This window comes from Oppia nitens, unplaced genomic scaffold (genome assembly GCF_028296485.1).
Source record: "Oppia nitens isolate AA-2021 unplaced genomic scaffold, nextdenovo-longstitch-racon4-pilon3 scaffold3_pilon_pilon_pilon, whole genome shotgun sequence".
Lineage (NCBI taxonomy): Eukaryota > Metazoa > Arthropoda > Arachnida > Sarcoptiformes > Oppiidae > Oppia > Oppia nitens.
Genome location: NW_026533221.1, coordinates 9,711,152 through 9,774,501, shown reverse-complemented (window position 1 = coordinate 9,774,501; position 63,350 = coordinate 9,711,152). Strand labels below are relative to the sequence as shown.

The 63,350-nt window shown below is 24.9% G+C and overlaps 6 protein-coding genes and 2 non-coding genes across 8 annotated transcripts in view; 3 read left to right on the top strand and 5 right to left on the bottom strand.

Moving 5' to 3' along the window:
* Nucleotides 1-1,403, bottom strand: part of LOC128958357 (myotubularin-related protein DDB_G0290005-like) — a 1,432-nt gene extending 29 nt beyond the window's left edge. The window contains exons 1-3 of the mRNA XM_054304203.1: nucleotides 871-1,403; nucleotides 583-716; nucleotides 1-494 (exon numbers count right to left, since the gene is read on the bottom strand). The exon at nucleotides 1-494 is cut by the window's left edge and continues 29 nt beyond it. Coding sequence (XP_054160178.1) covers nucleotides 51-494; nucleotides 583-716; nucleotides 871-1,351 — 1,059 coding nt within the window. The 5' untranslated portion in view covers nucleotides 1,352-1,403 and the 3' untranslated portion in view covers nucleotides 1-50. The remainder of the gene's footprint in view (nucleotides 495-582; nucleotides 717-870) is intronic.
* A 1,933-nt stretch (nucleotides 1,404-3,336) lies between these two features.
* LOC128957403 (glutathione S-transferase 1-like) lies at nucleotides 3,337-5,404 on the bottom strand. Its single transcript, XM_054303146.1, has 3 exons — nucleotides 5,027-5,404; nucleotides 4,747-4,947; nucleotides 3,337-3,829 (listed from the first exon to the last, which is right to left on the bottom strand). Exons 1-3 carry the CDS (start codon nucleotides 5,165-5,167, stop codon nucleotides 3,482-3,484), a joined length of 690 nt encoding a protein of 229 aa, XP_054159121.1. The 5' UTR covers nucleotides 5,168-5,404; the 3' UTR covers nucleotides 3,337-3,481.
* Nucleotides 5,405-6,876: 1,472 nt separating this feature from the next.
* On the bottom strand, nucleotides 6,877-14,097 carry LOC128957513 (long-chain-fatty-acid--CoA ligase 4-like). The gene is made up of 8 exons (XM_054303282.1): nucleotides 13,776-14,097; nucleotides 10,709-10,993; nucleotides 10,155-10,631; nucleotides 9,698-10,084; nucleotides 9,193-9,228; nucleotides 8,866-8,948; nucleotides 8,523-8,771; nucleotides 6,877-7,380 (listed from the first exon to the last, which is right to left on the bottom strand). Exons 1-8 carry the CDS (start codon nucleotides 14,059-14,061, stop codon nucleotides 6,883-6,885), a joined length of 2,301 nt encoding a protein of 766 aa, XP_054159257.1. The 5' UTR covers nucleotides 14,062-14,097; the 3' UTR covers nucleotides 6,877-6,882.
* Nucleotides 14,098-18,906: 4,809 nt separating this feature from the next.
* LOC128958483 (anaphase-promoting complex subunit CDC26-like) lies at nucleotides 18,907-19,380 on the top strand. The gene has a single exon (XM_054304345.1). It carries the CDS (start codon nucleotides 19,106-19,108, stop codon nucleotides 19,355-19,357), a length of 252 nt encoding a protein of 83 aa, XP_054160320.1. The 5' UTR covers nucleotides 18,907-19,105; the 3' UTR covers nucleotides 19,358-19,380.
* Nucleotides 19,381-20,163: 783 nt separating this feature from the next.
* Trnaa-agc (transfer RNA alanine (anticodon AGC)) lies at nucleotides 20,164-20,236 on the bottom strand. The gene has a single exon. It is a non-coding gene; the product is annotated as a tRNA-Ala (tRNA).
* Nucleotides 20,237-28,673: 8,437 nt separating this feature from the next.
* On the bottom strand, nucleotides 28,674-28,746 carry Trnaa-agc (transfer RNA alanine (anticodon AGC)). Its single transcript has one exon. It is a non-coding gene; the product is annotated as a tRNA-Ala (tRNA).
* Nucleotides 28,747-29,981: 1,235 nt separating this feature from the next.
* On the top strand, nucleotides 29,982-30,765 carry LOC128958241 (ubiquitin-conjugating enzyme E2 J2-like). Its single transcript, XM_054304057.1, has 2 exons — nucleotides 29,982-30,097; nucleotides 30,330-30,765. The coding sequence occupies exons 1-2, from the start codon at nucleotides 29,982-29,984 to the stop codon at nucleotides 30,763-30,765; spliced, it is 552 nt and encodes a 183-aa protein (XP_054160032.1).
* A 5,349-nt stretch (nucleotides 30,766-36,114) lies between these two features.
* Nucleotides 36,115-37,544, top strand: LOC128957677 (transcription factor HES-4-B-like). The gene is made up of 2 exons (XM_054303481.1): nucleotides 36,115-36,286; nucleotides 36,739-37,544. The coding sequence occupies exons 1-2, from the start codon at nucleotides 36,131-36,133 to the stop codon at nucleotides 37,456-37,458; spliced, it is 876 nt and encodes a 291-aa protein (XP_054159456.1). The 5' UTR covers nucleotides 36,115-36,130; the 3' UTR covers nucleotides 37,459-37,544.
* The last annotated feature ends 25,806 nt before the right edge of the window (nucleotides 37,545-63,350 follow it).

Below are 63,350 nucleotides of genomic sequence, written 5' to 3'. Positions count from 1 at the left end.
TTTATAATTATTGATAACAAATCAATACCGATGTTCATCAAGTCATTGACTTATTCCTCTCCCTCTTTGGGGGCAACAGTAGGACTTTCGTGGTTAGGTTTGGGTGGTTTGAAAATATTGTCGGCCATCTCTTTGAGTTTTTGGCCAAATTTGGGCGCATATTCTTTGACTGTTTTGTCAATCTCTTGTCCGGCCTGTTTGAAAGCATTGCCTATCTTTGCGAGAAACTGACCGCCAATGTCCGGCTTTTTTTGTCCATCATCTCCACCTTCAGTGTCACGTTTGTATCGGTAGTGACGCGATAACGGCTGGGACGACGACTGACGTTCACCATATAACTGACCCTCGTTGTTGGCTACATATTGTTGTTGATTTTGTTGTTGATGTTGTTGTTGATGTTGTTGTTGGTTAACCTCTTGGTTATCCCTGTTATTATGATGATTGCTATTATTGTGCTTATGATGGTGTTTGTGGTGATGATGTTTGTGTTTTTTCTGTAATAATTAAAAGGTTTATATTAGATTTGAGATCATTGTGTTTGATTGGATCTAATAAATCAATATTTATGTGTTATTTCCTAACCTCCGATGGTTTTGACTCCATATATGAGATTCCGTTCACTAGTTTTTCCTTTTTGAGATCCAATTCGGCGTTCAGATTGACGACGGCATTGGTTTCACCCGTTTGGTCGATAGTTCGCGATAAGACTTTGCTTTCTAGTGTTAGGATAATATACATTCAAAAAATATTATAATAATAAATAATTTATGAAATAAATGAAAAATTCAATCATACAGTACAGGTATAAGTATAGCTGTATAGGTATAGTTAATAGAGCACAGTTAGCTAAGATATATATATGTATAATACCGTTATTGACTTTATGGATCAGCATTTCCTTGATCTGTGTCTTCCATTTGCTGATAACATAAGCCTTAGCTTTGCTGTTGACATCGAGCTCCGAGTCACTACTGGCCACTATTTTGCCCGCTTTTTGTACTTTCCGATTGGCCAATGTTTTCAACAATGGCATCAACTGTGACATTGCGTTTGAATGATCGGCCATTGGTGGATAACGATGGGCACCCTTATGATGCCACGGTCTGATCGGTGCAATCTCTTCATCATCATTTTGCTTGCGATGATGATGATTATGGTGATGACGGTGATGATGATGTCGACGCTCATGTTGACCATCGGGAGAGTTGTTTTCGTCATACTGTCCCACTGGTGGCTCACTATCTCTTTTTTCGGTGTTTGCAAATACAGTATTATCTGATCTTATATTTGCCATAACCTGAAACAATACTATTGATAAACATAATACTTGAAGTAATAATTTTGAATACATAGTTTATATTGTTTTATTTCTAATTAATTTGGATATAAATTGATTGAATTATTTATTTTTAAAAAAACTTAATAAATACAAATAATTTAAAAAATTGATTTTTTAATAATCTTTTTATATCATTTAGTAATACATATTGTTTGAACAGATTTTTTTCTAATGTAAAATAATTAACAAAATTACTATTATTTCATGTCAATCATTTACTAAACTGATTAAATAAAAACTTTTTTTAAAAACCTATTTATCAAGTTCATTTTTATGCAATTTGTTGACAATGTGTTGAGTGGTACTGAAAAGCAGTTTATTATTTAAAATATTTACTTAATTATAATACTGTATATACAAATGCTTATATAATTTACTGTATGTTTTATGTACAAATAATTAGTATTGTTTGCAATATTTAGATAAAAAATATATAAAATCAAAAAAATCATTTACTCTTAATTATATGATAAAATAAAATATATATTATTTACTTAATTACAAAGTCTAAATTGTATTATAAAATGTTTTTAATTTATTTATTAATTAAAAATATTGAAAATAGATTGATGTAAACAACTGTTAATAGATTTTAATAAAAATTGCAATTTTTTCCACTTTATGACAAACATTTAATTTTCAATGTCTAATTGTTAATATATAATATATTATATTTACACCTTTTTTCTATACAATAATGATTATATTTATTATAATAAATATAACATTGTATATAAATTATATATCATCGTATAACATTGAATAGCTATTTAATATATTATTAATGTCAAAATAAAATCATATAAAACATTATTATAATTTTAAATACATTTATTACCTAAAAAAATATTTTTTATAACCATTTATAATACTTTTACTAAAATTCATTCAAAACTAATATCTTGTTTTTATTTCAAATTATTTTGTGATTTTTATTAAGTATTTCTAGAGTAATATACAGTATTATACTAATAGTAAACTTAATAGTGTATCAAATTGTTAAATGAAATTTAATACATCTAATATAAATTATAGAATTTATTTAGTACTTTTATCTATTATAGTATTTTTATTATATTAATATATTTATAAAATTTAATTAACAGCTAAAACAATTTAAACATTTATTTTTGTTATTAAAAACTTTATACTATGATATCATATTGAGTGGAAAAGTTTTCATTTAACTCAAAATTACAACAATTGTTTAAATAAAAATTCAAACAAAGGTTGTAATAAATTAATTTTGTTCAACTATTTTGTTTAATATACAATCACATGTGTTTGACTTTTGTCAAATAATTGTTAAAAATATATATAATAATAATAATAAGTTAAACTGTAAGTACTATTAGACCCATATATATACCAATTAGATTATAACAATTAAATTTAGAAAAAAAAACATTATTTGTTTAAATAAATGTACTAAAATACTGTACCTCATCATTGAAAATGTAGATAATGTACTCAAATAAGGTGCCGACAAATGCTTATTGTTTGCCAACGCAGGCAAATACCGGTACCAATGAATTGGTATATAAAATCAGTGCCAGTGTTAGCACAGACTTGTTTAATATTGAACTAAAAACAATTGAATCCATAGACCAGTGCACTGATCAAAGCGCCGTCAGATATAAAATAAAACACTGTTTTATTTGTTTGGGTCAGTAGTTATATATAAAGTAGTGCTAAAAAATTGAATATTTTTTATTCAAAAAAATATTTATTTTTAATTTTATTTATCCAACTGTTAAACATTAGGCTCTTTAATGTTGGCAATACTTGCGCTGATATTTGTTTACCTAATAGTTTTCATACGAAATATATGACTTAACACATAATCACCAGAATATTCTTAATATATATATTTTTATAAAAAAATAATAACTTATTTATTTAATTTATATTTTAAAAAAATTATTTACTTATTTGTTTACTACTTTAATTTTATCAAAATTATAATAAATAGAATAATTCCAATAAAATAATTAAATTATTTATTACTTTTGTTGACAATTAAAATGCAAACATATAATTTAATAATTAAGAAATTTCAATTAAAAACCTATGGGAGCTTAAGTCACTTAAGTAAAATGATTGCACAGGTAGGTTTTTATTATTATTATTATCATTGATTCACTATTTGGCAGCGGGATTGGTATTTGACCCGTGTATTTGTGAACGTACAAAATTTCTTAGATTTTCGTTGCCATCCTCGCACACCTCTCTATAGTAGGGCAGATCCCGGCGCCTGAGTCTGGCCTGCCAACCGGCCACAAACTTGTAGTCACGATGATTGGTAATGTCGTATTCCATGACTTCGGTCAATAGGTCGATGCCCTGTATGATGGATATGTCGGCCAGTGTTAGTTTGGATCCGCAAACGTAACGATTTTGCGACAATTGATTGTCCAACAGTTCCAGTGCCGAACACATGGTCTGCTCTTTTTGTTTGTCCAGTTTGATACTGCCCTCAAACATGGGAGACTACAATACATATATACAATAGTGACATAAATTAGTTTTTTTAAATTATAAAATAAATTTTATTTGACATTTTACAAAATAACAAGTATTGTATTTCAATTGTTATTAAAATACTGTATTTAGTTATCAATAGCTTGTTTATCAAATAAAAAATATATATTGATATAAATTTTTATGTATTTAAGTGTTTTTAGTTTATAAACATGCAATTTAGATGCTATTAAATAAATATATTTATAACTTATCAATGATAGTCTATTATATATTGTATATACTATAATACATTAAATATTACTATTTAAAAAATGATATCCTTGTTATTGAAGCACTTGAACGTAAAAAATTGTTATCAAATGTCAATCATTTTGGTATAGCTATGGTTTTATAGCACAAGTAGTTTTGTTTAATTTTGTTTATTTATGGCTTAATAAATTATGGTATGTTTAAATCTTGTCTAACTGGCCTTATATGTGCAAAATATAATAAATATTTGCAACAAAATGCGATAATTATGTCAAAAATAGACTTTATATTAATAAAAAAAAATCTATGTTTACTATTATGTGTATATTTTGTATTATAAAAATAAATTCATATTTGATTAAATTTAATGTATTAATTAATAAACTATTTTATATAACAAATTATTAGTAAAATATAAATTACTGTACATAAAAAATAGTTATTATTAAATTTTATAACTAACTACTATTGTTACTAAATTTCTATTTAATTTAGATAAGTTAGACCTGACATTTCTAACCGCACCTACTCTATAGTATTGAAGTAGAGTAGTCTATATAATATATAGTAATATATGTAATATATATACTGTAGTATATATCGTATATATTTATAATTTACTTTATATATATATATATATATATATATAAATACAGTATATGTACTAAACTGACCGTATAGTCTAAAATAGACTTATATAGTGTTCCCAAATCAAACTGCAACCACTTGTCCACTATAGCCCTTTCCTCAGTATTTTGTGGATATAACGGCGAGTCCGGACCGTATTGATTGCACAGATAGGTTATAATGGCCCGACTTTCCCATAGTACCAGATCTTCATCAACAATTGTCGGTATTGTATGAGATGGGTTTAACTATCTCATTATAAATTCATTAATTAAGTTAATTAATTATTATATAACCAGTATAATATATTATTATTATTATTATTACCTCAATAAAGTCAGGTTCTAGGTGTTCCCCTTTTAGGATGTCCAATGGTTTAATATTTACTTTAACATCCAAGTGCTTAGCCACCATTAGCACAGACCTCGATGGTGGCGACTCCGGCATATAATATAAATCAATCGGCATTTTTGTTGGCAAAAAGTAGTATTATTATTATTATATATTTATATTTATTATAAAAACAATACTTTTAAAAAAAATTAATTAAGTATTTTATAAAAATTAGTTTTGACTTTGATCTCATCAATGAACACACATTTGGGTAAAAATATAAGCATACAAATGGCTTAATAATAATAATAATAATACTGTATAAAAAAATTGGTAGGTGTTTATCAAGTGCTCATAATCTACATATAAGGTTTTAAGTACTGTATTTACTTGTATGTACAATATTTTATCATTGAATCAGTATATATCTGTATAATACTGACAAACCCTATTAAATATATTTAATATTAAATTTTATTACTACTATTAATGTATATAAAATATTATACCAACTAGTGTTTTGTCTGTTTGTTGAAAAAAATATTTTAATATTTATTAGACATATATTTACAACATTATGATTATTTTTTTGTCGTTGATAAAATACACACAGTCATGTATTAATGTTTAGTATACAGTAAATACCAATATATATACATATACAGTATATACTTTATATATATAAATTATATAATATAATAGTAAAATAATTTTTTTATCATTAATAATATTTTCTATAAAAACATGATAGATGATGATACAAAAAAACGATGCATTTTTTATATTATTTTATATATAATTTATAAATATATTAAAATAATTTGACTGTTAATAATAAGTTTATCATTGATTGTGTGGTTAAGTATGTATTCATAGTAGTTAAATACGTGAGTAGCATAGCAATAATATATATAGATAATTGTTATTATTATTGTTATTTTTCTGTAACCTTGATAACTTTATGAAATTAATAAATTGAATTTTTGTTGTGTGTGTATTTGATTAGTATAAATGTATTTTAAAAATGAGACATAATAGTTTATATGAAACTTATAGTTATATAATAATGTTGTTTAATAATAATTAAAAATTGTTAATTATCTATTTATTATAACTTATTTATAGAATTATTTTTTAATTTCTAAATTTAAAAAAAGTTTATTACTTATAAAAATAATAATTATACAATGAGATTCTTATTATATGTTTATAATAAACAATTAATATATTGAAAATTATATATATACTGTATATTAAAATAATTTTTATTAAATAAATGACAAATGTTTTGCAAATATTATATTTGATTTCATATTTTTTTTGATAATCATATTTTATGAATATTGGATTAAATTTGTATAAATGTCTCTTAAATTAATATTAATTATAATCAAGGTCGTCGTTGTGTAAACTAATTAATTAATACAAAAAAAATAAGTTTAAAACCCATACATATTCAGAAAAATTAGTTATGATTTATATGTAATACTTTTAGCTTTGAATAAAAAATAAGCTAAACTTTTTTTTAATAAACAAAAAAGTTAGCTTGAGCAACAAATATTTATAATTTACATTATAATAATATATCATAAATTTACACAAAAATAAACATAAATATTTTTACGATAATGCAAATAAAATAGTTTTATAAAATTGTATAATTCGATTAAATATTATTATTATAAAATATATATATAAAAATATATACCATACTTTTGAATTAAAATAATAATTATAATGAAAATAATATTAGAAAAAAACATATATTTAATGCTAAATAAAATATTTCAAACATACATTTTTTTGCGGAATACTATTACTTATAACTACTACTACTGTACTACTAGTTATTAAACCCTGTTTTCAAGTTTGATGTGATTTTTGTTAACATTTTTATTACTAATATTGCTGTCATTATTATTATTATTACTATTTTTAATAATTTTACTAATATTGTTGTTGTTGTTAATGATGTCATCATTGAAGAGGGCGTCGATCTCTTTCCTATATTTCTGTTCAACATTTTTTCTCCTCATTTTCATGGCTGCGGTCAGCATATCGTTATCGGGTGTCCACTCGTCCGGCACCAGACATATACGTATGGGTATCTCTTTTTTGGAGATACCGGCCGACTGTCCTGTACTGACAATCGATTGATAGACCCGTTTGGTTATCTCATGGTTGGCACAGATGTCATGAATGTGGGCGTCACGGATGCCCATCTCTTGGCACAGTTTGAGTAGATTTTTCTGGTTAGGACTGACCAGTGCGGTCAGATCGTTGCTGTAGGTGCCGCCGCACACACATATGTTGTCCACGTATGGACACGACTTCATTAAGGCTTCAATCTGATAGTAATTATTTTTGTTTTGTTTTTTAAAAGAAAAAAAATATCAGATTTATTATAATATTTGCAATCAATATATTATAAATATTTAATAATTATAATACGATGTTTTTAAAAATAACCTTGTATATAATGTAAATTCAATACTAAATATTTGAAATATACAATTTTTTCTCTAAAATATTATGATTGCTCTTAATTTTAAAAAGTTTTATAATCCACTTATAGATAATGTATTTAATGTTGTGTTTATTGATAAATAACTTGCGGTTAAAAAACTTTTGTTTGCTTTTATCTAATCTTTGTATAATTAATTAATTTATATTACAATAAGATTTTTTTTTCAGATGATGATGATGATGATGATTGAGTACCTTGATATGTACTCTAAATTAACCTTGCATATTTTACTTAAAGCTTGTATTTTAAATCAGTTAAAATCTGTATGAGTGTGTGTTTGTGTGTTACATTGATTAAACAAACAAAATCATTGACAATAAAATAGTATATATACTGTATATATAGTTATATAAACTTATATTCAATATAATATTAAATTCCGGTAGAAAAACAACCAATTTTTTACATTAATAATATTATATTAATTACAAATTGATTGTTATCAATGTATGATATTTGTCTAATCATTTGAATCATCTATACTGTGTATGTGTGTGTATCTCAAGGATTTGGTATAAAAGTAAAATTTTTATTCAAATGTCAATAGATTTTATGCCAAAAAACTGGATACGAATATATAATAATTAAAAATAAACAAAAATAGCAAAATTATTTTTTTGTGTACAAAATTATAAATTAAATATTTAAGGGAAAATTTATCCTCAGTTTTTAATTATAGCAAACGTTATAATAACTAAATGTATTATACTGTATATACAGTATATTATACATTGCATAACAATGTCTATTACATTATATGTTTATAAAAGACATAAATCTTTTAAAACATAAAAATTTTCCCATAAAAACATTGCTGATATAAAACTAAATACAATCTAACGGTAAAGTTTCATTGCATTTCAAGGGTAAAATAGTGACACAATAGCAGCACAGGTAGGTAAAAGTACATAAGATTCAAATCTCCAAAAAAAAACACATAACAAAACAAAAATTATTACTTACTTTTCCGAGTGACACATATTCACCATTTTGTAGTTTTAGTAAATCTTTGCGGCGATCAATGATTTTGAAGGTACCGTCGGGAAACATTTCGCCGATATCTCCCGTATAAAACCATTGGACACCAGAGTCGTCCATCCGGAAGGCTTCTTCTGTCTGATCCGGCGCCTGATAGTAGCCCGTGACTACTGAGTCGCCACCGATAACTATCTCACCTCTTGGGTTAGGTTTGTCCGATCGGTGATAACCACCCTATATTTTTTGTTTTGTTTTAAATAATACGATATATATTTATAGATAAAAAGTATTGATATATTCAATGAGCCCTCCATCCCGTCTATAGTACCTCATCCCAGTCAATGAGTTTGACTTTGATGCCCTGCAATGGTGCGCCTACCCGTCCAAATGATAAATCATTAAAGTCCATACCTAAATAATAATAATATATTAGAGATTACATAATCATTATTTTAGTAATAATAATAATAATCGCATAAAAAATTTAATGTTAGTATTGTTTTATAAATATATATGTTTATATAGAATTGTTAATCAAATCAATTTTTTTTGAAAAACAAAAAATTAAAATGACATAACAATTGATAGTTTTGTTTTATAAAACATCAACAACAAAAATTAATAATCAATAAAATCTTATGTATAGTAAACTTACATAAAACGGCTCCCATTGTTTCAGTGGCACCGTAACCTTCACAGAGGACAGGGAGAAAAAAAAGAAAGTAGGCTTTAATTAACAAATCAAACAAAATGAAAAATTTACTAACAAATTGATATATTAAATATAAATTATTTTATTTTGACAATAAAATAACAAAAATCTTTGATAAATGTTAAAAAAAAAGATTTTTAAAAATTGATAACTATTAATACATTAAAAACATTATTATAATTGAATTGTAATTACAATACTAATCACATAAACAAAAAATATGATATATTAAAACTATTGGTAAACATCTAAAAAAACTATTAATGTTTTTCTTCACCAATGATAACAATTATTAGATATTTTTATTGTTTCTCATTGAGACATCAATTATCACAAATAATGCCATATTTATGCTACTAATTATCCATAAGTATAAATATAAAGTACTAAACAATTTGGAGGACAGGGATTCTACGGCAATAGTAGAGCCATAAAAAACAATACATACCTTGAACTAGTATGACATCTAATGCCGATTTGATCACAGCTTGAGTGTTGGCATTGAGCGGAGCGCCGCCGACAATCATAATATGGAGGCGCCCACCCAACTGTTGTTGGACTTTATTACAAACTAGTTTGTTGACTATCGGGCACTGGTAACCACGTTGTACCCACTGAGCCTTGTAGCTCATTATGTATTTAAAAAAGTCCACTGAAACCGGAGTCCGGGCGTTGAGTTTGTCGTGCACTTCCTTTAGAATGCGATCCAACACTAGAGGAACAGTAGTCATGGCTGTCGGCTTTAGTAGTTTAATGTCACATTTTTGGCCAGCGGCTAGACCGGGAGCCGAATCGGTAAGTGTGAACGGTGAGGCGTAACCTATACGGACACCACCTAATAAAACAATGATGAAAACAATTTAAATATATATTCATTAACTTAACATGCCTTCCCTTTAACTAACCATAAAATAGAAAAAACTCGATGGTTAGTTCTAATACATGTGCCAGTGGTAGGAAAGCTATATACGTATGATTACGATTATCACTGATCATATCCTTGACCAACACAAGTATAGCATTTGCAGATCCGCTGATCATCTGCCGGTGCGTTGCAATGGCTGCTTTTGGTGTACCCGTAGTGCCAGAAGTATACATTATGATATAGGGATCTTCGGGTCGCGGTGCCTGAAACTGGACGGACTGTGCCGTAGTGCCGGCCGCTTCGATGTCGGCCAACGACTGGAGTCGTATGTTTGTTGGAAAACCGTCGGTAAACAATTTTATGTCATCTTTCGACATAAAACTGTGGCTTATGTAGACAATAGTCTCGACAGTAGGTATGCGAGCTATTAATGACCGTATTTTTGGCATTAGATCGCTGGACACTATCATTACTTTGACTTCCGTTTGATTGATACCGTATACGATGCCCTCATCGCCTTAAAAGTTAATTGTTGTATTATATTATTTATTTAGTAATCTTATTTTTTTAAATATTTTTTTTGGGAAACACTACCTAAATTAGAGAACAGTGTGACTACAGTACCACCCAATTTGGCGACGGCCTGAGCGCTTAGAAACCACTCGACCCTTGTCTCGGATAATATCAATATCTTGTCGCCAAAAGAGCAACCGTTGGACAGTAAACCTTTGGCCAGATTAGTGGTGATGACATCGACCTGTCCATATGTCAACCATTTGTAATCGCTAAGTTTATACTTTTTAAGTGATCGGCCATCAATACGCTTGACCTTACCGTCCCTACCAATCGAGTCCTCACAGGATAACACTTCTCGATAACCTATTATTTCAATTTAATTAATTTATTACAATTACTATTATTTTTCAAACTAACAAAAAAAAATACAACAAAACTAATGTTCAAATTGTATTTTATCAAATATATAACAAAATAAAATGATATTTTATTATATTATTGTATTTTAATTTATATAGTAAATTATAATATTATCATACAATGTTACTATAATTATAAATTATTAATATTGTGAATAACAGTAATAAATAATAGATCTATAATAAACTGTAAAAGTATTTAATAAATTATCAAATTAGTATAAATTTCAAGACACAATTTTTTAGCAATAATTTATGTGTAATTTAAAAGACAATTAATTATTTTTTAGTAATAATAAACTATTTTTTTTAATAAAAACAAATCGTAAAGTTGTAAAGTTATAAATTATTTGCATTTGTATTTTAGATAAATAAAATTTGTTAAACAATAAGTGCATAAAATAAAATTTAAACAAAAGTTTCCTCAAAATTTAGGCAAATGTCATCAATAAATCACATTACAATTGTTATGATTTTTCTCGGTATAATTCATAATAGATACTTAAATGTTAACAAATAATAGATATAAAACCGTATTTAATTTGATGTTTTCAGGCAAAATAATCTCATTATTATATCATTATTTATTTTCATCAATAATCTATTAAAAATATTATGTAAAGTGATAATAAAAAACTAATAAATTATTGATATTATAAATTATTAAAAATTACATATTTATTTTTATTGTATTAATAATTGCAATAATTTTTATAAAATTAATATATTCTAGTGCGTGTTTTTTACTGATTTATTTAATAGTTATTAAAATTTTAACCATATTTTCTTAGTATATGTTTAACTTATAAAACAATGTTAAATCTAAAAAAAAATATTTGCATTTTATTAAAATTTATGTAACACAATATCATAAAACGTTTTTAAAAAATCATCTAAAAGTTTCAGTTATTTCCTCATTATTTTGAAAACAAAATATCCTATTATTTATTATAAATTTATTACAGTTTTATATTTTCAAAAATTATGTTTTAAACTTATTATTTTAGAAAAACAAATAATTTTTGCTATTAAATTAAAACTACAAATTAAATTAGAAAATATACTCAAAATATAATAATAATTATTATTACTTAGTGATTATTGATACATATAAGTGACACATAAATCTATAATTAATTTAGGTGTTTATGAGAGGTTAGGAGGGGAACTGCACTTCAATTAATTTAGTCGTGAACTTGAAATAATTTTTCTAAAATAATACATTAAAGTATTGATAGTTAGGTAATTATTCACTAATTACAGTATATTTTATATACAATATATATATATAATAATTACCAAGTTTAATTTAATTTAGTCACAGCTGCTAACTATATCACGAGCTAGCCATGTTATTTATAAAAAATAAATTTATTTAGCAATATTAATATCATACTGTATATCCAGTATATATATATTAATATGGATGACATAAATTGACATTGAAATGTGTTTTGTGGTGATAATGTGTGTGTGTGTGTGTGTGTGGTGTTGATGAATTATTGATTATAATTTTATTTATTAAAACAACATACACAAAAAATACTAATAAACTAGTTATAATTTTAGATATCTAATAATTATGCTGGATATAAATAAATATATAAATATATATATAAATATATATATAAAAGGGCCTTACATTAATCTCGCACACGCGGTTTTTCCTATAATTCTTAAACGGAGTGAGATATATTAATTTTGTAAAAAGAGTATTAAAAATTGATTTACGCGTGATATTATAAAATATTAAATTTTTAATTTTGATCACGTGATCATATTTATTCTTGGATCTTTGCAAACCACTATGTCATAACCTAAACTATAAATGCTAAAATAAAATTTCAATAGTAAGTTTGTAATGCCTAAACTGGAAATTTATAGGAAGAAAAAATTTTTAAAATTGGTTGCAGAATAAATTTTTTATGGCTTTTCAAACTTGTGGAAAAACACATTATATAAAATAGTCGAAAATAAAATGACGTTATTTATGGACAGTAGACACTTATTAGATAGAGATATTAATACTATTGCTTATTCTGAAAACAAAATTTTTTTATGTTAAATATTTTTTTAGATAATTAAATTACAATAAAAAACACAACATTATATTTCGATAATGCAATTTTTAATTAAATTTGATTATCTAAAAAAATATTTGACATAAAAAAATTTTGTTTTTAGAATAAGCAATAGTATTAAAATCTCTATCTAATAAGTGTCTACTGTCCATAAATAACGTCATTTTATTTTCCACAATTTTATATAATGTGTTTTTCCACAAGTTTGAAAAACCATAAAAAATTTATTCTTCGACCAATTTTAAAAATTTTTTCTTCCTATAAATTTCCAGTTTAGGCATTACAAACTTACTATTGAAATTTTATTTTAGCATTTATAGTTTAGGTTATGACATAGTGGTTTGCAAAGATCCAAGAATAAATATGATCACGTGATCAAAATTAAAAATTTAATATTTTATAATATCACGCGTAAATCACTTTTTAATACTCTTTTTACAAAATTAATATATCTCACTCCGTTTAAGAATTATAGGAAAAACCGCGTGTGCGAGATTAATGTAAGGCCCTTTTATATTTTAGAATCTAAAAACAACTATTTAAAATATTCATCAAATAAATAAATAACTTAATTTATTTTAATTGAAACCATAGAACAAAGAGACATAAAAACAACCTTGAACAAAACATACAAACAACACTTACCGAGGATAGGTGTGTGCTGTCCATGATATTGGACAACAACGTTAAGAACTTCGGTAACGGTAGGTCTCATAACCGGATGGCTTAGTGTCTGTTCGTTTATAACCCAAGCGCTGTTAGGATCGCCCGGATTCTCCAATATTGACCTCAGTTTAGCCGCTTTTCGGCGCCGAGTCCACGGCTTTTGTGTCAAATAATAGTAGAGTAGTGTTGTATATGTATAGAGATTGACCACTAGTCGCACAAGTAGTATAAATACTGAGACCAATAGCCGTCTTTGATGAGACATGTTTTTGCTCCTATGATATGAACACCTGTCTGGTCTCAAATTAATTATTATATTATTATTATTATTAAATATGCAATAATTAATTTAAAATATTATTAATTATTGCGTGAATTAAATTTGTAAATATTGTTGAATTTTGTTGCATTAACTAAAATATATTTATTAATTTTAAGCAAAACTAAATTATAAAATTTGATAGTTTAGGTTTAGTTGATGAACACATTGAAATAAAACACTATTTTATTATTTATTGATAGTTTTTTATTTAAAAAAAACTAAATTCTCAATTTAATGTCTAAATAAACTTTTTTTTTGTTTTCAAAGTAAATAATTATTGAAATGCGGTTTTCAATATCAGGACAACAAATTTTAACCGTAGTTTACATAATGTGTGTGTAATTTATTATTATTATTTTTTAACAAAAATGTTAGTTCATCACAAAATTAATATTTATTAGAAAAATAAAAAATAAATAATAACAAAAACAAAAAGATTTTTAAAAAAATTATAATTAAATTTTAAAAATTTGATTGCATTGAAAACAGCTCATTGAGACATTGATCGCAAAATTCACGATTAAATATAAGTTACATTTTCTTATAAAATTAAATAACATTTTTTTGAGAGACTTTCACTATGAATAAAAATATAACAAAATTAGTGTTAATTTTGAAGGAAAACTTGATTTTTGTGTTAAAATATTTTGCTTTCAATATATTTATATATACTTTGTCTTAACTGTTAAGATCAATGATTTGGTTTTGTCAACTCAAACCATAATTAGTTATTATTATTATATATTTGAAATAATAATAATAATAATAATAACTTAATTTTAATAATAATAAATATTAATCACAGAAGTCGTTCACACGATTTTTGAATTTGATTTATTTGTTTTGCACTGACTTTGAAATTAAAAATAATTTTATTATTATTATTATTAACACAAAACAAACAATTAAATTACAAGTAATACTTAATAAAAATAATGCAAATATGGTTTATAAAATGGAAATTTACTTTGACTTAACATCAATTTAATATAAATAGCACTCATAGATGTATTAATAAACTTTTTTATAGTAAATATTTTACACACACACACACACACAGTAAATAAAAAAATTATTACAAAATTATTTTAAAAAAGTAAAACTAAAAAAAATATTTTACATCAACATAAAACAAATATTGATTGCTATTTTATTATTAAATAATCTTACACATATTATTTGAAAGAGACAATTAAGTAAATATCTAAAGTTATGTTATTTTATGATATTTGGTTTTTATCGTTTGTACTGTTTGCCTATTAAATTATTTTATTATTATTAAGCAATAATGACACACATATTTGGTTATAATTTAATAGAGAAAGTGATTACAATTTTTTTTAAAAAAAAGATAGATTTATTTTAAAAAAAAGTTTTTTACACATTATTTCACACATAAAAATAAAACAAAATATATTTTAAAGAAAAATATTAAGTCCTCATTAGTTTATAACTTTAACAGTTTGAATGATAAATAATAATAAATAATATAATTATAATAATAACTTGTTTTTCGTTAACAATTGAGAAAATATTTGTAGTGTTTTTATCAAATGAAAAACAAATGATTGAAAAAAATAGTTTTTCATTCATATATTTTATTAATATATTAAGTGATAAACTTAGCAAACAATTGTATAGTAATTAAAGACTTTCTTACTTTCTGATGCAAAAAAAAGTTTAAAACATAAATATCTTATAAATACACTATATTTATACATTTGATACTAAGTTTGAGATACAGAAAGAGAGAGAAAAAAATGTGTGTTTAATATTATTTTTAAACTGATTCCCTGCGCGTGGCTCAGGGATTAATAAATGTTTGACTGTTTGACTGGGAAATATTAGTGAAATTACAGGAAAAATTCATGTTTTCAAATCTCTCTCTCTCTTCTCTCTCTCTCTCTCTCTCTATTTCTATCCCTATTCTCCAAGAAAATGTGATATCAAATAGTTATACTCTTATACTCTGGTTATTCAAGGTTTGGCATTAATAATTGGCGTTAAGGTGGTCACCAAAATAGCGATATATATATATATATACCATACCTGTGCAACATTAACCTCAGGTGCAGTATTATTGCAATCGCGAGATTCCCGGTTTGCGTTTCAGGGAATGGGATGTAAATAGAGATTAATGTTACAAAAATATCCCAAAATTTACTGCTAGACTAGAAATTGCATTTATAAGATCAACATTTGTTTATTTAGTTATAATTTTATTTATTTTGATAAACAAATCAAATATACAATGTGAAACATAGTGTGTATCATATACTATGTCTAATTAATTACTATTATTTTTAAAAACTATTATAAAATTTTTAGCAATAATAATGTCATAACAATAAAAATGCATATAAATGTACAAATAATAAATATTAGTTAATGTATTAAAATTGTAATTATTCATTATAATTTATGTTTTATCCGCTACTTATTTATATGTAATTTAGTTTAATTTCAAGTTTACACATAGTTTTTATTAATTTATAAATTTTTATAACATTACTAAAACTTTAATATTATTTATTTCCGCAATTAATATTTTACAAAAGAAATATCAGCTTTATATTATTTATACAATATATAAATATCAATTGTTAGTTTAATATTATAATAATTGTATAAATAATATAAATAAATAAAAATTTGCAATTTAGCAATGTTTTATTTTAGTTTTCATTTTATCGGATGACTGATTTAACTAACAATTTAAATAGATTTTACCACTATTTTCACATGTTTTAATGATTAATGGTTTTAATGTTATAATTTATATGCTTTATACTATATACGGTACTGTATCTATGTTTTTCTTTTAAAATTAAAATAGTTATGAATAGTATCTTATATTTTGATATAGTTTAAGCTAAATTAAAGTATAAAATATTAATCTATATTGAAAAAATGTCTATATAATACTTATGAACATTTATTCAAAAACAATGAAATTATATTTTTAATTACTAGATTTACTTATTTTAAAAGAAAATTAACAAAAAAAACATTTATATTTGTGATAAACTTGAACTAAATTTTTTTACTTAATGAGTGAAATACTACTATTTACTTAACATTAGATTTATTAAAAAATATATATAACTTTTTTTCTTATATTTTACTTATTAGATTTTATTGCTAACACTTTGGTTTTCTCACACAATATTTATTTTTTATTTTTTTTTGATATTACCTTTAAATTTAAGTATTTTTTTATTTTGTTTACATAGTATATAACATATCGTAAAACAATATCTACTAAGACATCTAATCTCTCACGCATGCAATACTTACATACATTTCAATAACATTAGGTAAGAGAGAGAGAGAGAGAGAGAGAGAGAGAGAGAGAGAGAGAGAGAGAGACAGGTATGGGTTTTGGAGGTAACCTAACAAACATATCGATACTAATAGACGTCATCATCCATGAGGAGACCCTTAGTTTTTTCTCACAGGACAGGCATACGTGTAGAAAGGTATGCCTGTAATACACACTGTGTGTAAAATGTAGGTACAATACCAATGCTAAATAGACGTCAATAAATGGAAATTCAATATAATAATAATAATAACTTATATATCAATATAAAATTGACAGATCTAGTATTTACACATTAATTAACTATTTTATAAATAAATTTTTTTAACAAAAAAAATAATTAAATATTTACCCAAGTATATTTTAGCTATCAATTTCAAAATAACTTTTTTTTACTATCTTTGTTTTTTAATTAAACATTATATCAAATGTTTTAATAATTATAAGATATTATATTGTATATTACAAGTTGATTGCAATGAAAGAAAAAATGTGTGTTTTGTGTTGCATTTTATTTATTACAGTACAATGATTTAAGTAATATTATATATACATGTATATATATATATATATATATAAATGATTATTATAATTAAATTTTGATTACAAATTTACTTAAAATAATTACAAAATTTAAAATAGTGTTGGAAAATATTCAGTAATTTTTATAGAAAATTATGATAATAATTATACTGTATTGTCAATATTGTACAAAAATTTAATTAGTTGATTAAATTTTTTAATAACTTATATACATGTAGATGATGAATAAATATATATAATTCAACTGTTTTTATAAATTATTTGTTTAAAATATAATAAAAATGTTAGTTTAATTAAATTGTTATTACAATTTATATATATGTAATACATATTATGTATAATATTAAGTAACATTTTAAAATAATTGCAAATATCTGAAAATTTAATTGCAATAAAAAACATCATGACTACATTTAATACAGTAATACATTGATTATAATTTAAAGTTAAAAATTTATAAATAATATGATTTATATTTTACAAATTCAAATACACGGTTTATGAGTAATCGAAAACTCGGGCCCTTTTTATGTATATTACATATGTTTTTTGTGTAACTATATCTCTATTAAATAATTATATAATTACATAAATGATGTCGCATTTTTTTAAACAACACATGACAATATGGTATCTTTTATAATTACCAAATGTAGCACAAAAAACATAAGTAACATAAATAAAAAAGTACCGAGTTTGTTCTGAAAATGTTTAGTGTATAAGACAATAAAAAAAATAAAAAAGTTAAGTTAATATGTTAAGTTTAAAATAGCAAATTAATACCATTTTATAATAGTGTCAAATTGGCAATAAATAATAATTTGTTTGTAATATAAAAAAGTACCAAATCCACGACAGGAAAGCGCGTATTGTTTGTTTAGTCAATGAAATAATAAAACATTTGTTATTTAAAAAAAAAATATTATAAAATATTTGTAAACAAATTAATGTTAATATTAATAAATATATTGTTTTTCTAGATATTTAAATACATTACTGATATATATATATCCTAATTATCATAGCATTAGTACCAATAGTAGTGACGGTGTTTGTTGTGTCAAACTAACCGACCGATTGATCTATATTTGACACAACTGTTCCCATATTTATCCAATAGATATGATCCGACGTCCGGCCACTCGTATTGAACTTAAATTGGATGACATGAAAGAGTACGACGAGATCAACAAAGATCAAGAAGACAGACATAAACAACAGACAAACAACAGCAACAACAAGACTACTGATCCGTCGTCGTCATCGTCATCATCGGCCGCCTCCTCGTCCTCGTCGGGCACCGGTATTACTGGCAATGGTCTCAAACCCAAAGACCTGACCACTCATGAAAGGATCGGTTTTGTTAGGAAATGATTGGATCAGACAGTCATTTGAATCACATATTTATAGATCATATGATATATTGTTTTTTGATTATATTCATTGAATTTAATTAATATTTCAAACAAACAATAATTGTTTTGATTATAATAATTGTTAACAATTTATTCAATTAAATTAAATTAATACTATTATCATATTTTAAAAAATTAATTAAAGTATAATTATTTTTTTTATATATAAATAATTTTATTATAAACTATTTAATTTTGATAATTATCGTAAATTTTTAGATTTAAATAGTTAGTTGATTGATATTTTCTATCAATTTAATTTTAATTCATAGAAAAATCAATTGCAAACATTTATTATAAAAGTTAAATATAAATTATTATTATTATTACCATTTATTTAAAATATATTAATAATTTTTGTTTAATTTTATGTTAAATTATCGGTAAATATATGATATAGAAATCATATGATAATCAATTGTACTGTCGATTATCTACTGTTTTACATGTATTTGTAATACAAATTTTGTATAATAGTTATTATATTTGTAAATACAATATTAATTTTTATTTAATTTTGTTGTTAAAATATAATAACAAATCATTTTTAAAAATAAAATATTAATAAATTAATACCGTATGTTAATAATTTATATTAAAAATATGTATAAAATAGTTACATTTGCTATGTTTACTATGAAATTAACTATCGAAAAAAAATTATTATTATATAAAAGAAAGTATCTATTTTTACACACACATCACATAATAAAAATGTTAATAATTAGTAAATAACAAAACTAAAATTAGCAAAAAATACCAAAGTGGAGGTGCGGGGTATCGATCCCCGTACTTCTCGCATGCTAAGCGAGCGCTCTACCATCTGAGCTACACCCCCGAACTTATAAGTATATGTATAAAAATTATATTGTACAATATACTTTATTTAGTTTTCATAATTTTCTATTAGACGGCAGCATTGAGTACTTTTATAATATTGTAATTTATTATTTTTTAAAGTTATTTATATTAAATCATATATTATTAATAAATCAAATATTAAATCAAATACTAAATCATATGTAAATATACAGTTTATTTATAGATATCGTAATTTCAATTGTAATTTTATTGGTAGTATAGTTTTAGTATAGAATATTCAATTATATATATTTAATTTGAATCTTTAAAATATGAATGGTTATTTTATTAGAATTAGTTTAGAAATAAATTATTTATAAATATTTAATCATATCTTACCTTTAATTTAATTAACATATAGTTTATTTTAAACAACAAAATAATAATTAAATATTATCTAGCATAAGAATTTATATAAATAATCAACATTGTTTACAAACAATTAAAAATTTATATGATATCTATAAATAATTTATAAAAATAGAAATTTTTAATTAATAATAAAGATTATGATTATAAATTGTTATTAATTTACTTTTTAAAATATTATTTAACAAATAATGTAATAGTTTAGAGAATTGATAAGTACAGTTGAGAGATAACTTAAATATAACAAATTAAAAAATTCAATTCAATAGTAAATCTTTTTTTTCCAATGAATTACCATAACATAAAAGCATAACTGGCCATTATGGACAGTATGATAAGCGACACAGTGGCTAATATGCCGGTGCTCGACGAACAATAGTTGCGTCCACTTATAATGGGATATTTATAACATAGACTACTGTTACTATTGATTTGATTTTTGAACGCTTCGACTTCTTTTCTATAATAATCGCCACATTTAGTCTATAAAATTAAATTTATTAAAGTATAACAATAAAATCAAAAATAATTTTTAAAAAATTAATTAAATATATACTATTATACTAATAAATAAATTACTGTTTTATAATAAAGTTATCAAAAAGTTTTAATTAAATTTATTTATGATAATATATTATTATTACTATTACTACAGTAGTTGTAAATATGTATATTAAATTCAAATAATAGTGATTTTATTTATATTATTAATTAATATTTTTAAAAAAAATAATTTATAATTAGTTAAATTAAATATATATGAAAAATTGCTGACATACCTGTCCAATTTTGATTGAACAATCCAACATTATACCAGTGACACAACACATAGTATTTAGGTTTAGTCTGTATTTGATAATTTGTTTGTCATCTACTTTACGTTTTCTGCAATCATTGATTTCATGGACAAAATCTTTGCAACATTGATTATGTTCACATTTTTCGGAAGCAATTTTTCGCGGATCGGGATTTAAATCAATGGAAAATACTGATGATATATTTTCTACTAATTTACCATGATCAATTGTTAGATCATCAATAGATTCACAATAATGCAATGATAAAGTACATATCAAATAAATTATAATATACTTTATCATTGTGTTTATTATTATTATAATTAGATAAGTTATTATATATCTGAATTTAATCTATATATAATAGTATATTTAAATAATAAATAAATTTGAATTTGTTATCTTTTTATATGTTATTTAAAAATATGTTATTTACCTTATTTGGTCAATTCAATTACCAAAATTTATACGGTATATGATATTGCTTTAAAGTAATAGTAGCGCATGATAAATTTATCATATAATACTATATTTGACAATTAAACAATTTTTTATAACATATTGATACAGTATTTAGATATTAATATAAATATTTTATGTTTTTTCCAATTCTAAACAATTCATATAAAAAATTTCTATTTAAGGTTATAAATGTTTTCCAATTATATATAATTTTAGAAATAAGATTTATATATATATTTATATATATTATTTTGTTTATTTCCTGGCATAATATTGTCTGTAGTTATGCAAAAATAAATTTTTATTATATAACTGAAAATTATTATGTTTAAAATTTAGTTAAATATAATATGATGATGAGTCACAATAATTGATAAAATATTAAATTTATTATTTACATATTCAATACTATTTATAAATAATTACTAAAACTATTTGTTTAAAAATAATTAATGATAGTAAACATTTATTATAAGATTACAATCTAATGTCTAATCTAATATAATTATAGTTCAACATTTAAAAATATTTATATGTATAAATTTTATTTTATTATTTTATTTATTAATAGTATTAATTTATAACATTATTTTATAAATAATTTCACACTACATCTATTTAAAGATATTTTTTAAAAATGATCGTAAATAATTATTATACAATATAAATAATAAATACTAAATATTATATTAATTCAACAAATATTGTTATTTACAAATATTTACCAAACATGTAAAAAACATATCACAAGTGACACCATAATAACCGATACAGAAATATCTATAGGGGTGCTGTCCGAGCATATATTGCTACCAAGTTTGGCACATAAATATCGCTGTAGATATCCTTTCAATTGTTTTGGTTGACTTTTAAAATCACCCAGCTTAGTAATTGGTTGATTGATATTAGCTGATTGTATAAATGTCATAAACTAATACAATAATTTCGAAACAAAAAGAAAATAATTTCTAACAATTTATAATATTTCAAAACAATAATTCATAAAATTGACTTTTACCTGAAAAATTGCTAAAATCATTAAATAATAGCAAACAATGTTTGTATCCATTTTTCTAATAATTCAATATCATTTACTGTATTACATATCGATTGTGTATTCAAAAAAGTATAAATGTTAAATAATATAATGATTTAGTTATAGAAATCAAAATTAAATATTTTATAAAAATAACAATTTCCTCTTATAAGTTAGAGGAAATAATAATTTTCACATCAAATTTTATAAAATATAAATGTTATTTTTCTAAATTTAACATGGTACATTTATTAAGTAAATTAATACCATTTAAAGTCATATAATTATTAGTTGTTTTGATAAATAATTTTTAAATAAATTATAAACATATTCTTAGATCAGTAGTTTATAATATAATTTTTATTACAATATTAAGTTACTTATGAGTCATAATTTATGATTTAATGTAAATGTTTTTTCCTATTATTTATACTAAATATGATATTATCAAAAAAAATAATATTATGGCTTAATTAGTTGATAAGTTATTTTAAATATATTGCAATATTATTTATTAAACATAATATTTACTTACATATTTAACTAACTAAATAATACATTTTTAATGGGTCTAGGTAATGTAAAACAATTAAATTTATTCTTAACTATACTATTTAAATAAATTAATATATTTTTATAATTATATATCTTTAGTTTGCTAATTTAGATTATACAATAACAATTAATTTTTTAGAAAATAATATCTTTCTATAATTATTAATTTCTACTAAAAAAATCATATAAATACATAAAAAACAGTCACTGTATGTAAGTATTTTGTCTCCCAAAATAAAAATGCACCCATACCTACCTTAACTGTAGGTATTTTCCAGATCAATCATAATTAGACTAACAATAAGAGAGATTTGCATCATAACCACTACAATAGATACTATGATTGTATCAGTAGTGACCAATTGAATGGCTCAAACCAAATGATCAATTATGTTATCACTGTAATCAATATGACTGGTGTTATGGATTTTTTTCTAAAAAAAGAAAGTTATTCATACTCTCATCTAAACGATTCAGGACTATCGTCCAGTGCTAGTGTCTCCCAGTGCTGATGCATCACCTAAATGCAGGTGATATTCAACTGATACATATATATATATATATATATATAATACAGATAGTGATAATAGACCTCTAGAAAAAATATTAACTTTTACTATATATATATATATATGTTTTTTCATATTTTTGTTATTATTTATGAGTGTCTATTGCATAGATTTTTTTCAACCAAAAATTACAGGACCTCCCGGAGCTATTACTGTTTTTTGAGTTGTTAAACTCTATCTAAATATATTGCCATCTATCAATCTATAGTTATTGAGAATGTTATGATTATCTGGTCATTTCATTTTTTTGTTGGTCTACTATTTACTACTATTTCTACACACTCCAGACATACCAGATCTCCCAGTTCTCCACAACTCCATAAACACAGAGCATTGGTTCAGTTTTATTGTTTGAAAATATAGTAATTTTTTGTGCAGTTATATCACACAATTATAATAGTTATTATCTAAACTACTATATGTTTGTGTGTATATAAGTATATAACTAAAATTTAAGTGAAAAACATGTCGTTTTCTATATGTAGTAAACCTTTTTAAAAATAAATTGTATTGTTTATCAGTTATATACTACAGAAGCTCCATATGCTTAGCACTTATAGTTGTAATAGTGACCAGTGTTCAAAAAAGTGTGTCTTTGACCCTATCATTTCAAACACATGGCAAAAGGTCAACATAATCATAGAGTTTTTCAGTGGCGCACAGGTAGGTTGCACCGGGTCAGTAGTGTAACTGTCAACTACGGTACTACTATTATATTTCTCAATTGTATGTTTGTCTCGTAAATAATTGCAATAATAACAGTACAGTTGTTTAGTTGACATTTTTAACAGTGTGTGCGAGTAAGTGTGGGTGCCATCAGCACCGATAACATAGATCGCCACTTTCATAAATGTGGATAAAAACATATAGATATCTGGAAACAATTGAGCTGGATGGTACTCATAAATATTTTTTATGTCTATGTAGATCACTGATGCATAATACGACTGTCCTCTCCATAGATACTTAAAAAAATAAATGAAAAGATATCTAAAGGAGTGAATCATTGAATATGAATATTCAATAAACTACTAAATGGCAACAAAATTATCAATAAATAAATAGCAGTAATAAATATAAAAATTTACAAATAAGTAAATAATTTTACGGAGATTTTTTTATAGTCACTCTCTTATTCATTCATTGAAATATGTCTTATCTATAAACTACAGGCGCTGGCGATATATATATATTACTGTGGCTAGTAAATTTCGAGACAGAATCTTTGTACTAAGTTTTTCTAAAATAATTCGAATATTAGAATGTTTTATATTTTTGTTTTAATGTACATATTTTCTATGATTATCACTTATCAAAATAATAGTAGTTTAATATCTTTGTCTAAAAAGTTTTCGGAATTATTTACAAAAATATTTGATAAATGACATTTTAAAACAGTAATCTTTTTTGATATTTTTATGTTTAAAATAAAAATAAATTTAAACAAAAAAATATTAATTTTAAAGAGTAATATTTGATGTTTATTTTTTAGTAAAAATCAGTAAGTTTATCAAATGCTTACAATTTTTAATAAATAATTTTATCTAAAATTAGGTCTAAATTTGTCTTCCAAAATAGCACAATTTTAATTTTTAATAATGTTTGGTATTTTCGTCAATAATAAAAAATTATTTTATTATTTTCTTAAAAGCAGGCAACATAATATAATATTTAATCATTTTAAAAAATTTATTAGAATAATATAATTTTAATAAATAACAAAAACATTTTAAAATTTATTTTCGTTTTTTAGAAATAAGTATAAATTGTATTTTTTTGTAATTTTTCATAAATAATTCTTTAATTGTCAGAAATCTAATAAAATAAAAATACTTGTATTATTTTATCAGGATTAATAGTTTTTCTTAGATTTTATAAATTATACAATTCTAAAAATTGAGGTTACTAATTTTGTAGCATTATAAAACTTTAATTATTATACTATAAAATATTTTAAAAAATTAACAATAATAATGAATATCTCTACAATTTAATACCATAAAAAAATAATTTTTAATTATTAAACCGAATGCAGAAAAATCTATTAAGTTTTCATATTACAATTTGTCTCGAAATATATTTGCCACAGTAATATATAAAGGAGCTGATGGCTAGTTAATGGTCACTAACCGGGCAGATGATGCCATACTCTCCAAATGGAAAGTGCTATAAATTATATTTCAAATGTTACAGTAGTTTCATATAATATATACCCATTAGTAAATAGTCTAAAAATTATTGATAGAAATTTTTGGGTATAAAATACACACACAAAACATTGATCGTGCCCTTCAAACATTAATATGTATTGATATGTATGTATGAATGTATGTATGTAGGCACGCGCTTAGGGGCACGTGTTTTGACGCACTTAAACTCACTCATTTATGCCTATAAATTTACAAAAATGGCACATCACAATGGACAGACAGCTAATGGGTAGGCAATAAATTTTACTAAATGTATCATTATTATTATACAGTTCATATGCTATGTTTAATGATGTCGGGTGGCCTCCAAAATAATAATAATAATAATAAATACCAATAAATATATGTATAGATTTTTATACTATAGGCATATGATAGGTATGTTGTATTCATATGAAATATATATTACTATATCTGTACAGTATATATATATCTACTGTATATACAATATATATTCACTACTCAATGGCTTAATGTGCGGAAATAAATCACTGTAACCTTAAACTAATGTTAAATGCAGTGATTGTGTTAATGTTGTACATCATTTACAATGTATATATACACTGTATAAACTGTATGTTTTTGTTATTTATATTTATAAATTTTTGTTTTTCTCCAGTTATATGCCTAACCACTAATTAGTTATTATAATTAGGAGATTCCGAGAAACATAAAAATCATAAAAAAATTTGTTTGTCTCACACTTATATATACAGCTTAAGCTTAATATACTTTTGATTTATTACAAAATTACTATATTATTGTATAGTCATGTTTAGATATTGCTAAAGATAATTATAATAATATAGTTAAAATAGATATTATAATTAGATTGTAGGTTTGTTAGTAAGAAACAAAAATAATGTTAACAATGTTGACTAAATAATATATAAATATATTATATAAAATGTTAATGAATTAATAAAATCTTTAACAAATTATTATTATAAAATATCGTAACTTATAATTTTAAAAAATTTTTAGATATATTTTTTTTAATCTATTTTATAAACTTTCTAATTTATTCAATTCATTAATATATATTACACTATATACAATGTATCATATATATGATAATACTGTACTATATATAATACTATGTAGTAAACTAAACACCTAATTAAGTGTTGCAATTGTATAATAAACATATTAACACTAGATTTATTGCTATTGTTTTGTTGTTATTTTTTCATATATATGTTTTTTCAAAATTAAATAAATATATTCATTGGATTTATAATACAAAAACTAATGATTATAATTATAACACAAGTAGTCTGTAATCAAAACAAATAAATCAATAAAATATTTAGCTATATAGTTTAATTATTTTTTGTTTAAAAACTTTAAAATGTGTTAACAGTCGCACAAAAATTATATATATTTATACAGATATTTTTAAAGTGCAGTATATTAATAATATTTAAGTTTGTATTTATAAATGGGGTTCAAACCAAACACAAAAAAACAAAGTAATAAATAAAATTTTATTTATTTCAATTTTCATAAATAAAAAATCATTTTTGTTTTTAAAAATAGTGCTGAAAAAACATCAGTTCTTTAAATTGAGTTTTAATATTTATATTTTAGAAAATAAACATTTTAAATAACTTTTTAACAATTTTGTATTTTTCAAATTCATACCTGTTTTTAAAAAAAAAATAAAATAAAGATATTTATGAATGAATTTTACATAACTTTAATTTTATAGTATAACTATGGGTTTAAATATTTTTAAAAAATAAGTGTGTAAATTTTTTTTTTTGATAGTATATATTTTATCATATATTTAGTATATTGTTATTATTATTACACAAATATTTGTATCCACACTAAAAAATCACACCTAAAAAACCTTACTGTCTAACAAACTGCACGTGACTTACACCAGATCAGACCAGACATATATAGCCTAAAGTTAATACTGAGAAATGAAACAATAGTTTATTATTATTATTAAATACAGGGCTTCAAACTAAACAAAAATAACTTATTATTAGTATTATAACAATTGTTATATCATATAATTAAATTGATTGAAAATTTTTGCTGTTGTGTGGACATACATGTGCGCCGACATACACTTATATACCGATAGCTCACTTAACATTTTTATGTCGGGAAACCTTATACCTATTGAGGTGGAGTTTATGGGAACGGTATGCTTGTAATAATTATGTTTGTATGGGTATTATATATATATAATAAATTTTATATACAATATACAATCTACACTTTATATAAGACATTAACTATATATTACTAGTATTTTTTGCGGCAAAAATTACTATTTTGTTGTTTGATAGTCTTATAGTTGATAACTAATAGATATAAGTGAGTAGTGGATGTGTTAAAACTAATTAAAATTAAAATTTAATAATACTACTGATAATCATAATACTTGGATTGGCAAAAGTGGAGGCGCCGGGTATCGATCCCGGTACCTCTCGCATGCTAAGCGAGCGCTCTACCATCTGAGCTACGCCCCCTGTTATATTTTTTTAATATAGTTGAAAATCGTTTTAAAATAAGCAAATCTCTTATCAAGTTTTTAAGACTTGTTTGTTGCCCCAAATTTGTCAATAAAAACATATTTTAATTGATTAATTAGTTTTTGTTGCCCTAAACATGTTTGTAGTATTTGTTACGTTTAAAGCGCTTTTACTTTTGACTATCGATTCAAATATCGCTTACATATATACCGGTATACAGTGTATACACACATTGACAGCCTATTGTGTTGTGCACTAACTCACTGCTCGCACGACTAACTGTTTGAGGTTTTTGCTGTATATCATAAAAACTTGTATCAAAAAAAAGATTTTTAAAAAAATTATTGAATTTTTGCAAACTTTTGCAATAATAAAGATATTATACTTTATAAGCAATTTTATTTTATTTTTTAAAAAATTATTAATCTAATATAATGTAAATAAAATGAATATTGTATACATGATTCTGAATGTATATAAAAAATAAAAAGTTTTGTTTAAAATAAAATAAAATTCAGTCATAAACTTTTTTTTTAATTTAATCATTAAAGCAAAAGTTTTGAGCATAAAATAAAATTATAAACATTATTATTTATGAAGTGATCTTTTATTATAATTTGATTCATATATTTTAAATAAATTGTTTTAATCTAAAGTTTAAATTTTAAACATTATAAATTATAATAGATTATTAATGAATAAAAAAAATTATGTTAACATTAAACCTACATTTTTTGTAAAGTATATATTTAATAATAATAAACTATGAAAAATTGATTGTAAAAAACAAACACATTGTAATTGTAATAATAAACTATGAAAAATTTTCACCTGATACATTTTTAAAAATAATGTTTAACTTTATTCAACAAAAAATATTCAAGCTACAAACTTGTCAACTTTAATACTATACAATTTACTAATAATAAGTCATATGATATATTTTATTAAATACAATGTCCATACCATATAATAATAATAATAATGCAAATTACTATGAAATTGATTTGTATTATCTATAAATCAAAGGTGAAATTGTTTTAAGTGGACTCTGTATTGATTGAAAAGCCTGGTGTGTTTGATAAGCAACTACTGACTCATTGATTATTTTGTTGAATAAAATATTAAATATTATTGAGTTGTGTAGTAGTAGTAGTATTATTATTAGCTAATTTTATGAAAGATTAATATAAATGAGATTAACACAACTGACCATTAGTTACCCGAAAAAAATGTCTGCACCGCAACTGTCGGATTCAAAACGACTGCAAAATGATTACAAACAATTGTTGGACGAACCCATTGATGACGTTTGGGCCGTTCCCTGTCCTTATAACATTTATGAATGGTAAGTACAATACTACTATATTATAAGTTTTTGGTAGCGGTACACACACCCGGAGGTTCGGGTGGCAGCCATACATTTGTAACAGCTAAGCTAATTATGAGGTCTAAAAAATTCTCCGACACTGTTTGACTGTAAAAACCTGACCCACACATACTATCAGTAATTAATAAAAATTTATTTTTTCAATGGCCACACATTATATCGCGCTAACCACATACACATACACATACAGTTACTACGTGTTGAAGGGCCCGTCGTTTACACAGTTTGCTGGTGGTCTATACTTTGGCCGAATAATGTTTCCGAAAACATATCCATTTAACGGACCATCAATCTATATGATGACACCCTCTGGTCGGTTCCGTACTGCTAATGATCGCTTTACTGGTCATCTAATATCAATGGAGGACCACTTGTGGTCGGCCTGTAATACAGTGACATCAGTATTGCAATCATTGCAAAGTTGGATGTTTTCACAAAATAATAAGTGGTTGACTGAGGACGACGACATCGATACACTGTCTTTGCCAGTGTTTGATCGGCAACAGAGACAACAAGAGTTTGCCATAAATAGCTATCAATTCAATATCGGTGATCCCAGATTTGGCCACTACTTTCCACAGTTGATTCAAGTAATTGAAACGTTTATTTTTTTAACATTTATTTAATTATATATATACTGTATATAAATTTATATAAAGAGTGTTACTTATGTTTTCTATTGTTTTTTTTGGTTATATTTTTTTTGTTATGCAATCGATTAATGGATACAATTATTATAACCAATTTAAAAATTATATTACAATATGAGGAGGACAAGTCATCGCTTAATTGTGATATTAACAACAATAATGATAAAAATGATAAATAAAATGTATAAAATTCAGATTATTATAATATAATAAAAATGTTATTTGATATAAAATTCTCATATATTTTGTAATATAAAAATTTATATATGACTTGATATTATTCTATGATATTAAAATTGTTTTTGATATTTAAAAAAAATTATACCATTAATTTTTTCCATAATATTTAACAATTGATGAACAACAACAAAATTGCACAAAAAAAACTAAAATGACATTTTATCCATTTATTTATAAAAGGATTTCACTTAATAAAGAATTGTTGTGAATTGAATGAAATGGTATTTTTTTCAATAAAACCTACCGTTCCTCCACACCGCCTCTAATGGACTTTGACATAAGTGACCACTGAATTTAAATGCGGCTATTTTTTATAAAAAACTTATTGTATAGTAGATATGTATGTAGGTGAGTGAGAGGGACAGGTATGCAAAATAAGGGGACCTGTGCCATTGAAAACAGTAGTTTTCCAGTACTGTTAGATAAAAAACATTTTTTGTTGTTTAATCCAATAATACCTGCAATTCACTACTATTACTACTATAAGAGTACACATGTCTGGTCCACTATACAGTATATATATAAAAAATACCTGTGCCCATAAATACATCTACATAAGCTACATAACATATACTACAAACACCGGTGTCTCAATTGCATGCAAATTACGTTTGCATCAATTGACAAAAAATATTTTTTTTATAGTATAAACTTTCTTATGGGCAACAATTCCACTCTAAGATATATATATATATATATACAGTATATATACCTGTATAGTATATACCGGTGCTCTCATGGTATTAATACTACAAATTTTTTAGTGAACTTCACCTATCAGTATATAAAAGAGAAATTTATTTCTTTTCACTCTCAATATAATTGAAATCTATTAGTGATTTATAATCTATTTTTTGTTGTATTTGGCTCTCAGAGAGAAAGTTGTTATTTTTAACAAACACAATGACAACATTTTATTTATGTTATATATACAGTCATATCATATATATAGTACTCCGATGCATATTTTTTACAATATATTTATACTAAATGATAGTTAGTTAGATAGTGAACAGTTGGCTCACAATATCTATTGATGACATTTAAAAGGCATTATATACTGTACTTGAAGTGTGTGTAGGAAAGTGATGGTCAATGAAAGCAAAAATAAAATAAAATAGTAAAAAGTTTTTTGATTTATTTTTTTATTAAACATTTTGAAAGCTATTTAATAGAAGAAAGTTTTTGATATTTTTTGTGTGTATATAATACCTGCATATAATTGAATTAAAAAATATATATTGTATGCAAAGATATTTTTGTTGAAAATCTAAATAAATATTAAGAAAAAAATCTAAATATAAGTACCGGTATATTATAATTTATAAACTATTTATATCCATTTAACGTTGTCATTCATTGATAAATAAATGCATTTTTAAATAGAAAATTAAAATTCACTTTCAAAATAGTCTATATATGAAAGATATGTTTTGCATAGAAATATTTATTGTATTAATAATATTAAAAATGACATAAAAGTTTCAATATTTAAGTATAGGATATATTTATTAACTTAAAAAAACTGTCAAAGTTTACTTAGCAAATAAAATATTATAAATAAAATAAAAATCTAATTTATTTTATTATTTATGTCAAATGAGAGGGACATCATAGTAGATATCATTTTTTTAAATAAGAGAAATAAAAGTTACAATAAATTGCTTAAAAAAACTGAATCACATTTTTTTGTAAAAAAATAAAATACAAACAAATACATTAAATAAAGTACAAATACTCATTGAAAATATAAAAATTTTATTTATTGCTGTCATAGCTTAGTTTTTTTTTAAACTTTTAGTTTTAGTTTATAGACCACATTAAACCCAACAAAAAATAAATATGATAGACACCATTGATTAGTAACATACACAACAAGCTTATCTAAATTGCTGCAAATACCCAACCATTTTATTAGGGCCTTATAGAGTAGTAATAGTTTATATATACAGTATATATATATATGATGCCGACATTTGATAAAATAAAATTGCAATGTTTTTGAAACAACTGAGACACACATACACAAAAAAAATAACAAAATGTCATCACAGATATCATATATGTCGAAAAATACGAGTTAATTAAAAGTATAGGTCCGGGTTGTGTATGAAATTTTTGTTTGTTTGTACGTATGTGTGTGTGTTTCAAAAATATATGACTTAACCTATGATCCATGCTATTAAGATATCAACGATAATAATAATTTTTTTGCTTTTAACCAAGGTATAAATTTTGACAGAATCATTATATACCATATACTCATATATATATATATATATATATATATTGCAAAACGTTGGTATTTGGTATGGTATTTTTGTTTGAAAAAGGGGGAGGGGGTATAGTGCGTGATATGTGTGTAACTTATGAAATTATCCTACATTGACACAATTTATCATTATCATCATCATCATCATTATATATCCTATTGCCCTTTAACTTGATATACTGTATATACAGTTTTTTTGGGGAAAATAATTTATTTTACTGTTTTTTACAACAACACAAAAAAAATAAATAATTGATACAGACAGTATAAGCAAATAATAATTTCAAGTTCATGGCTAGTATTGAGCACCGGGTTATTTACTGTATTTTTTTCTTGTCTCGTGTGTTGTGTGGACCACATAAAACATTGTCAGCAATAATAATGATCAGTTAGCTAATAAATCGGTTGGGCACTCCAGTAGAGTAAACTATTTTTTGGTGAACACCTGTTTGTATAAAAACATTAACTACAAGTTCTGTAAATTTTAGTAGTAGTAGTAGTAGTAGTAGTAGTAGTAGTAGTAAAAAACATACTAAACAATGCGGTTCACAAAAAATTTATACCTGTTTAAATAGTGTAGAGTTATAGATTTATATATACTAGTACTGTATACATTATATATATATATTTGAAATAAATTAATCTAAATATTGTAATAATATTTTTTTATATTGGTTTATAATTTTTCATTAAATATAGTTATTTATCCTAAAAAAATAATAGTTAAAACATAAAAATTAATAATTTATGATAAAATAAACTGCTAATTGTTTTATTTGTGGTCAACAAATAAATAATTTAACCAACAAAAAACAATTTGAACAAAATATTTTTTCGAAAAACAAAAACATGTATATAATTAAGCAATAATTCTGACATAAAAATTATAGATAATAATTTTATTTATTATTATTATACAGTACAATGTCAAAGATTTGAAAATAAATAAAAACAATTGTCATAATAATAATTATATTACATTATTGTATTATTAGTATTAGTGTTATTATTAAGTAATTTTTCTTTAGTTAGCTGACCATTGGATAGACATTGGGCAGTGAATAGATAGCAAATGATAACAATAATAACAATAATAATAATAATAATCTTAAACATTTATAGAGTCATTAGTGAAAGTCAGGTAGCAATCGATAATAGAGTGGTTTTTTTGTTGAAAAAAAATAAAATTGAATTATTGTCTAATAATAATATAAGCCCAACAAAAAAATAGCCACAACAATAACAATACTGAATATGCATATTAAGACTATTGAGAAAGATAGAGATAGAGAGGAAAAAATAAAACAATTTATTGGCAAAAAAACATTTATTTTTTTCTATGTGTGTGAGCCACCGGCACATTGCCGGATCATTGGGAGGGATGGGAACCACACACGAGGCCTACCAACAAAAAACACATTTTAAGATATGTAAAAATATTGTTTTTTTCTCTGAGTTTTTTTTATTTGTTAGTCTATAGTATATACTGTATATGCATCTGTACTATACATGTATGCAGTGTTATAATTTAATAGACACCACCAGTAATTCTCTAATTTATAATAATACTATAGTTATGATTTTATCTATCTATTCACTGTAGATAAGATACCATAAAAATTTTGTTTAATAAAAATATATAAAGTTATTTGAGCTCATTTATGTTCATCCCATATTAGTAATATAGTAGTCGTAGTAAGAGTAACATTGGATATGTATATTCACTATCTTATTTAAGTTATTTATATAAAAATATATTAAGGAGAGAGAGAGAGAGAGATAGAGAGAGACAGAGAGAGCTAACATATATGAATTAAGATAGAGCACAGGGGGCTCGGGGTTTATCAGAGAAATAGATTGTAAGTTAAAGTGAATGTGTGTGCAATACACACTGTGTATAATGTGAAGGCATGTTTTGATACTTATACTCTCTCTCTCTCTCTCTCTCTCTCTCTCTCTCTCTCTCTCTCTCTCTCTCTGTGTGTGTGTGTGTGTGTGTGTGTGTGTGTGTGTGTGTGTGTGTGTGTGTGTGTGTGTGTGTCTGTGTTGAACTGTACTCTACTGTATGTCTGAATTGTATGGCATTCGGGAGGAGTAGTCTTCAGATAACTTCTCGTAAAAACATAGGATAGAGTTGAGGGGTCTGGTGTTTATGTGGTGGTGTCTGGACTCTGGAATAGCATGTAGTAGTGATGTACAGTACATTGCAATACTATGGTATCTATAAAAACATATATTATAAGCGTATCGCTGAGTGCTCCTAATATGAAATTACATTAGTATATGAAAAATATATTTAATAATAATAATAATACTAATAATAATGATAATAAATATCTATTAAAATAAATCTATGTTTTTTCGGTTTATAAAAATTATTATTCAAATAAAAATAATTTGATAAATCAAAAATCATTGATAAGTGCACTGCGCGACTCTCACTTTGGGCGTCAATGAAATAAAAAAACAGTCGTTTAAACTTATAAATTGAAGTTAATATTTAATAATTTTTGTTTTGTGTTTCTGTATTACACAGTACTGTATATGACTTTACCATATATTATATATCAAATATATTGCAATTCATTTGTTTTAAAATAATACAAAAAATTGTTGTCATATAAATTTTAATTACTAATTGTGCTACTAATATAAAATATTATTATTTAATAAAAAATAATAATTTTTAATTCAATTTGATTTAATTAAATTAATTGTTATTTAAGTTTTTTGAAAGTTATTTATATTAGACATATATCTGTCTAATACTCCAATTTAACAATATATATATATTTTCATTTTATTTTGTTAAAATCGTTAGTAAATTAAATGATAAAATATTTTGACGACCAAACCGACTGTCAGGCCAATAGCTATCAGCGGCTAACTAAGCCGTTGATTGAGAAGCGGCGCAGAGCTCGCATTAACCTATGTCTTATGCAGCTCAAGGAGATGGTCATCGACTCGGGCCGTCATTATATTCAGGTTTGTGTCTGTCTGTATGGGTCACCCGACACATGTCTCATACAATATACAATGTATATATAAAATGTCATATATATAGATAGATAGCAACAGAATAAGTGTTGAATAAATCATTATTAACATGATTTTCTAAACTGATTATAATTTAATAATAATTATATACATAAATATTTTCATACAGTATATCTGGAAAAAAATTTACAGATAATTAATTGACACATACATACAGTGTTTATGTTTAGTTACACAAAGTTATCTCTCAAATTTAATCATAAATTTTCCACAGAAATCGTATCACTGATAAAAACAACGAGAAAAACACTTTTTTAAAGAGAAAAAAAACTGTTTTTTCTGATAATATCTCTCTTTTTATCTCTTGACTTATGTGTCACGTAATACCATTACTTGATGTTTGGTACGGATGATGACCACCACTACTACTACTACTACAGAATCCTAAATGCAAGTATGAAAAGGCCGATATACTGGAGCTGACTGTCGAGTATCTGCAGAATATGCACTTCAAACAGAAAACGGAGACAAATGAGACCAAACAGTCGTTTAATGCCGGGTTTAATGAGTGCCTAAAACAAGTACAACATTTTCTCAAATGTCTGCCGCTGTCTGATAAGATCAACAATGCTAACAATAAAAACAGTACACAATCTACCAGTGCTGACAACAGTAGTACCGCCGCTGTTGAACAACGACAACTCATTTCTGAAAAACTCTTATCGCATCTGGATTTCTGTCGTACAGAGCTTACGCACAGTGATGTCTATGAAGACCTCCCTCCCTCCCAACCTCGACCCGAGCACTCGATGGACATACAAAACAGCCATAACCTCAACAACGAGCGATACTATGACCAGAATATACTTAACTCCCAACCAAACGGGTTCAGTGTTATACACCATACCCGTGACTACTCGTCCTCTATATCGAGCACCAGTAGTAATTCGAGTACCCGTACTGTATCGCCACCGATGTCACCCGAACCAATCAGACACCGGCCGACAACAGCCAATAGTCATTCGTTGTCAACGTCACCGCAATTACCGTCAGATTTTATACCAGAATTTCGCGGATTAAGGGCAAACAGTTTGGGACAGTATGAACACAATGGCAGGTGCTATGAATTAGGCGCTGATGGCGTATGGAGGCCGTGGTGATGGTTGAATTGAACATTGGCATATAAATCCTGATTTTGTATATAGTTATAAATAGATAATTTTGTTTTAATTATATCATACTGATATTAAAAAAAATAAATTTTATATCAATATTATTTTATATAAATTTTGATAATATATAAATATATTATGATATTGTAAATTTTTATTACTTTTTAATTTTTACAAATTTGACTTTTTAAATAATAACAATTACATTGCAAATCGTATATTTGATTTATTTTAATTTGAAATAAATGCTAAGTGTACAGTATATTTAATTAATAATATACTTTATTTAATTATTAACTATATTTTACTATTAACTATTTATATATTTCATATATTTAAGAAAATTTTGTAAATAATTTTTATTTTGAAATAAAAATAAAATTTTTAATTAAATATTATCAAAAAATTGTGACTAATTTTTACTACATAAAAGTTTTTATTTTATTGATAAAAAATGCATATATAGCTACATTGTAAATGATCATAATTTTTTTAAAAACAGTTATGTAAATTACAAAACAATAACTTAAATTTATAGATAGTGTATACGTTAGTAATACTTTATATAATATTTTATAATCATTAAACTGAACTATTAGTTAATAGTTATGTCTATATAGGTTATAAAAATTGTCACCATAAAAAAAGTATGTTATATAACTTATATCTAATAACTATATCGGAGATAAAGTAACAAATAAAATACATAATGTACTTAAATATTAAAATTTTCTACATTTCTTATGTCATAACTTTACAATTTACAAAAAAAATAATTAAAATTAATTTTTTTAAAAAAGACTGTTAGGTATTACATACTGATTATCTTATTTAAAAAATGCTGATATTTAAAAAAAATAAATAATTAAATCCTATTCACAAAAATTTCAGTTAACTTTTTCTAACTTAAGATAACTTTTTTTTTAAATATCTAAAATAATTTTATTTGTTATTATTATAACCTGTGTTAATTACTGATAATCATTGATTTCTAATAAACAGTAATTAAATAAAAAAATTTAGTTTACTATAGTATTATTTTGTATTTATAATACAGTATTGTTAATATAAGTTATATAATATTTATATATAAATTGCATTAAAAATGTATAATCAAAATTTTCCATATCATATCACTCAATTGGACTCAATACCTGAAAACAATTGACGCAAATACATATAATAATTTTATGTGCACTAAATTGACAATGATAAGACATTTAATGTTTATCTATAAGTTATATATAAATCATTATATCTGTTTCAAAAAAAAAATATATACATTAAAATTTTTGTTTCTTAATTATTAATAAAATTTTTTAATTTACTTTATATTTGTTTACTAATACAATTTATATAATTTAATTTTGATTACTAAGCAAAAAATGTCCACTGAATTCAGTGAAATAAACTGAATTAAATTGTATTTAAACTGTTATTTATATTTTTTTTAAATAAATTAAAATTATAAAAATTAAACATTTTGTACTCAATTGTCGCCAATTATTTATCAAATATATTATCCACAAAAAAAACAATGCAAATAAAAAATCATATATAAATTAAATGCATTATCTTATTAAAATGTCAATTATTATTACTACTATTATTAATATCTCTACTAAATATTTGTCTTTTTGACAATTTTTAATGTAAATAAATGTTATTTGGCATTTTTATCATTGATGTGAATAATATAAAAATATTATTATTTTGATGTCCAAAATCCATGCAAACACACTTATTATTATAAGATTATATGACATTTGGGAAAATACATGATATGATAAAAGCCCAGAATATTAGACATGAGTTTTCCTCTCTTAATTTTTTTTAAAAATTTAATATTAATATAGAGAAAAAAATATTCAAATACAGTATCAATTTTATGATTAATTTTTAAAAAAAAATTATTTTTTTTAATATTGAATTAAAATAATTTATTTATAAATTAAAAATATAGTATTGGTTTATATGATATCATATAATGTAAATAACATTTAGTCTGTTAAACATTAATTATTATATATTTAATGATTAATATTATACTAAAAACAGGCATTGACTGTATGCATGGTGATAGTTTATTTTTTTAATAAATAAAATGGTTAGCCTATGATTGCATGAGCCACACACCAGTTCACGTGGGGACGAGCCTCCAAACATGAGACACACTCATGGGAACGACATTTAATTGACTACACGGCACCGGTAATCATTTGGGCAAACAATGTACAGACATTAATACATAGACACAAATATCATATACAAAATATAGATAAATATTGTTCATAACAAACACATGCAATCCTCTCTTATCATATCAGTTTGATTATTATTATTATTATTATTAGTTTTATATACTTATATTATTATTATTATTATATCTACTAAAAGTAAACATTTATCATAAAATTTTTAGATCAACTTTAGTGTAACATAGTATGAAAAGTAATGCAATAGAAAAATATAAAATAAAATAAAAATAATAAAAAAATAATATTAGATATCAGCTTTTATTGCCAACCCCTTAACGAGTCATTAAAAATGTTAAAAATCTCGGGTAGAGTTAGTTGTGTATAATATGTATGTGTTAAATGTGCAAAACATGTTATATGATATTTTTGGGAACAAATGGGTTTTTCAAGGGGCCAACTATTATATATTTTTGCATATTTATATATGCAACTTATGATTATGGGCAAATGGATCATTGATTTTACTCATATAGTTATCATTATATATTGATATACTAATATATATTATAAAAAGCTATTTAATATGTCATTTAATTTCCGTAACGGGTATATCATATTAATGTATAAAATAAAATTGTATAAAAAATAGTTCAATATCAGTGCCGAGACATATCATAAAATCTACACATCATATATATAGACATTTGCTGAGAACACAGTTAGATATTATTTATTTATTTTTTGCACAGTCCTAGAAAAATCTGCAGTAATATTAAATAACGAATCATTTTCTAGACCTGTCTAATACATCTATTTTCTAATATAAAATCAGCATTTAAAAAAAAATAGTTTATACATACAGTATTTATATGTCTAATCAACAATATACAGTACAGTAATTATTTTTAATAAATTTTATATAATAAACTTTGAACTTTTTTTATATATATTATTTATATACAGTTTGTCTGCTGTTTTTACTCTTAAGGAAACAGTTTTTTTGTTTGGTTGATAATTAATTAATTGATTTTATTAAATGATATGATACTAATATACTAAATTTGTCGTCAACTACAGTAAGTACTGTATATACAATTTATATACATTGTATGTAGTGTACTGTACAGTGTACTCATACAGTTTATATCTTTTTAATTATGATTGTCATTTTATTTGTCTAAACTTTTATACAATTTGATTGCAATGGCAATGTTGAGGGCACCGGTAGATAAATTTAAAGAACTGGTATCTACTAGTTTGAAATTTTTTTTTGATACGTGACTACTTAACACATTTCAAATAATATTTGCTTCAGATTTATTTGCTTATTAGGATATTTTGATAATAATTTTTTATTTTATTATAATATCATATGTATGTAATTTTGTGTCACTGACTATACTTATACAATAATTACATTTAGATATATATGTATATAATTGCAGTACATTTACAGTACAATTGTCAAGCAGTTTCTTAACTTTGAAAATACTGTAATTTAATAATAATAGTAATTGACCTGAAATTACAATTATTGCTGACGATTACAAACTTATAATAATTTTTTTGTTTTAATAATCACAAAACACAAGCAAATCTCTATCTCTTTAAAATATTCCTATTATTTATTAAATTTTTAACTTTAAATCTTATTTAATTATTTTTTATTTAACTTATCAAATTGAATACACAATATATTATAGTATATTTTAATTGTTTGGTACATTTTAAGCGTCATCTTACTAATGGAAAAAATTATTTTTATTTAATATTATTATTATTTATAAAATAATATAAGATAAATGTATTTATTTACTTTTATTAAATTATTATTTTTTGTATTCAATATCGGAATATTTTATTTATTAAAAAATTATTTTACGATTAAAATGTTAGAAATTATTTAATATAGATTAGAAAGATATATGAAATAAATAGATTAGTATAAAAAAATGTTTTACTAAAAAATTATAAAAAAATAGTATCAAATAAAAGTAGTTTTTTTTAATTAGACCTAAAAACCATAATAAAAACTATTTTTGTCTAAACATTGGAAAGTTATTTTTATGGATATATTGTTTGTTGTTGTTTTTTTGGTTACTGTTTTCACTTTTTTAAGATTTACTTTTTTTAGAAAGTAAGCTATACTATAAATAATATTATAATAATAAAAAAAAACATTTTATTTTCTAATCCCAACCCCTTTAGTTACCACCAATTTCTATCCATAGCCGACACACACGTGTGCTTAACTTTAAACGTATAGTAATTTAAGTGCACTAAAAAAAAGGTTTAACCAACAACAACAAAAAAATACAATAAATAAATCCCAAATATAACCCCCAAAAATAGTAAAACTTATTTAGAAGAAAGTAGTTTTTATATATGACTGTAAAAAAACTATTTCTATTATTATTATTATAAAAACACATATAACAAGCATAGGTTAGTACAGTACACAGTGTAGGGATATTTTTTAAGAAACGGGAGGCCAGGTTTAGGGGGACTATTATTGTGTGAAGACTATACTCTTACTATTAGCTGATAACAAATAGTCATAAAAAACAGTTAAAAACAGTTTTTTATTTTATTTTTCAGTGGACACAACACTTTTACTCAACACTTCTTTTTATAGTTTAGAAAAAACTACAATAGTTTTGTGTTAGAGTGTGTGTGTATGTGTCGCCTGACATACCGGTGCTTTCAAGGAAATAAAAGTAACAGCAAAAAAACTAAGCATAAGAAATAAGTCTAGATAATAGGTGAGATCTGAGAGCACAGGCCGATTGATAAGGAACGGCATGTCGATAAAATGTACCTTAGAAAAAGGGGTTATGAAGTGTTTGCAAAGAGGAACGGTATGTTTATATGATGTATGACCCGTTTGTTAAGATAGAAGCAAAAAAAATAAAGAAAGAAAGAAATCATGTGCTGTGTATATGAGTGTAAAATATGTACACAAATAAAAAATTATTAGTTTTTATTAGTGTAGATATACAGAACAGTATGTATGTATGTTTATGTGTCGGCTATTATAATAGTATTATACCCCTATCCCCTCTATATATATATAATATATCTCATTCATAAACACAATGTTTGCACAAACTGTTTGTTCCCAAATATAAATCTATAATAATAAAGCACCATTAGTTCAGGAGTCCGGGTGCCCGGGATTCACAGACATAAGCAAATACATCATATATGTGGTACCGACATATTATTAATAATTTTTTTATCGAGCCTCCCAGTGCTCCCTGTTTTTACAAACAACGAAAGCGCTAACATATTAACAAACTATAGTAGTCTTAAATTACTAGAAAAAGTTTCAGAGATGAGTTATGAAAAAATGCATGTTTTTTGTACGAAAAAAAATTCATCCATTTTCCAGGGCATAGATTAGTGTGTGTGTGTGTGTGTGTGTGTGTGTGTGTGTGTGTGTGTGTGTGTGTGTGTGTCCGTGGCTCAATGGCGTAGTGAGCTAAGACGTCGGCTGTTTGCACTTGTTGCCTGAGAAACAACATAGAGGTACGACGTCCGGGGATCGATTCCCTGGTGAGCCACTGTTGTTTATTGCCATTTCAAATATTAAGTAACAGCTAGTTTGGGTACAAAGAATCGTCCCCTTACCAAGCTGACTTACTGTTTGTAGGTACTCCTCTAACTATGCTTATGAGTGCTATACGCATGCTATGGGTAATAATACAAAAAAAGGGGACAGGGTCTCCAAAAAGTGTACCATACATACTATGTGACGTGCACTATAAATCCTGATCCTTTTTTTTTTGTGTGTGTGTGTGTGTGTGTGTGTGTGTGTGTGTGAGAGAGAGAGAGAGAGAGAGTATTAGGAAAATGACACTTAGATTTTGTTGAAAGGAAAGGGTACAAAAAGCTGTCGCGACTTATTGTATACTTTATCTACAAAAAAAAAATTAAAAATAAAATAATACATACATAAGATATATATATTAAAAAAATATTTTATTATTATATAAAACACTATTGTTGAATGATGATGTACTGTATATCGTTTGTGTTATGTTAATGTCGAGTACAAAACAATCAAATCAATGGCAATTTTTTTTATTTAAGATATATATATATATATATATATATATATCATATATTATAATATTTCATTGACAATATAATTTTTTGTGTTGTTTTTTATGTCTACTCTATTGTTAAAAGTTTTAAATCAAAAAAAATTAATTGTAAAATACAACTCATAAAGCATCTGTCATTTTTTTTACTATTTTATTATATTATAGTTAAATTATATTTAAAAAACTTTCAATAGGATTTTAGATTATATTTTTAAATATATTAAAGTTGATTAATAAATTGTTTCTGTTATATTTATAAATAACATAAGTGCTAAATTATTAAAAATATACGAGTAAATGATTTAATTTTAATTGTTTACAATAATACTTAATATTAAGATTTTTAATAAATAATTTTATTATAAATTTTTTATCAACTTTTCTAAGAAGTATATTTTTAGTTTAGAGTATAAAATGCATTATAAGATTAAATAATTTGTTAATATTGCACTCAATATTTGTAATTAGTAGTAATTTTTGATGATTTAAATCAATTAATAGATTTTTTTTTATAATGATTGCTATTTTTGGCTAAACTTTGAACAGAGTATCTGATGCTATAGTATTAAATAAAATTAATTATATTATAAATTTGATAAACAAATAGTTATAAAATATACTGTATATGTAGTACATATTTAATTTTATATAATATTATGTACTCTAAAGTCACAAATAATATAAAATATGTTTAATATTATAACATTTATTTATTTTATATAAAATTATTTTTAAATATTATGATATATTAAAAAATATATTAAATATTTGGAGATTTTTATATATAAATTAAATAAAAATTGATTTTAATATAAAAAATACATTATATTTTATGAATTAAATACCGGTATATATTTTTAAAAAGTTTAGCATGCTTGCATTTTTGTTATATTAAATTTAACATAACTAGGGTTAATCCAACTGTAAAATTAAATGGACTAGGTTGATTATATATGCAGTGGTAAACTTTTTTTTATATATTTATATTATAAATTATGTCTAACAATAACCATTAAAATTGACATTATAAAAGAGAAAGTATGCCATCCATATAACCAATAAACCCAAATACATAACATTTATGTTTTATATGCCGTACAATATATTATATTTATATATATATTATATTTATTATAATCACGTGTGTGTTTGCTCATAGAGTATATTACAATAGGACTCAAAATCATATGCTTTATATTCAACATAAAAGTGTTAATAAAGTAAAGTATATAAGCATTCTTTCGGTAAAAAACTAATTTTTTTAAAAAAGAAAATATTTTATCTCGAAATTTATGATAACATTTATATTCAATAGATTCCTATATTGTATGGCATACTAGAGAAAGATAGGGTATATTAAAAATATGGGGAAAGTAGGGGTACACACTCTGTCATAACGAAAGATATACAGTTATGGTTATATTGTATATATAAAGTTATAAAAAAAACTATAATTTAGTTTCAATATTATTTCATTATAATGATGATTATAAAGCATGTATTATTATATAATATAGAATATAATAGTTATTTGAAAAATATGTGTTAATCCCTTTTGCATTTGAAAAATGATTTTCAATAATTTTTTTTAAAAAAGGAAAAATTATACAACAATTTCTATGTTAATAATAATAATAATAATAAATGTGCGGCAATAAGGAAAGTTTAGTACATTTATTTTTGTAAACTACACAATGGGTGTAAAATATATACAAATTCAATGGGAAATTTAAATTTTAAAATACATTTTAGTGTGTGTGGTATTTAACATAAAATAAATTTATCTTGATTGTTAAACACACATACACGTGAATTACCTTGATATAAGGTGATTGAACTTTATAAATGCATATATTATGTAAAAAATTTAATAAAATAAATTATATTTTTTCCATAATCTCTATGTATTTTAGATATACATACTTTAGATTCTTTATTTAATCTAAATAATTATTAACGATATAAAAATTACATGGTAGTAATTTGTTTAATTATAATTTGATTGATTATATTAAATAGAATAGTAATTATCAAAATACTACACAATTTTTTTAAGATAAATGAAATTTTATAATTATCAAAATTTCTAAAGAGATTTTTACTAAAAATTTGAATCATAATTATTAAAAAAAATTAAAAAATAAAAATATTTTTTTTGTATTATATTATATTACTGAATTAGAAATTTTTTAAAAATGTAATAACTAAAACACTTCACATACATACACACACACACACACACACACACACACACACACACACACACACACACACACACACACACACACACACACACACACACACACACACACACACACACACACACACACACATACACTAAAGCCATACTAATAATTGTTACATATTTTGTTTGCTGTCAAACAAAAAAAAGATAGTATATTATCAACAAAATTACCACTTATGTAGCTATCGATTTTAAAAAAAAAAGTTTGTTTGGGAACTCATATGTCGTTTCCTGAGACTTAAGTAAGAGCTGACCAGTCATTAGAGATATTTTTGTTATTAGACATTACATAACCTATTAGACTATCAGTTTAGACATAACTTTTAGCTAACATATCGTTTTTTAAAGCTAATAGCAGTCATTTTTTGGGGTAAAATCCTTGAGAAAACAAAGTCCTTGAGTGTCCCGCCCGTCCCCACAGAATCCCATTTCCCTTTACCTCCTTATTCTTGTGCTCCCCATCTCTCTCTCTCTCTCTCTCTCTCTCTCTCTAATATTTTTCCATAAAAGTAATAAATGGGGGGAAAGTCATAAAAAAGTTAACTTTTCTTTTCCATAAAATACATAATCTGTCAGTTTTTTTGTGTGTGTAACCAACTCTTACTTATTTGTCTACACATACAGTGGTGATTCAAGACTTTGTAGTGTTAACCATTGAGGTTTCGGTGTATATACAATACTGTAGTCATACAGTCATATATGATGATAATGATTATTATGGGTAGTGTTGGCAAACTATATGTGTGAGTCTGTGAACTACTGGTCCCCTTTGACTATCATCTATAAAAAAGAGAGAGAGAAAGTGTATCTAAGAGATGCAGAGTCTTTGCCGAGAAACACCTGGAAATCGTTATTTTTTATTGACCGGAAAAATATCTCTTTTTTTACCCAAAAAAAAACTCTACCGAAGCCAGTCATAGGTTTAAGGGATAGATATATAGATGAAAAATTTTTTTTAGAAATATTTTTGTTGTATTTGTAGAGTTATACAGTGTATACACACATATATTATATGATAGAAATGACACCAAAATTATTACACACAAATCATATACATAGGGTTTAACTAACAGATGGACTTTTCAGATATATATAACATATATACCAATAAATATATATCACACACTTGTTGTTACAGTTTTTTTTTTGTATTATGTGATTTTTGTGAGATACTATTTGTACAAAAAAAATATGAAATATAATATATATAAGCAAAAGTATACACAAAAATAATATTATTTATATGTTTACATAATTTAGCCATAATTTTACTATTTATGATATTTTTTTCTCTTTGTAAACCAATTGGTTAACAATTGGAAACTCATATTTTCGAGGAAACATTAGTTTTATTAGAGTATTATATAGTAAACAAACGGTACGAACAACGGTATGACAAACGGTAACATAATATCAGAGACACTGATCTCTTTTTTTTAAAAAATGCCATCAATGGGGTATATCTGTTGTCCAAAAGGTCAAACCAAAATAAGGCATATATGTATACACTGTATATACGGTATAAGTTACGATCCATTGATACCAAACGTGACTTTTACTATGAAATAAGTATTAAAAATCATTGACAAAAAAATTGTGACTCAAACTACTCCCTGTCCACTATTAATGTGTGTGTATGTGTATGTGTGAGGATAGGTAAGTTTTAAACCATAGAAAAAGTAAACTGTATTTTTGTCAATCAGTTTATAATCCATTATAACTGTTTTCCATAAATATTTCATCAGATTTAAAAATACATATACAATGATTTTTGACTTTTACGTTCAAAAGTAGCTTAGAGTCAATATTGAAAACTCGTTTATTTTGTTGTCCCTCAGAAAAAATCGATGATAATTTGTTACCAAAAAAACGGCTTAATTTTTTTTTATTTAAATGCAAAACTCTCGATACAAAAAAACTTTTGTGTAGACAATAATTTTAATCCTTATATTTACATAAAATATTTCAAACGATATTTTTTTTGGCTGGACATCTGAATGGTCATTGAAAAGAGTTGTATATATTTATTATTATTATTATTATTATTATTATTATTATTATTATTAGTATATGTTTTGTTATCCATAAAAATTGTATAAATTTTGAGTGAAATTTGATACTTAAAAATACTGAGAGTTTTGTAGTCTCTGAAAGAGAATGAGTGAAAAAATTCATGCATTTATTATTATTATTATTATTTGGTATATAATGTATTGTAAATGTGAAAAAATTGTTGTTTGTTTGCCTGAAAATATATATTCAATATATGCAGTAATATGTATATACAGTACATACATAATATATATTGGGAAAGGGATTAAAAACTCCCGTTTCTTCCAATTCAATTCAAATCACTCGTTCAATAACACACTTTACTCATATATATTAAGGGATTAAAAACAGTATAAAGATTTATTGTGAATCCAAACTACTGGTGTGTGCTGTATGTGTCTGTGAAAAAATTTTCTCACACACATACCTGTCCTCAACACTTAAGTCATAGAATTTTCACGCCATGCAAGTGTCAGTTCATCGATAAACCTCTATCCCAGTGCCCCTTTTCTACCTACACCTTACACACACACACACACATAAACACATGTGCGTGTGATTTAGTATAATCTAGTGATGTGTTGGTGTGTCATTACGGACACTAACTGATCCCCACGTTTTTAGACGAATAGTAAGATACAATAGATAACAACAAAAACATTAAACACTTTTGGTGTGTCTCTATAAGCCTTACTGTCCTCCTATCCTATCCTATCACATACTATACTATTCTATTCTATCCTTTAATACATATGCGATAATAAGGGCCCGAAAAACTGCCAATAAATCGTTGGAATCAAATCATTACCCATCCATACAATAGGACGTCCAGAGAAAAACTGATGATAATAGTGAGCACAGTGTTATTGTATAGGGACATACTCTACACCATAGACATACATAAGCACAAGTACAGTGTCACATCTAAAAGCATTTCAGTGCTTTTTATCGAATGAATTGCTTATGTATTCATAGGTTTACAGTCCTTTTTGGACAGGTATTAAAAGAATTGTATTGTTTGTTATATGTATGTATGTGTTGTGTATATGCCGTCCACTATTGGTACAATATAATGGAAGTCTTACATTATATTTAAGGAAACTGTATGTCCACTTATGGTGTCTTTCAGCCTATGTATCTGATGAGGACCAGGTGTTAACCAATTCCCTCCTTTAATGTCAGTGCTATCAATGGACACGCAATATATAAATATATATATAGTATAAGATATAGATTGCTTATGTTTGCAAAGGGCAGACCATAAGAGACACTACCCTCTATTCACTCTATCGTTGCTGTATATCCATGTGCTATCCATCTCTYTCTCTCTCTCTCTCTCTCTCTCTCTCTCTCTCTCTCTCTCTCTCTCTCTCTCTCTCTCTCTCTCTCTCTCTCTCTCTCTCTCTCTCTCTCTCTCTCTCTCTCTATTCTCACTCTTGCTTTCTAAATAAAAAGATTTCTTCTCTTTCTTTCTCTCTTCTTATGACACAATTCTTCAGGAAGTCGTGTATAGTATTTAGTGGCAATAATTTGAATGTATGAATGAAACACAACTGTCCCCATGAAGTTTATGTGCGACTTATATTAGAGAATGAGAGAAGAGAAGTAGTAAAGATGAATACCTAAGCGCGCGCTCAGGTATGTGTCAATTCATACACTCACACACAATGATATAATGAGGCTATTAGTCAGCATTTAAGCAAATTTATGGATACATTTTTACTGCCACCTAATACATGGACTTATGGAGTATATATATATATCTTAGCGTATAGTTTAATAAGTTTAACATTCAGAGAAAATAGCATTCAATTTATAGACATGACATAAGTAAATAATACAATATGTGCTCAAATCATATATATTTAGAGAGTAAGTGAGAGAGAAAGAGAGAGAGAGAGAAAGAGAGAGAGAGAGAGAGAGAGTTGTTTGTTGTAAATTACATTTAGGTTTTTCAATTCATTTTATATAAGATCTAATTCACAAAAAAATTGTAGTCGTCATAAATTGTACAAAAAAAAATTTTTTTTTTTAGTTATTATAACATAAATAAAATATAAGTGCCATTATGTTTGTGGTGTGTGTGTGAGTGCTATTCGCATACCTATAGTTTAAACTGAAAAAAATAAATCTAGTATTGTTTTTTTTGTTGTTGTTATACTTCAAATAACTATAGTAATCTCTTATGTAATAAATGGTATCATTATGTATGTGTTTGTATGTCAATTATATAGACACACAAAAGGCCGCACACTTGTAATCAGAGACAATAATAGACAATAGAATTTTTGGCACATTTTCATTCATAAGTTAATAGCATATACAGTACAAACATATAATATATTGTACATAAATTTATATTACTAGTGAATTAGTGTCTTGGTCATTTCCTAAACTCCTAAAACATTTTTTTTATTGATACCAATTCCTGTTTATATTATATATTTTATTGTATATACAGTACTGTATTTACAGTCTATGACTACAACTTATACTGAATAATAATCATAATAACAATAAAATTGTTGCGAAAAAATTATTTTTGTTGTTGTTCATCAATAAATGACACCTAATTATTATCACCATTTGGAAAAGTTGTGTCAAATTTACTATTAGTTTTTTTATTGCCTTCAATATCTTTATTTTTTGCTGTTTAACAAAAAATAGTCCATTGAAATAATGTTTATATATATATATATATATATATATATATWTTAAATTGTGAAAAATAACAGTGATTTTTGGCAATAAAAATAAAAATTAAAAAAAACAGTATTTCCTTATTCATTTTGATCACAACATCGGGTGTTTTTTTGTTTGTTGGTACAAATGTATGTCAAACAGCACTAATAGGACATATGTTTTGACTTTTCACATGAAAATTTTTAACTCATTTGCAAATGATTTTATCTAATAAAATATTTTTAAGACCAAAAAATTGGTTTCTCATATCATCACCAGCAGCTCATATATAAGTCACTGGTAAAGGCACTGTTATGTCTCGAGAGGACTTATATGTATTTCTTGCATATATCCTTTTTCAATATATTTAAGAGCCGACTCTTAATAAATAATGATATTTCCTGAATTGTGATTACGATCTTCACACTGAAAAAAAGTTATAATATCATTAGAGTGGGTGACAGTGGGGGTAAACTTATAAACATATAAACTTATAAATGGGTGAGTGAGTGACTTACTATGTGAAAGAAATACAGAGAGAAAGAGAGAGAGAGAGAGAGAGAGAGAGAGAGAGACATTAAAATTGAATATAATATTACAACACATAGAGAATATTCTGTGTGAATATAAATCTGTATTTATTAGTCAAGTTTTTATATACATAGATAAATAACTCATCAATGCATATGTTACCCACTTTTATGAGTTTTTTGTATATGTATGTCTCCCTTTTGCCTCATTCACTACACTATACTACCCTCATAGTCATGAGTCTTCTCATACTTGATGGTCCACTTGACTGAAAATAAATTAGCATTCAATGAATTTAACATCAATAGTATCCCCTCAACAACTAAAAAGATGGTCATTAAAATGATTCACTTATTTTGATGATGGGATCGACACTTAATGATATCTCTCTATTATGAGTCAATGGATTGCATTATATTTTCTCTATTTTGCGTGAAAACATATTTTTCAAATTATTGTTTACTGTTTTTCCCATTTATAATACAGTATTACAACAGTATATTAATACAGTCTGTAGTCGTAATTTAATACTACTTGTGCTCTATGTTTCACATATTCTCATTTGGGAATAGTTTATTAAATACTAGTATAGTATATGAGTTCACTAGTCATTACTGTTGCACAGTTAGACAGACAAAAGGGATGCAAAACTGACAGTTCTTCTGGTATGAGCCGATCAACCGATCGGTATATATCCCTTTGTATGGCCGACCACTCACTAACTGCTCATTCATACACTTTTTGTTATTAGGTTAGTAGTGATAGGGGTAATAGCAATAGTAGTAGTAGTAGTGTATAGTAATCTATTAAGTAGTAGTAATACCCAGAACATAAGGAGGCCAAGATATATATCAAATATATTATATATGTATATCAGTATGCAAGTGCTGCACTGGTAGTAGTAGTAGTAGTAGTAGTGTGAGTGGAAAGGGTGAATTTTTAAGGCCCACCAGTTTATTTTTTTGGTCATTTGCATTGAATCGCATCATTTAACGCGAATCCTGTTAACCCATTCCTGCCTTTTCTTTTACTTTAGCTGATCCACTGTAATACACAAAAAAGAGTCGGCACCACTATTTCATCTAACCGTTCATTATATGTAATTCCCAAACAATTTTTTTCTTCTAGTGTTGTTGTGAATTATATTACACACGTTTTCCTAACTTTCCATTTCCTTCATATAAGAATCCAGAGTCCAGTTTCGCTAATATGATTGACCATATATTGGTTATACCAATTTGGTGGTAAAGTGTCTCTCTCTTGGCTATATAATAACCATTAGCGGCAAACATTAGTCGGCAACAAAAAAAAATAAGAGAGATTTTATGGGTGTTTGTGGCGCACAAATCAATCATAATATTTTTTGTGGAATAATTAACTGTATATTTAGATATATAATTGTTGTATATTTTTTTGCATATCTAACAGAATATTTTTTTGTATATTTTAATATTTTCACATAAAGACTCAATGATTAACACTTAATATACTATTTATATAATATTTATATAATATATCTTTACTGTATCTATATTCCGGTTATATTAATAATACTTATTAAGGAATATATTAGGCGTGGTTCACATATTACGTTCGCACTTGAGGGGAGGGGGGGGGTTAGCCAAAGCGAACTTTTGCGAACAAGGGGGAGGGGAGGGGTAGAGACATTAAGCACGTTCGCAATTAGATAATATTTTATTTATTGTGGTGGGGGGGGGGGGTAGCGGTTAGGGACAAGCGAACGTAATATTTTTAAATGACTACATGCGAACAATTGCGAACATAGGGGAGGGAGGGGGTCTAGATTTCTTAAAAAGTGCGAACGTAATATGTGAACAACACCTTACAAACTTTAAGGGGTTATTAAATATATATACGGTATAGAGTATAGTATATATATATATAGTAGTATAAGTGCTTACAATTGAATAGTATATAATATCGTATTTGTGTAGACAAAAGATTAGGATTCAATTGATTTAATTTTTAAAAATAACATTTACCGGTAAGCTATATAATATTTAATTTCCGATTTAATAATAAATTTATTGAAATATTTTTTTAATAATATATTATAATAGATGATAAATGATGTGAAAGTCTTAGAGAATAAAAAATTAAATAATAGGTATTTCCTGTAAATAGTGTTTAGTATTATTATTATTAATACTATACTATAGTATTAAATCAATCGTTTAATTGTTTGTATCAAAAGATGTTATTAATTTTTATACATCCCTTCCTTTATATTGATAAATATCTTATAATACTGAATATAATAGTGAAGGTTAAGGTTAATACATTGTTGGCTGGTATTCAACTTTAAAGCTTCATTAAGAGCTCTGTTATATATTATAGAAAGTGAGGAAAGTATGTCTTCTCTAAGCCTTTAAATAAGTGTTTCTCACACAACACTTACACATATACTGTATTATAGCGAGAAATCATAGAGAGAAAAACATAAGTAAAGTGAGAGAAATAAGGAGTGAATTTTCGGACCAAAAGTGTTGGAAACTGTTGAAGAAAGTGTTGGGTTTGAGATGACAGTGCATTCAAAGTAAGAGAGAGAGAGAGAGAGAGAGAGCACTGTTAGGAAATGTTAATCGCATAATAAGTATACGTTTCCTTCCTTTTCTGAATCAGCTCAGACCTAACCCAATCTCTTCTCCACCTTATGTTTGACACAGAGATCCACGTGTTGTTTGTTTGCCATTTACTAACTCTGTTGACTATAACAACTAACACACAACTAACCCTTTTTTCTATATATCTAAAGCCAAGCCCTGGGAAATGGATTATTAAGTGTTCGGTTACTTATAGGCCCTTTAGGCTAAATATTAGGCACATTTTTTTCCATATCACTAATATTAATGTCTATATAATTAACAACAAATTACTATTCATAGTGTTTTATTTAGTATTTATATATTCATAAAAATTTGGTTTTTTAAAAAATATTTTTTTATCTTAATGTTCACATTGTCTTAACAAGAAGTTAGTGTGTGTGTATATATATATATATATATATATGTATGTATGTGTTATCACTGATCACACGTGTGTTTTTTGTTGTTGATATATTATTGAACAATCGATAGGTTTGGAGAGGGATAGAAAATAGAGGGCATATTTACTGAGAAAATTTTTCATAATATATAATTGTGAGCACCGGTATCAATGAAGAAAGAGAAGAGTGATTGAGAGCAACGACACGCCTATTAACGGGACAAATGAAGCCAACAAGTCGTCCAAATATATTCAGTGTATTTATAGTGTCAACAATTATTTCAATGAAATGCCAGCACATAAATGATTTATGTCAATACATTTTATAAAACGTGTATATATATATACTATGTCGCACGTGCACTAGCATAGCACATACCAACTAACTTTGCCTCTCTCTCTCTCTCTCTCTCTCTCTCTCTCTCCTACTAACACTGGGCATCGTTGTCAAAAAAAGGCTGCTATGTGTGCAAACCAAGTGGTGGACAAAACTATTTTTTCGCTGTCATAGTTTATAATGGCTGTGCCCTCTAAGTCTATACCATAAAACTTTGATGCATTGAGAAATCCATGAGCTTTTGGCACACAAATAACTAATCTCTTTTCAAATTACTGTTCAGTTTCTCACTCATTTTGGTGTGGAAAGAGAGAGAGAGAGAGAGAGAGAGAGAGAGAGAGAGAGAGAGAGAGAGAGAGAGAGAGAGAGAGAGTTCTTTTATTACACACAAAGTTTAGCAACAAATATATTGATTTTACTCCAAACATGTTGTATATATATATATATAAATATAAATATATATTGATATATTAAACACATGTTTGCATACATTCCTTACAGTTGCTTACAGTGCCAGAGATGTATGTTTTACACATACTATACATTCACTCTCGTTATGTATGAATAAAGTGAACTCATTTTTCACTAATAATTTGCTCTCTTTTTATGTATTGATATTTGTATATAAATGTTTTGATTGTATTTAAAAACATTTTCAATGTCAATGTCATGCTTTTACACATTATTGATGACAAATGAAACGATTATTATTATTATTATAAAAACATTTCAATATGTATATCAATTTGTTATATTGTATATAGTTTACATTAATAATAATCGCATATTATATTATACTGTATATGTTATTTTATTCAATTTACATTATGTTATTACAGTAATATTGCAACATAATAGAAATATAATATTTAAAAAGTGTGATATATGATAGTAGTATTGTACATATATTAATATATATATAATATTTTACAAAAATAACATAATAAAATCATTGTAAAAACATATATGGTGTCAAAAAAATAATATATAATATTTTATATATTTTTAAAATACAATAAATATATACTAAAAAATCCATTTATTTAAATAAAAGATAAAATATTGAGAAAAATACAATAAAATGTTGTTCTCATATAAGAAACTCAAACATATCCAATATATAACTAATTTTGAAATAAATATATTATTAAAAATAATTTTGGATATAATAAATATTTGCAACATAAACAATTTATAATATAAATACTTATACTGTTGTTAATTATTAAAATAATAACAATCTATTTATGTTAAATATTTATGTTATAAATGAGATAAGTTATAAAAATTTGTTTTATGCATTCACACAATGTATATACTGTATTATAATTATATATTATTTGTGCCACTTATATGATGTTTATTTAATATAATCAAACAATTTTATTTGTTGTTTCCGTCAAAACATTAAACACTAAGAGAGAGAGAGAGAGAGAGAGAGAGAGAGAGAGAGAGAGAGAGAGAGAGAGAGAGAGAGAGAGAGAGATCGGTTGTGTCGATGATATCTTAAGTCTATTTCTAGTGAAAAACGGTTCAATCCGTCACTTTGAGTGTTGAATTGCAAACATATTTTACCCAATTTTAGGACAAACTGTGTCTGTCATCGATATATACTATACAGTCATTTACAGAGTAAGGATTTGCGGACATAACTGTATGGTCGGTAATGAACAGTATGTATATTATGTATGTGTTTATTATAGCACTGAAAATAACACATTATATGAATCAGATTTCAAACATACATTTCATTATATGTTTCAAATTATACTTAAAAACTTTTTACACATACATTACTGATAGTATTTCAATCGGTTTATGTCTGTTTTGTAATGTAATAAAAACGGTATTTTTGTGTTTAAAATTAACACATATATCACTTAGTTATTGTGTTATTTATTACTATCAGTTTAAATATTATATACACTTAACACTTATGCTAATTAAAAACTGTTCATGGTAATTTATTTTAAAAAATTAGTTTTTAATTATTATATATTTGCAATTAATTAATCGATATAATTATTATCTCTATGGTAATTATTAATTAACATTTATTTTTACAAATTTATTGAATTAAAATATAATTTTAATGTTACATTCACGTTGTTATTATTAATTATATTATTTACAATATATTAAATATATTTTTATCTAATACCCTATTATATATTGATATTTACTATATTACTCATTGAATAAACATAATTAACAATATTTACTATTTAACTTATTGTTAGTAGACTTAATGGATACACTAATAACCCAATTTAATGAGATTATTGAAACTATTAGTAAATTAATTTTCCTTCCCATTCAGACAAAAATAATTTATTTTATCTTTATATGTATCTACAGTACAGTATTACTGTTATTATTGTTATTATTATATAATATTATATTTGATATCAATTATTATTATAATACAGTATATTTGTTGTCAAAGATAGAAAAAATAACACAAAAAACATAGTAAATAGTTATTAACAACAATAGACTACTAAAGTTTGACAACAAATATACAAAATATTAAAAAAACTATTTCTGAATAAATATAAGTTTTATCCATCAATTGGATTGACTTCTACTATACAGTATGTCCTAAATAATACACACATAATAGTAATTATATTATGTGTGTACACAAAATTTGTATTATTCAGTACCACATTTAATGGACACAAAAGCTATAGTATATATATACGAATATATACTTAATATAAATAATATTATTTTTATTATGTCTATATATATCATATATCGTGTGTTTATTATATAGTTATCATATCACTATTGAATGAAAGCGCGCCCAACAATGCAATTATCAACCAGTGATACATATTATTTGCTGATCGTAACATCCATTGCCCTCATATGCCTTTTAGTTGCATTATATGGTTTGTGGGCATATCATCGCAGGTCCTGTCAATTACACCAGTCCTCAAATACAGTACTGATGACCAACAGTGCCGGCATCACTGGCGCTCAGATCAATGGCACGGAAATGGACTTATTTGTGGTGCCCATCGACTATCGGTGCACTGAACTGCCGGCTAATTACTATTTGGAGAAACGATTTTATCCCAAATTGCGTGAATCTCTCTGCTCTTCACAAAGGGAGTCATATTGCGAGCCAAACTAAAATATGCTCAAATAAAACACTTAATTCACATACACATTGACATAACTGTCCATTAATACCGCCCTCTCGAAAAACAGGCATTTGATAGCTTCTCTGTGTTTGTCATGTTTTTATTAGTACTGTATTTATGTATTATGATATCATTATTATTATTATTGCTTCAAAACTTTTATATAATGTATAACTTTATTATTGATTACAAATATTAGTTGTTTTTATAATTATTCATTTTTAATTATATTTTGTTTTAAATAATTTATAAATTTTATAAACTAAATTATTTTGAAATATGTTGAAATAAATTTTAATTAAAATACTAAATTTTATAATATTAATTATTTTATAATAACTTTATAGGTTTTAAGTTAAAAAATTTCTATTAATATAATTTATATCATATATACCGGTATTCTATATATTATTACTAAACTTTTTTTTCAATATAATTTGTTTGTTTGGTATTCAACAATAATAAAGTTATTGTTATAAAATGTAGTTATTAGTGGGTTAGGCTGTCTGTGTGTGTGTTAACTTACAATAACATAATATACTGTATGAAAGTGATAAAATCGTCTCAAAAAAATCAGTTATTTTACTTTTATTATTATTGAGAGAAAAAGAGAAAAATATATATAATATTTCTATTGTAGAAAAACACATCATTTCCTCAATAATCCTCAATAATAGTCAATTTAGAGTGAATTGCAATACATATATAGTTTTTTTGTTGCCTTTCACTGAATACTTATATATTTATATAATAATTTGACTCTAAATAATAGAAAAAATCAGCTTTCATTACATTATTATTGCAGTATTAGTATTATTATTAGTATTATTACTTTCAAAAAATACATCAATATATCAATAAATAAGGGAAAAGAAGGTAAGGGATTGGGATTCACACACACATAGAAACCATAACACGAGTTATATATATATATATACTGTATATAATATAATATATATACCGCTAATAGAAAATAATAGATAATATAATAATGTTATGAGTAATAGATTATTGTAAAGATTTTTTTGTTATTGTGAAAGAAAACGGAAATGTCTCTCTCATATATATATACAGTATATGTAATGTTATGGCCATAAATTGGGAGTCCAAACAAAAGGGATTGAGGGGAGGGGGTCTAAATAGAGTCAAATCTACCCGTCCACTGAGGAATAACTAAAAAAACAGAAAGAAATTGCCTCAAAAATATAAATGATTTAACTGTTTCTCTCTTTCTTTCTTTCGCTTTTGCCAAATGTTATGTGATTTTATTAATATTAGTCTATATATATAGTTTTTTAGGATAGGAAAGACCCCAAAAAACATAACAGTTTTTTTTGTTAAGAAACAAAAAAATCAATTTTTGAATTATTGCCTGAAACTGTATCTCATAAAGAAAAAACTTTGTAGAGGAATGGTATTTATTTGTATCTTTCAAATATATATAAGGGAAAAGTCATGTTTTGGGTAAAACAACACAACAGTAGCTCAATTGTGCGGTCATAGGTTATGCCATATGGGGTATCGGTATGTGCCGTTGTTTTTTGCCCCTTTACCTAATTTATTATATTATCGATGCGTGCAGTGGTCAGTCTGTTATGTTTTTTTTGTGTGTGACTTTGAAATTAGGTCTCTTTTTTAAATAATAATGCAAAACATGAAAAAAGAAAGAAAAATAATTGTATTTTTTCATTAGTTTTTTATATATATATTATTTATATCGATGAGCTCTCTCTCTCTCTCTCTMTCTCTCTCTCTCTCTCTCTCTCTCTCTCTTTCATTCTCGTGATGTTCGGTCAATCGGTTAGTACTAACATAGGGCTTATGTATTGCATGTTATAATTGGTATTTTTTAAATATTATATATTAGTATAAATATATGTAGAATATTAGAAAAATGATTTCAAGTCTGATATTTAGTGTCTATAAGTAGATGTAAACTGTTTGGTGTGGTGTCTGCTAGATATAAGCTAACAGTGCAGTCGATATAACAACAACAACAACACAAGTGGTATAATACTCTGAGACTTGAAAAAAAAATTCTCATTTTTTTCTGAGCAATAATTGTTGACTACTTGTTTGCTACTAATTCTGCCCTAAAGGTCAGCATCTTGTGGTGATCGGCCCTAACTATGATCACTAATTGTGTGTTTTTTATATTATGTTAGCCATCATCTATGTCTGTCACCCGATGGCTATTGATTTACACCACGTCCTCTGTAATACACATATATACTATAACACTGGTATACTACTGGATATAAACTTACAGCTCAGGGATATATAATTTATATATATATAAAATATACAGCATATTAAACAAGTTGTATATATATGTATATATAATAATAATATAAAAGCATGCCGAATAATAGTTATTTTTATATATTGTATATATAATGCAACAAAAATGGTGTTTATAATTATATTTATCTGATTTTTAAAAATACAATTAAACTCTCATTTATTTGGCTAATAATAATAAAACAAAATAAATAATTTCAAACGATGCTTAATAATATAGCTACAAAATAATAATAATAATGTGTGGTTTTTTATTATGAGAAAAAAATAAATTAAAATTAAAGAAACATTTGTAAAATTTTTCATCAATTATTATTAGAAAATTAAATAACAGTATTTTTTAAATATTTAACTTTTTATAATATATAGTGTATATATACAGTATATAAATGGATTTGTCTGTAATACACAACTAATATTAAAATGTTTATTATTATTATGTTATAGTATGTAGTTTGACGGTTAAACCACCTCAATGTTTAAGTATATTATGTCATGCTATGTCAAACCATTATATAATAATAATCTCTCTGTTCAATGATTATGTTTATTCCCCTATTTTTCGGAGCCCTACACCCCTCCAGTATAGATGATTTTGTTGACACCTCTCAACTGCCAAAACAATATTATATTGTATTATAGCTTATAGTTATACGAGATATAAAACAAAATTAAGTTTTACGCTTGAATTGCAAACTATTTTTTAAAAATTTTCAATGGGATTATATATCAATTATTCGCTTAATTATATTTTACGGCACACTTTGAGGCTAAACAATAACAACTAAAAACAGACTCAAAGAAATAATAAGATTTTTTTTTTAAATAACATATTTTGATTGTTTGAGAGAGACAGAGAGAGAGAGAGAGAGAGAGAGAGAGAGAGAGAGAGCAATTGTAAAAAAAATTCTGAGAAATACTTCATCATTTATGACCTTAACATACCTGTGCTTAGAAAAATTTATATTAACTATAATATATATCTATGTATCTATATTACAGAAATCATACTTTTAGATAATCCTCTACATTAGGTTATATGTGTTAGGTTTGGCATTAAAAAACTCTGTACCCATAATAATAATCATAATCGATATTCACTGTATGTTTATTGCTTTGAAAAAATGTATTACAAAATACATACAAAAAGCAAACACAATATATATTATATATATATATATAAACTGTATATTATGGAAAAATAAGTTAAATATGTTATTATCGGCACAAAAAACAACAACAAAAAACAAAGAGTACATTAAATTTTAGTATAGTTATGATCATTAAGAAGTTTAGTGTTTTTTTGGACCAATAATATAGTTATAGTTTAAATACTAATAATAATAATGATAATAATATGTATGTATATTAGGTTTAGTATTATGAATATACTCATTGGGAATGGTATGCAGATATATGCAGGTATTATAACAAACAAAAAACAACGGTTCTGACACAACAAGGGTTGTAAAAACAACACTCCGAGAAAATATATGCACATATATACTGAAAAAGATAAAGGTTTGGCTTGAAATCAGTCATAAAATTGATGTCCATTTCCCTAAAAGATTGCCTCTAAATGGTAATCATATAACCACTACTTGTTAGGCTCTAAGAAAAAAGAGAGAAAGAAAGATAAGTGTTTTTGTTTTGTTGCTTACTATACCTCATGAGAGACATTAATAGATAACATTAAGTGATAGTACGCAAAGTGAGTGTGTGTTTGTATTTATGTATGCACTGGTAGTTAACCAATGAAGGGGTCATCAAAAGAGAGATACCGGCGCTAAACAACAAAAAAACTGTGAAATGCCTTATCATTAGTTTTTAGGAATAGTTTCGGTTTGGTTTGTATTTCAATATAACTTATAGGCATCGCATCTCTCATCTCATGTCTTGTCATTTTCATCTGTTTCTTAAGCCATTAACCATAAAGATTAGTGAGTGAGTGCTGAGCACAGTCTCTAACTGAGTGAGTGTCTCTCTGAGCTCTCAGCTCTTTGTTTTCACACAAATTTTTTGTTGTTGTTGTGAGGACTGGAAAAATGTTAAAATCAAAGCATAAAATGTTATCACTATTTTTAGGTCTTACAATAATTTTAACTATACATTAATACTAAATATATATATATATATATATATACACCACTTATTGCCAAAATTTTACATACATTGACTCTATACTTGGGTTTCAAGTGTCCCTTCAGAGGAACATTAGAAAAACTGGTGGGGGTATTGAGCATACCGATGCTCGCACGTGCAAATGTCACTCCCGATAGACACAAAGAGAGAGAGAGAGAGAGAGAGAGAGAGAGAGAGCGAGAGTATTGTGCACACAACGGAGTCTATATATATATATATATATATATATATATGCTTGAGATGGCGTGGAGGGGCCTCCATATCCCACTCAAGTATAATGAGCTAAGAACTATATATATATATATATATATATATATATATATATATATATATATATATTATCAATAAGTATTGAGAAAGTATTGCGAGAGAGTGAAAGAGAGAGAGAGAGAGAGAGAGAGAGAGAGAGAGAGAGAGAGAGAGAGAGAGAGAGAGAGAGAGAGAGAGAGAGAGAGGAACTCATAAAAGTCTAGCAGAAAGTATCCAAAAAATAAGCGGAAAAGTGAGTGATTTGTTTTCAGTTAATTATAATTTATATATAAAAATACATCTCCACTGGTTGTCCCAACACAACTGGTGAAGTAGTGGTGGTGGCAATGAATCTCCCGGTGCCCAAAGCGTTGCCTTTAGAATAGTCTAATAGAACTTTAAGGAGAAAAGAATAATTACATTTTGTGAATGACTCTCACTTTTAAAAAAAAAAGTTTTATTATATTCTACACGACTTTTTCTAAGTTGCATTACATACAGTACACTCATATACATATGATTATGGGTTAGGGATGTCCTTTAAGGTCACTTTCATTCACATACTATTTATATATACTGTATCTTTAAGACATTAATGTATAGCTTTTAATTTAGAGGGAAAGTTAAAAGTGAATTTGTCTTAAGAGAAAAGTTACTTTTGCTTTCATTATGACTGGACTCTTAAAATTTACTCAATGAGAGAGAAAAATATAAGAAAAATTGACTCTAATTTTTGGTTAAGAATTACATCCCAAAACATATACTCTGTGTGTATAGTTTCTGGAGGGACTGTCAGTTTTGATGGGAACTTCATGCTGAGAAACTCCTAACATTTTAAGGTGTGTTTCCACGATTACACTATACACATGCAAATATATA

Bases quoted from the DNA above. Each gene is read 5' to 3' on its own strand.
- LOC128957513 (XM_054303282.1), bottom strand. From the start codon at position 14,061: ATGTCTCATCAAAGACGGCTATTGGTCTCAGTATTTATACTACTTGTG. The intron at 8,949-9,192 runs GTAAGTTTACTA...ATTATTATTTAG, and splicing joins AACAATGGGAGCCGTTTTAT to GTATGGACTTTAATGATTTA. The intron at 7,381-8,522 runs GTAAGTAATAAT...AATTACTATCAG, and splicing joins AATATGTGTCACTCGGAAAA to ATTGAAGCCTTAATGAAGTC.
- LOC128958483 (XM_054304345.1), top strand. From the start codon at position 19,106: ATGATCCGACGTCCGGCCACTCGTATTGAACTTAAATTGGATGACATG.
- LOC128957677 (XM_054303481.1), top strand. From the start codon at position 36,131: ATGATAAAATATTTTGACGACCAAACCGACTGTCAGGCCAATAGCTAT. The intron at 36,287-36,738 runs GTTTGTGTCTGT...CTACTACTACAG, and splicing joins CGGGCCGTCATTATATTCAG to AATCCTAAATGCAAGTATGA.
- LOC128957403 (XM_054303146.1), bottom strand. From the start codon at position 5,167: ATGCCGATTGATTTATATTATATGCCGGAGTCGCCACCATCGAGGTCT. The intron at 4,948-5,026 runs GTAATAATAATA...ATAATGAGATAG, and splicing joins TAGAACCTGACTTTATTGAG to TTAAACCCATCTCATACAAT. The intron at 3,830-4,746 runs GTCAGTTTAGTA...TATGTATTGTAG, and splicing joins AGTCTATTTTAGACTATACG to TCTCCCATGTTTGAGGGCAG.
- LOC128958241 (XM_054304057.1), top strand. From the start codon at position 29,982: ATGTCTGCACCGCAACTGTCGGATTCAAAACGACTGCAAAATGATTAC. The intron at 30,098-30,329 runs GTAAGTACAATA...ATACACATACAG, and splicing joins CCTTATAACATTTATGAATG to TTACTACGTGTTGAAGGGCC.